Source organism: Panicum hallii, chromosome 3, assembly GCF_002211085.1.
Source record: "Panicum hallii strain FIL2 chromosome 3, PHallii_v3.1, whole genome shotgun sequence".
NCBI lineage: Eukaryota > Viridiplantae > Streptophyta > Magnoliopsida > Poales > Poaceae > Panicum > Panicum hallii.
The window spans coordinates 7,750,947-7,811,894 of NC_038044.1; the positions used below are offsets into that span (position 1 = coordinate 7,750,947).

General features: G+C 47.3%; 4 protein-coding genes and 2 pseudogenes across 7 annotated transcripts; all 6 read left to right on the forward strand.

The window, feature by feature from the left end:
- The first annotated feature begins 10,716 nt into the window (after positions 1 to 10,716).
- Positions 10,717 to 18,973, forward strand: LOC112884088 (annotated as a pseudogene).
- An 8,683-nt stretch (positions 18,974 to 27,656) lies between these two features.
- LOC112884087 (disease resistance protein RPP13-like) lies at positions 27,657 to 35,313 on the forward strand. 3 transcript variants are annotated; one of them, XM_025949412.1, is made up of 11 exons: positions 27,657 to 27,924; positions 28,014 to 28,892; positions 29,495 to 31,532; positions 32,570 to 32,695; positions 33,017 to 33,127; positions 33,218 to 33,397; positions 33,540 to 33,668; positions 34,009 to 34,104; positions 34,374 to 34,556; positions 34,762 to 34,934; positions 35,043 to 35,313. In XM_025949412.1, exons 2-11 carry the CDS (start codon positions 28,054 to 28,056, stop codon positions 35,155 to 35,157), a joined length of 3,990 nt encoding a protein of 1,329 aa, XP_025805197.1. In that variant the 5' UTR covers positions 27,657 to 27,924; positions 28,014 to 28,053; the 3' UTR covers positions 35,158 to 35,313. The 3 variants fall into 3 exon arrangements, 2 of the variants coding, with proteins under 2 accessions (XP_025805197.1, XP_025805198.1); XM_025949413.1 differs by lacking the exon at positions 33,017 to 33,127; XR_003227036.1 differs by lacking the exons at positions 34,374 to 34,556; positions 34,762 to 34,934; positions 35,043 to 35,313 and having other exon boundaries at positions 33,218 to 33,452; positions 34,009 to 34,035.
- Positions 35,314 to 43,012: 7,699 nt separating this feature from the next.
- On the forward strand, positions 43,013 to 46,144 carry LOC112884089 (annotated as a pseudogene).
- Positions 46,145 to 47,106: 962 nt separating this feature from the next.
- LOC112885107 lies at positions 47,107 to 48,162 on the forward strand. The gene is made up of 3 exons (XM_025950781.1): positions 47,107 to 47,190; positions 47,702 to 48,006; positions 48,048 to 48,162. The coding sequence occupies exons 1-3, from the start codon at positions 47,107 to 47,109 to the stop codon at positions 48,160 to 48,162; spliced, it is 504 nt and encodes a 167-aa protein (XP_025806566.1).
- Positions 48,163 to 50,103: 1,941 nt separating this feature from the next.
- LOC112884090 (auxin transporter-like protein 1) lies at positions 50,104 to 52,029 on the forward strand. Its single transcript, XM_025949414.1, has 2 exons — positions 50,104 to 50,673; positions 51,709 to 52,029. The coding sequence occupies exons 1-2, from the start codon at positions 50,230 to 50,232 to the stop codon at positions 51,931 to 51,933; spliced, it is 669 nt and encodes a 222-aa protein (XP_025805199.1). The 5' UTR covers positions 50,104 to 50,229; the 3' UTR covers positions 51,934 to 52,029.
- A 172-nt stretch (positions 52,030 to 52,201) lies between these two features.
- LOC112884086 (disease resistance protein RPP13-like) lies at positions 52,202 to 60,214 on the forward strand. 2 transcript variants are annotated; one of them, XM_025949410.1, is made up of 11 exons: positions 52,202 to 52,354; positions 52,457 to 53,316; positions 53,920 to 55,990; positions 57,037 to 57,162; positions 57,483 to 57,593; positions 57,684 to 57,863; positions 57,976 to 58,104; positions 58,445 to 58,540; positions 58,810 to 58,992; positions 59,199 to 59,371; positions 59,482 to 60,214. In XM_025949410.1, the coding sequence occupies exons 2-11, from the start codon at positions 52,487 to 52,489 to the stop codon at positions 59,594 to 59,596; spliced, it is 4,014 nt and encodes a 1,337-aa protein (XP_025805195.1). In that variant the 5' UTR covers positions 52,202 to 52,354; positions 52,457 to 52,486; the 3' UTR covers positions 59,597 to 60,214. The 2 variants fall into 2 exon arrangements, with proteins under 2 accessions (XP_025805195.1, XP_025805196.1); XM_025949411.1 differs by lacking the exon at positions 52,202 to 52,354 and having other exon boundaries at positions 52,361 to 53,316.
- Positions 60,215 to 60,948: the final 734 nt, after the last annotated feature.

The following is a 60,948-nucleotide window of genomic DNA, read 5'->3' on the forward strand; positions in this document are numbered from 1 at the left end:
TCCTTCAAAGAAATTTGAAAAATAAGTAGTCGATGCCACGTACCCCGCAGCCCCGAGCCTTGAATCCAAATCCCACAAAATTGGAGATAAGGATCCAAAAATCGTGGCATGCAGGCTAAAAATGACAACTTGCGAAATTACCAAAATGATGGTACAGATGATGGGTATTAGATTATTAATTCGAAAAACCCCTTTTTTCAGGCTAACTAACCCTGAAAAAATGGTTAATCGAATATTTAATCCAAACCATCCACCAAATGACCCCACGACTTCGGAATATTCTCGGAAGTGACTCCTGAACTTCGGAACAGAAACTTTTCCCCACCCGTTGGTTATTTAACCCCGCGGCAACAGTGAGAGAAAAAACCGCGCTTTCAATCCGCATTCGGCCAAAAGCCACCAAAATCCCCAATCTGAGCCAAGCGCCGCCGCCATCCCCCCCCCCCAAGGAGATCCTCCCGCTCCCACCTCCCCGCCGCTCTCCCCGCAGCCCCCGAGCATCTCGTGGCCAGCGAATCGGAGATGGCGCCCAAGAAGGCAGAGATCAAAGAGAAGAAGAAGGAGGCGCAGCCTTCAACCGCAGAATGGTCGCACAGTAAGTGCTCCCTCAACCACCTTAAGAACCTAGTTTCTGAGGGGTTGCTGCAAGAAAAAACCCTTGTCAATTGGCGCCCCTCTTACCGTGAACCTTTTCCCATGGAAAATGTTGACGAAATCGTCACATTTCTCCATTTTGCCTAACGGGGATTGGCCCTCCCCTCTTGTTCCTTCTTCCGAGGCCTTCTGTATTACTACGGGCATGAGCTTCACCATCTCAACCCAAATTCTATTTGCCACATTTCAATTTTCATCTATTACTGCGAGGCTTTTCTTGGAATCGAACCCCACTGGGATCTTTTCCGCTTCCTCTTCCGTATCAAACCATAGCCCACCTCCAAGAGCCTTTCCGTTGTGGGGGGCGCTGGCATCCAACTGCGTCAGCAGGACGGCGACAAATATCTCACATACAAATTCCCCTCCAACCTTCCTGGATGGAAAAACCATTGGTTTTACATCGAAAACCATGCTCCCCCCTCCCGACGAAGTCGAACAAACCGCCTGTAGTGAGGGGAGAGTGGAATCTTGAACCGTCCGATGGGGGAATGGATCAAGTCAAGGAGCTACTGGACGTCATAGAGGCACAGAAGAAGAAAGGAGTGACCGGCACTTCCGTTATGTTCGCATTTTACAAACGCCGCGTCCAACCCATCCAGCAGCGCCATCGCCTGGGATTCGAGTACACAGGCCCCGCTGATCCTTCTCGCATGTGCGCAAAGGATTTACCAGATGAAGTCACGCTCCAGCGAGTTCAGCGGGTGCTGCTAGACGTGGACGCCGTGCCGTACGTGCCCACATTGTTTTCCGCACGAAATCCGCCGAAACCAGTAAGTATTCGACTTCTTTTTGCTGAAGATAACCGCTTTTGCTCCGTTACTTGACTGAAGAACTTTGTGCAGGGACACACGGAGCTGTATCGCAGCTACCCACTGCGACCTGATGTCCCCCGACCAGACCACCTCCTCCCCTCTGCCGCCGCTGAAGCCAAGAGGGCTCGCCTTGCTGCAGCTCAACGCAGCAGCGAGTCCACCGAAGGTGTGGGCTCTCAGGCGGGAGAAGGAGCCGAAGGAGAAATGCGCCGCGACAACTCCTCCGAACAGAGCGTGGAGTTGACCGGTGCTTTGCCGCCGGTGCCGCAAGGCCATCGACTGGTGCGCAAGCGCAAGGCGCAGGAACTCGAATCCACCGGGTAAGAGTCCATCGGTTTGTTGTAATGCGGTACCTTAATTCTGAGTTGTACTTATGTCATCCTCCTGTAGTCCTTCCGCGTCCTCCACCCGGGCCAGGCCCGAAGAAGGAGAGGCGAGCCCCCCGACCGCTGCCACTATCACCATCGCTGTGGCGGGGACCACGTCACAAGCTGGTGCAACCCCGCCGCCAGTGACGGGGACGCCGCGTCGGGCCGTGCGAATGAAGAAGGCCTTTAGGAAGAAATCTGTACTGTAAGTCTGCCTCTTGTTGCACTGCAAATGATTTGATCCTTCGACTTATGTGTTGACTAACTTCGACTTCATTAGTGCTGCAAGTGCTGCGGATCTCCGGCTGACGCCAACTTCGACTGCCCCAGCCCCCGGGTCCTCGACCCAGGAGGAATCATCAAGTGCTGGGCCAGTCGCCGCTGCGTCAGCCCCCGAAGGGTCAAGGCCCGTGGCGCCAGTCCCTGGGACAAAAGCAACGCTGCCCGACCTGCCGCCTCCCGAGCTCCAACAAGTCGAGACCGGGGCCAGTGGCGAGAAACAGGTCGAGGCCCCTGACGCCGCTCCAATGGATGGCGCAGGTGAGCATCTGACCGCCCTAGCTAGCTGTCGGGATCAACACGCTGTAGGCTGAAAACCTTTGTGATTGCAGGTGCGTAGCAGCTGTCAACTGAAGAAGTCGTGGGCACCTCCGGGATACCCGACGAGCCGCAGCTGGCTGAGTCAGGCTCCCAGGAAGTCGCCGCCGCCGACCTGGCGGTTGACCAGCTGTTGTCAGACGGCAACATAGAGATCCTCAAGAATGCGTATGACCTTGCCATGGTGAGGCCTGAAAACTGTACTGCCACAGAATATATCGACTTGCTTATCTGGACTTCCCCTTTTTGCAGAGTATGATCGCTCACTCCCGGAAGCAAGTAGAGGAATTTACGGCCATTGCCTGCGACCGCAAGGAACTTGCTGTCCTGAGGAGGCGCCTTGACAATGAAGAGACGGAGAACGTGCATCTCAGGGAGGTCAACGCCCACCTCCAGCGACAACTCGAGGAGCAGAAGAAGGAGCTCGAGGCGCATAAGGAGCAGCTCAGGGAGCAAAAGAAGGCGCACCAAGATAAACCGTTGCTTCCCTCGGGTATTTTGCACTGTATGACTCACCCTGGGTTCTGAAAAGCTTTCCACCACAGAGCTTAGGGGAACCTTAATGAGTAAAGCAGAGCTACTTACTGACGTGAAGAACCTGCTGTATCGTCGTACAGATGACGTCAAAAGGCTGCAGAAGGTGATCGGCGACACTGAGCGACAGTTCGTCGACAACCTTCAGCGAATCAAGACACTAGGCGAAGAACTCGAAGACCTCAGGGGGGCCGCCCGGGAGCTGGTGGACGTGGTGGATCCACTAGAAGAAGTCGAAGCAAACCCCTGGACCCTGCTAGAGCGTCTCCGTGAGGCCCCAGAGAAAGTAATGAAGCTCCTGTCCGAGGCACCTGTCACGTGTGTCAACACCGCCCTCGCCATCGTGAAGTCCTTCCTGCCGAGCGCGAAGCTGGAGATATTTGCACAAGGCATGGCGGCGGACTGCACCGAGGAGAAATTCGACAGATACCTCGTAGAGGCCCAACCTGTATCAGAACACATAGTTCAAGGTGTAATGCATGATTAGGGTGCTGAAAACAAGTGTTCGCCTCCTTGTATATATATGGTTTCTTTTGATGTCTCTACTTGTGTATGTGCCTAGGTTGAATTGGCATCCAGGCTCACAAGGCGCAAGTAGTAGATGCTACCCCGGGTGCAATGACCCTAAAGGTATCTAGGTCTCGTCTAACAGATTAGCCATAGCTCGATCGAGCAGGTCTAAACTTGTTAGGAAGAAATGCGAGCATCGTCGCGCAGTTGCTATGCTTAAGGCAGAGCTACTCCGAGTGCATTGACTCTGGACGTAGTCGGGGTCGCTCCTTATATGAGCGTGCTCCGCAAGTTAAGTGGGATCCGGACGGACGGATCGGACTTGTTGGGAGCAAATGCGGGCGTCGCCGCGGTTGTGCCATGCTCTTGGCAGGACCGAAACTACTCTGGTGCGACCACACAGGATGTAGTTGGGGTAGCTCTCTTATAAGAGTTTATCCAACAACTTGGGAATGAACCAGTCGAACGGATAGATTGTGTTGGGAGAATGCGACTGCTGTCGCGTGCGACCATCCAAGGTCAGGGCGAAAACCGATGTGGAGCGGTTTTGATTGGAGCGGAGGGTTCCGTCAAAAAATGAAGTCGATAAGTTATGAATGTGGCCATAACCTTCGTATCATTCACGACAAGTAGTCGATTTACACATGTGTTTGCACGTGACCGCGGCCATCATGCGCCTGTGAAGGAATGTACCACCCGAATATTGTGGCATACAGCCACCAAATTGTTTCGAGGAAAAGAGATCTTCCAAGCCCCCGGGGATTCGGATATCACCGGGCATTTTCTTATGGGTAGAACTTGCGAAGGTTCTGAATGTTCCAGGAATTCGGGATGTCATAACCCTCGGAACATTGTAGTCGATATGACCCTGGTCGTGTGACCTGCTTGATGACGAACGGTCCTTCCCATCTTGAGTTGAGCTTGTGCAGGCCGGATTCGTCCTGAACGCGACGCAAAACCAGATCGCCAACGCTGAATGACCGCTCCCTGATGTTGTGATCATGATATCGACGAATCCCCTGCAGGTATCGGGCTGACTGAACGAGAGCGGCGCAGCGAACTTCTTCCACATAATCAAGCTCTAACTGCCTCGCTTCGTCCGCCTCGCCTTCATTATACAGTTCGACCCTGGGAGATTTCCACATAATGTCGGCTGGTAAGATAGCCTCAGATCCATATACGAGGAAAAAAGGCGTTTGTCCTGTGGCTTTGGACGGCTGAGTCCGAAGCCCCTAGACGACATGCGGCAACTCATGCACCCACTTGCCTCCCTTTTTGCTATTTTCGTCATATAATCTCTTTTTGTGGCCGTCAATTATCAAGCCGTTTGCCCTTTCGACTTGTCCATTGGCCCTTGGGTGTGCGACTGAGACATATTTAACTTCGATGCAAGCATTCTCGCAAAACTCTCAGAACTGGTTCACTGTGAAGTTTGATCCCAAGTCCGTGATGATGGTGTTGGGGAAGCCGAAACGATGCAAAATATCTAAGATGAAGTTGACGACCCGATCTGGCGTGAGCTTGGCTATCGGCTTGTACTCGATCCACTTAGTAAACTTGTCGATAGCCACCAGAACATGGGTGAAACCGCCTGGCGCCGTCGTGAAGGGCCCGATCATGTCAAGACTCCAGCAGCAAAAGGCCAGGACGGCGGTATGGTGATGAGGCTGTGGGCTGGAACATGCGTCTGTTTGCCGAAGAATTGATAATTTTGGCACCTGCGCACGAGATCCTCCGCGTCGGTCACTGCGGTGGGCCACCAGAAACCGGACCTGTATGCTTTCCCCACCAGCGTTCTTGAAGCCGCATGGTTGCCGCAGACGCCTTCGTGGATCTCCCGCAGTATGTCGTAACCATCTTCCTTTGTGACACACTTCATGAGAACTCCTGACCGAGCGCCACGCCGATAGAGCTTGCCGTTGACTAGGACGAAGCCCTTGCTTCTTCGCAAGACGCGTGCCGCTTCTGCGCTCTTGGCGTCAATTCCCGCAGGTAGCCGTTGGTCTCGAATGAAGTCGATAAAAGCCTCTCGCCAGTCCTCTCCCAGCACCATAACCTCTCGGTCGGGTTGTTGGGAACCCGAGTCGATGGTTACCTGCGGAGAAGGCTTGATGGATGGCTGCTTGAGCTCCTGGACGAAAACTCCCGGCGGGACCTGAGCGCGTGTTGACCCCAATTTGGATAGGATATCCGCACCAACATTGTGCTCCCGTAACACATGGTGAACCTCCAAGCTAGAAAATTTACTTTCCAGCTTGCGCACTTCCTGTACATAGGCATCCATTGTCTCCTTGTTGCAGTCCCATTCTTTGTTGACCTACTGAATGACAAGAAGAGAGTCGCCATACACAAGTAGTCGCTTGATCCCTAGTGATATCGCCAAACGAAGCCCGTAAAGCAAGGCTTCATACTCGGCTTCATTATTGGATACCTTCCATAGGATCTGAAGGAGATACTTCAGTTGTTCGCCTCGTGGGGAAATAAGCAAAACTCCGGCGCCGCCGCCGTCGAGCTTGAGGGACCCATCAACTTGATTATGGAGAATATCCACCAGCGGGAAGTCCGTAATTACAGTGATCTTGTACTCGTCGAAGTAATGGCGCAGCTTCCTTGATGTGATTAAAATTGCATATAAAAGCTTTTGAACAGCTGGATACCGTACCTTTGACTCGGAGAGGACTTCGCTGACGAAGTAGACAGGCCTCTGCACTCCAAACGCATGGCCTTCTTCACCTCGCTCGACTACAATAGCACTGCTGACAACATGGGTTGTCGCCTCAATGTAGAGTAGTAGATCCTCTTCCGGTAGCGGTGCTGTAAGGATCGGAGGTGACTGAAGGTGAGTTTTTAGGTCTTGTAGAGCCCGCTCGGCCTCCTCCGTCCATTGGAACTTGTCTTGGCGTTTTAGGAGCTTGAAGAAAGGTAGTCCTCTCTCCCCGTGTCGGGAGATGAACCTGTTCAGGGCCGCCATACAACCTGTCAACTTCTGCACGTCCTTGATTGTGGCCGGAGCCTCCATATCAGTGATGGCCGTGATCTTTACAGGGTTGGCTTCGATGCCCCGGTTGCTGACGATGAACCCGAGCAATTTCCCTGAAGGTACTCCAAAAACGCACTTGGTGGGATTGAGTTTCCACCGATATCGGCGCAGACTGCTAAATATTTCTTCCAAATCTGCGATCAAGTTATCGGAATCCCTGGTCTTGATGACCACGTCATCCACATAGGCCTCAACATTCCGGTGTAGCTGATCCGCGAAACACATCTGGATCGCACGCTGGTATGTGGCTCCTGCGTTTTTCAACCCGAAGGACATGGTTTTGTAAGCATATGTCCCGTACGGGGTGATAAACGCTGTCTTGATTTGGTCCTCCTCCTTGAGCGCGATCTGATGATAACCTGAGTAACAATCAAGAAAACAGAGAAGAACACAACCAGCCGTCGAATCAACGACCTAGTCGATACGCGGGAGCCCAAAGTGATCCTTTGGGCAGTGCTTGTTGAGATCAGTGTAGTCGACACACATTCTCCATTTATTATTCTTTTTTCTTACAAGAACGGGATTCGCTACCCACTCTGGATGGACTACCTCTTTAATGAATCCAGCCGCGAGAAGTTTAGCGATCTCCCGTTTAATGGCCTCACGCTTATCGTGGGCAAACCTTCGCAGGCGTTGCTTTTTAGGCATGGCCTTCGGGTCTACATTCAAAGCATGCTCGATCAACTCCCTGGGCACCCCTGGCATACCCGCAGGTTTCCACGCGAATATGTCTCGGTTAGCCCGAAGGAAGCTGACGAGCGCGAGTTCCTATTTGTCACCTAAGCCCGCGCCGATGACAGCGGTCTTAGATGAATCTCCCTCCTGGAGCTGGATCGTCTTGAGGGCCACGTCATCAGTCGACTGGATACTCGACTTGCTGGCCTTCTTGGAGGGAATCTCCAGCCCGGACTGCGAAAGCTGCTGCGCGGCCGCGAGTACTTCTCCCGAAGCATCTGGCATGCGAGTAGTCGAAGCATATTGGATCGCCTCCTGATTGCAGTCGTATGACTTCTTCAGGTCGCCACGGAGGGTGAGTACTCCACCGAGTCCTGGCATCTTAAGAAGCAGATAGACATAATGCGGCACTGCCATGAACTTGGCAAGTGCCGGACGACCCAATATTGCATGGTAAGAAGATTCAAAAGTAGCCACTTCGAATTTGATGAACTCAGTACGATAATTCTCCCGCGTGCTGAAGGTGACTGGGAGGACCACCGTACCAAGCGGGTGCGCCGCGTTTCCTGGGACGATGCCGTAAAAGGGGGACTTGCTGGGAACCAGCATGTCCTTGAAATCCAGACCCATTTTCTTCAGAGTGCTGACGAAGATGAGATTGAGCCCACTCCCGCCATCGATAAGGACCTTGGTGAGCTTAACCTCTGCCACCACAGGGTCCAGGACCAAGGGGAACTTACCGGGCTCCGAGAAGCTCGTCCACTGATCGTCGCGAGAGAACGAGATGGGGACCTCCGACCAGCGGAGTGGTCGTGGTACCGCCGGTTCGACGGACATAATCTCCCGAAGAAGCAGCTTCTGGTCTCGCCTGGAGCAAAAATCCTCGTCTCCCCCAAAGATGACATTGACGACCTTCGAGGCGTCCTGAAACTTCGGGTTGCGCCCCTGGTCGTCGTGGTCGTCATCCTTGGGTTCTTTATCAGCAGGCTTCTTATTCTTCTTTCCACCACCGGGGTTGCTGAACGTCCTCCGAAGGTGGTAGCAGTCAATAGCGGCGTGGCTGGCGCCCGGATGCCATGGGCACTTTTTCTGCAGGAGTTTCTCAAACTCCTCCTGCGTCGTTGACTTCTTGCCCCGCGAAGGACGATCGATAGCCACGATGACATCATCTGGCTTTCATTTCCGGACTGGACCCGAAAAGTCCCGCTGGCTTTTGTCGCTGCGGTTGTCGTTTGGGCGCCGCAGATTGCTATCTTGACGCCGCGGGAACCGCTCCCGCATCTTCTCCTCCTGTTCGGACCAATCATGCATCATATCACGAAGGCCCGCAACAGTCTTCGGCCTGTTCCGCCCGAAATCCCTGTAGATGCCCGGGTCGGTGATGCCGTTGTAGAAACAATCGATGATGTCGTCCTCCGAGATGTTGGAGATGGTGGCACGGACGTCGAAGAAACGACGTGTGTAGGACCGCAAAAGCTCATTACGTTCCTGCTTACACTGAGCAAGATCATGACGAGTACCTGCACGAGCAATCGCTCCCTGGAAGTTGAAGATGAAGACTTTCTTGAGGCGTTCCCAGGAGTCAATGGAGTTGCTGTCGAGGCTTTCCAACCATGTGAGTGGCGCAGAGTCCAAAGCTATCGGAAAATAGACGACTTTGGTAATGTTCGAACCCCCTGCGACCTCAATGGCCGTGGAGTAGCAACGGAGCCACTGCTGAGGGGCTTGCTTGCCGTCGTACTTGGTAATGCCGATTGGTTTGAAGCCCTCTGGATATTTGTAGCTGCTGAAACGAGCAGAAAAAGTAGGGAATCGGTCGCTACAGTCAGTACCTTCAGTTTCGACTTCTTCGCGGACCTTACGCCTGGAGGAGATCACGGTCCGCGCGTCGCGACCTTCATTGATGTGCTGGCGCAAGTCCTCTGGAGGAAGTCGATGATTGGCCTATCGCGGTTGACCCCCTTGCGGTGGCTGCCGCCTCCCGCCAGGGGCCTGGCTCCCGCGAGCGTTGTCGTTACTGAGCTGGTGTCCAGGACAGCCGCCAGCCGTTCGGCTGTGAGCCTGGCTCCGGCTCTCACCCACGCGCTCCTCCCTGATGGTGGACGCCGGGTTGTGCTGATCCAACTGGATCCAGGCCCTCTGTGCATAAAGGAGCGCCTGACGCACTTCCGGATCATGGCTGCGCTCGAGGATGGCCGTTACCCTGGCGATGTTGGCCACCGGAGTCCTGAAACCCCGCTCGCTTACGGCGGCAAACTCAGAGTCGAGCTCGCGATGCATAGATCGCCTTCGCTCGTTGGCCCTCCTCCGCCGGATTGTGCGGGCCCTGTTCCTGGCCCTCCGCGCCTCACGTTCGGCGTCGTTCTCGTCACCGGCGTTGGCCGTGATATCATCTTCGGAGATCGCTTCAAAGTTGACGATGGGAAAGTCCCCACCGTCCTCGCCTTCTTCGGCCATTAGCACCTGGTGGGAGGAAAGCTCATGAGAGCTTTCGTCGACTAGTTCAGTCGATCCCTCCGCCGCGGTGGCCAAAGGCCTGCCTTCTTGAAAGGGCAAGGGCTCGAGGTGAGCCACAAGTCGACCCTCTGCCTCGAGTAGATTGGAGAGCATCACGCCCCTCCAGTGCACAACACGCCCTTCCGGCAAAGAGGTGACTACCAGATCACCGATACCAGAACAACCCGAAACCCCCCGACACGCGGTGGCTTCAGGCTTTCCGTCCTGGAGCAGCAAGTCCAGGTCCTTCTCTAGCATGGAGAGGGACCCAGAGGCGTTGGCCTCCTGAAGATCAGTGGCCGATTCGCACAAGCCGAGTTGAAATCGGTTATGCAGATTCCTAGATTGGAACAAGTCCAAACCAGGGGAAGTTGTCGCAACACCAGAAGAAGTCGAGACTGGAGCGGACTCCATCTCGATCTGTACTGCAGAGGCATGAAGCGGCAAGTTGTCGAGCGCGTCGACGAACTTGTCAAGGTCGCTGCGGAGATCCGCAACGGAAGTCTTTGGCTTCATGTCGACGAGGAATCGTCGGAAATCACCCACACCATCTGCGATGCAGACCCATGAACCAAAGACGAATGTCATACCCTGGGAGGGAACTGACCTGATGAATTTGAACGATGCCATCGAGCTCGCCAGTGGATCTTCGACGCGCTCCCCTACCTGGCGCGCTAGCTGTCGGTGTTTAACCGGCTGCCCACCGAGGGATATGCTCAAGGTGGTAAGTTTTTGGGTGAGGAGACGCCGAGATCAGGAACTCGAAGGTGCAAGGAACACAAGACTTAGACAGGTTCGGGCCGCACGGAGCGTAACACACTACGTCCTGTATGGTTTGTATTGCCTTTGGTGTAGAATGACCTAATGATCGTCTGTTTTTGAGAGGGGTCTCTGACCTCCCTTATATATTCGAGGCCAGGGTTACAAAGATACTAACCAACACTAGGTAAGGAATCGTACCAGAATATATGTCGAGTAGATTCCTCGTGTTTGGCTAACCGATCCAGAACATATCCGGCTCCTTCTTCACCACCTGCTTGGCTGCTTGCGCCCGCATTCAATGCCCCGTCTACTCCCCCTCCAACCTCAAAACCGCTCGCCCGAGTTTTCCTCCCCACTCAAAGATCAGAGACCACGAGAGAGAGGGAGGGAGGCCACGGATGTCGGGGTCGGAGGATTGGGATCGCAAGGACGAAATGCCCGTCGACGAGCGCCTTAAGGTTCTTGCAGCGGCAGCAGGAGAGCCGAAGCGGAAGCGACCAAGACCCTGTGACGTCGCCGTAGGCGTCGCCGGAGGAGGACGACCGGCGGCTTCGGGAAGCGCTAGCGTCGAGAAGGAGGAGCCCTCCTCCGGTGCGGCGCCGGCGTCGCGCATGCGGCCGGAGAGCGCGGCGGCGGCGACGACGGCCGTGGCGGTGGAGGACACCGACGCCCTCGATTGCGGCGTGTGCTTCCTCCCTCTGAAGCCCCCAATCTTCCAGGTACATCCCTTCCTAGAACCCTAATCGATTGGATTCTCAGATTAGTGCATCCTCTGTAGACAGCAGAGCCACGATTATTGTGACCAAATCACCAAAACCCTGTAGTCAGTACCAGAAGCCCATAATTTTAGCACTTCGTTTTCAAAGGCAAGAATTTTTACACCTCGGAACCACAAACAGCTACAAGTCTGAAACCATATGACAAGAACTCTTAACACGCATAGGGTAAACTCAAGTACGATGTGGAATTTAATCTTCGATAAATACTCTATGCGCATATTGGGCAAAGCCTGTAATTGCAAGCAGTTGGAAGCAAACTTTATCGACAGCGTATGGAGATTTTGTCTGAAATGTTGTATTTTTTTTATGCATTTCTCTCAGGCCATGGCAGTGTCACTGTCAACCCACAAAATCTGCCCAAGTTGCAAGCATGGAGCTGGTGACGGGTGCGATGGGGAGCCTGCTTCCCAAGCTGGGCGAGCTGCTCAAGGAGGAGTACGGCCTGCAGAAGGGCGTGAGGAAGAAGATCGAGACTCTCTCACGGGAGCTCGAGGCTGCGCATGCCGTCCTCCGCAAGATCGGCGACGTGCCACCGGAGCAGCTCGACGACCTTGTCAAGCTCTGGGTGCGCAATGTCAGGGAATCATCCTACGACATGGAGGACATCGTTGACAACTTCCTGGTGCGCGTCGATGATGGCGCAGAGCCTGCCGACCCACACATGCTCAGGCGCCTCCGGAAGAAGGTGAGCGGTCTGTTCAAGAAGAGCAAGGCTCGCCGAAAGATCTCTTGCCTGATCCAGGAGATCTACGAGAGAAGCTTGACGAGGTGGCAGCAAGGCATGGTGGGTTCACCGTCCATAGCATTGTCGCCAAGCCTGCAGCTGCGACGACCATCGATCCTCGAATTCGGAATCTGTTCAAAAGGGCAACGGAGCTTGTTGGCATCGAGGGGCCAAGGGATGAGCTGATAAACATGCTGTCCCTAGGGGGTGATGTTGATATGCCCCGTAAGAAGGCGATGAAGGTCGTCTCGGTCGTTGGATTCGGAGGGCTGGGCAAGACCACTCTTGCCAAAGCTATCTACGACCAGCTTAAACTGCATTTCGAGCGTAGTGCTTTTGTTCCAGTGGGTCGGAACCCTGATGTGAAGAAAGTCCTTAGAGACATTCTCATTGATCTTGACAGGGGAAAGTATGCCAATTCAGATTTGATGATGCTGGATGAAAAGCAGCTCATGGAAGAACTTAAGGAATTCATCAAGGAAAAGAGGTACGACTACTATAATCATATCACCGACCAATGCTTTTAATATATAGTGACTTTTGTTTTTTGTAGTCGCTTATATATTCTTTGTTTATTTTAATAAGCCAAGTCTGAAAGGGGCTAGCACGTGCCATCTCATGTCTAGAAATTACTATGTTAGCCCTTATTAATTGATGATGCAGTTGATTTAAATGGTCGCTGATGACGTAACTTTGTATTTTCAACAAGAAAATACAAGTGGTTGTGTAAAATACAAATCTTTTTTCAAATATAAATTGATATTGTCTGCCATTTTTGTTGCACTTTTACTTAAAATAAAAATGATAATTACTACAATGGTTCATGAGGCATCGAACCACAAGTGCTATGCTTTGCTGTCGCTAATAAATTTATACCAAACTTATTAGGGTGCTTCGTGCTTTTCTTCTTGCTAGTTTTTCTTCCTCCATACTTCTTCGTGATTCATATAGGAACGAAGCATCTTCTCTTTTTCTATGGCTGACAACGCCCATTTATTTGTTCTTATGGTTGGCATATCCATTTTCATATGGTTTTCTATACTTAATTTGAATCACCATCTCAAGGCTCTTTTGCTATCATGTGAATGTATAGGTGTTTCATTATTATTGACGACATATGGGACAAGGAATCATGGAAACTAATCAAAGGTGCTATGCAACACGGTCATTGTGGAAGTAGAGTAGTCGTAACAACTCGTACTTATGAAGTGGCTGCACAAGCAGACGAAGAGTACAAAATACAACCACTTTCTCGTGACAACTCTAAAAAGTTATTGTATGCAAGAATAGCTAATGGTGAAGGGAAGTACTTTGATAGTCCATCGGCTGAGGCATGTGACAAAATTTTGAAGAAATGTGGTGGTGTGCCATTAGCTATCATTACAATAGCCAGTTTGTTAGCCAGTAAACCATGGGAGGACTGGTCTGAGGTCTACAACTCTATTGGTTTTGGGCAGGGAGGCAATGATGATGTAGATAATACTAGAAAGATATTGTCTTTCAGCTATTATGATCTGCCTTCACATCTAAAGCCTTGCTTACTGTACCTAAGTATATTTTCAGAAGATCAAGAGATAGACAAAAATAGTTTGATATGGATGTTGGTAGCTGAAGGTTTTGTCGTCCATGAGGAACAAGCAGCAGGCATCGGATTATTTGAGCTCGGGGAGAGGTACTTCAATGAGTTGATAAACAGAAGCATGATCCAGCCAGTAGAGGGAGGTTTAGGGTATGTAGATGGTTGCCGTGTTCATGATATGGTTTTTGATTTGGTCCGCTCATTGTCGAGCCAAGAAAATTTTGTCACTGTACTGGATGGCAATGATGAGCGGCAGAAACTTCCGGGAAGATTAGTTGCTCGCAGGTTAGCCCTGCAGCGTATCAAAGAGCACAGAGTGATCAACTGCTAGCTAATATTGCTGTGGATAAAGTCAGATCCTTTATTGCCAGTGAGTGCAATTTTAGTCCGTCATCACGCCCATACACTCCAGTTTTACGCGTATTAGATATTGAGAAGGTAAACGGAGGTATGCTGGATCATCTTGGGAGTATACTTCACCTCAGGTACCTCCGGCTAGCATCATTGTCATTTAATTTCGAACTGCCCAGGGAAGTGAGATATCTCAAGTTTCTGCAGACACTGGATTTATCGAGATTCCGCATAAATGAGCTGCCCGAGGAGGTAGGACTGCTAACGCAACTGGTTTGCCTACGTGTTTGTCCGGGAACAAGGATTCCGGATGGTTTGATAGGTAAACTGACCTCGTTGCAAGAGCTGATGATATATCCTCCTGCTATTGAAAGAACAATGTAGTTTGTGAAGGAGCTGGGCATGCTGAGGGAACTGAGGGTGCTCTGGACTGAAATTCATGTCAGGGATGAGAGCATGGCGAGAGCTTTGCTGGAGTCCCTAGGCAATCTGCACAATATCCGGATGATGCGCATTCAGGGCTTTCCGCTATATGTTGTTAAGAGCATGACGAGTCATGAAGGATTCATCACCTGTCGTCATCTCCAATGGCTGCGTTTGAACTGCCTCGTGTTCTCTGGACTGCCTAAGTGGAAAAATTCATTGCTTGCTCCAAACCTCTCCTATCTGCATGTGCGAGTGCAAGCTGTTAAAGGGCAGGACATGGAAACCCTGGCGAGGTTGCCAGAGCTCCGTTGTCTCACACTGATGTTGCGTGATGAAACCAAATTAGTTAATATAAAGATTCCTTGCACGGCTCAAGGTATTGGCTACTACTTTCGGAAGTTGAGAATCTTGATGATCGGTGGTGCACCTATCTGGTTTGATCTGCGCGATTGCGTCAGCAACGGCAGTGTTGCATCTGCTATCATGCCAAGTCTTGAATCCCTTGAGTTTAAAGTCAGTGTGCGGCTCCTAAAAGATGCGGACCTGCTTAGTTTTGGCAGGTTGCTTGGTTTCGAAAGCCTTGGTAGAACATCGCTCCAGAGTGTCACCGTGACAGTGAACTGTGAGGGTGCCCGTATTTTGCACGTGGAGGATGTGGAGGATGCGTTGGAGCGCACGGCCGCCGTCCATCCCAAACGTCCCAATCTTAGAACAACACGGAAGCAGCAAGAAGAAATGCTCTCATCAACCTACCAAAAGGTACGAACTGATCATGCATGCACATTGATTGACTGAGCAATTTTATGTTTTCAAAAGCTGATGGCTCCATTTAAATAATTATTGCTTCTCTTATTGATTCTTCTCTCCTACCTTGTGAGGGCATCCACAATGTATAGCATCATTGGTAGTGCTAATATAGCAATTCTAGTGGGACCCATAGTAGCAGGTAGGGAAGTTAAAAAAAACTCCGTTCTCTCCCACCATCCCCACGTGCAGCTCCACGCAGTGTCTAAACCGAGGTGCAGCAGGCCAATAAATGCAGAGGCACCAAATATTTTTTATTCTAGGAACCAGGTGCAAAATTAGGCACCAGGTGCCACGATAACATCCCATACAAGATTCTCTCCAGTGTATTGCACACTCTACATAGTTTTCTCTCTCTTTCTAGCACCCTCAAAAAACACACACCGGAGCTGCCCTGATGGGCTCAATAAATTTCCATCGGATTAATCTAGTTACTCCTAATCTCTCGGCTGTTCTGTCATTGGCTCCTACCTGCAAGTTAAGTCTAGCTACCCTAATATTCTAGAATTGACTTCATTCCTTCTTCCCTTCTATTGTACTCCACCTGTACAACAAATAATGCAACTATTGTAGGATTTTTTAGACAGCCTAGTGGGGAAAGCAAATGACTTATTAGCTGCCCTTCATTAATTGCAGTTTGTTACTATAAGAGCTTGATTAAGTTTTTCAGCACCTCCAAATAGAAAAAAAGTGTGATAACTCCTCAAGGACCGTAAAAATTTGAAGGAAAATAACCCCACTTTTGCTTACAATTGATGAAACCAGCCATACCATTTGTGAACGCCCTTGTTCTATTTGGATAGTGTGTACTGTAGTTCTATGGCAGAAAGCTCATGACACACATGAGTGGCCAGCTATGCTTCCACGATCTTTTTCTTTGTTTATTTGCTGCTTATATGTTCATGTGCTAACTATAACGAACAAAATGTAGGCACGTATGGTTGTTAGCAGAACCCCTGACTTCGTACTGAAGGCCTGGAAGTCGGCGGACATTGTTGACTCTGGACATATTCGAGCACTGTGTATTCCACCAGATCCAGAAGCATCTTCCACCAAAGTATGTTCACCAATTTTTGCATCTAATCTTTTTGGTATTAGTATGCCCTTGTTGAGTTATAACTTATAAATATTTAGCATGCAACATCAACCTGAAACATATGAGCTCATATTCTATTTAAGCCAGGGAAGGTCACAATATCAATTGATGTTTGCACGTGTTTACTTCACAAATGTTTATATTTGTCCTTCTTGTTCATATTGTCTTTTGATGTGATACTCATTTTGTGCTGCAGTATTAAAGAGATTATGGTCAGATTCAGAGCAGTATAGTACAAAATTCTGATAAAGTACTGTTTTTATTTCTTTTCTCCTTCATAGGTTCTCCGTCTTCTGTATGCAAATAAGGGGAAATATCTTTTGACTCTCAGCTCCAATGCTATTCTTAAGCTGTGGAAATGGGGGCCCAGTGAAAAAAAATCCTCGTGGCAGGGTTAGATGCATGGGAGAACTGAATTATTTTTATTTTGACATTGTAGTTCTTTTTAGTTGTTTTCTAAAAGCTGTCACAACTTTTTGTTAGCCCACCACATCTGTTCCACCTCTACTGTGTCAACCGGAAGAAGGCATTCTAATGACAAACGACACAACTGAAGCCAACACTGGAGCGGCAGCTGCCTGCATTGCCCTATCAAAAAATGAGAGCTATATAATTTCTGCATCTGGTGGCAAAATCTCGCTTTTCGACGCGAAGACATTCAAGGTACTTTTCTTCAGCATCACCAATATGCAGTTACTTTGATGATTTAGCGCTCATAGTATGACAACTGCCGTAAAATAATTTTTATTTCATGATTATGTCATGGCCTTCCATTGAGTTTACTAATTTTGTGAATCTCTCATAGGTTTGGACTAATTTCATGGCACCTCCACCTGCATCAACTTTCCTCGCATTCTACCCACAAGACACTAAAATCATTGCTATTGGGATGGAGGACTCTTCAATTCGAATCTATAATGTCCGCACTAATAAGGTGAGTATTAACGGTTAGTCTCTGTTGTCCCCTGCTTTGCATGACCTGAATGAATTGGCTATCATTAAGGGGTATAGGTGACACCTTGGGCAAATTAAAAATGTTACTTTCAATGTATTATGATACTCGTAGGAAGTTCCGTGTACCTCTCGTGAAATACCTCGCTGTCATTTCAGACTACATACCTCCTCTTGCTTTTACTTAATTACTAGTTGATCGTGTGTGCTTTGCTACAGAACATCAAATACACCGTATTCTTGCCTTACACCATATTCCTTAGGTTTATTTATATTTAACATCAACATGCCAAATATTGACATATTATGATTGAATTGCGTAGGTCCAAAGGGTGCTTATGGGCCATCAGAAAAAGGTAACTGGACTGACATTCTCGCAATCGATGAATGTGCTTGTATCTTCAGGCGCTGATGCTCAGGTGTGAATTCTAATGTTACCAAGTATTATTTTGGGTTGTTTATTAAAATGAAGGCTGAGTTAAATGTAAGCTTTGTGCATGTGAGCATAGCCTCAACCTCCTTATTTCATATCAGTACAATTTTAGGCTATCCTTTTGTCCAAAGAAATTTAAAGATGGAATCTTGATTGCAAGGACAACTATTTTTTTCGATATGAAATTTAGACGTGAGAATTAAAACTATACTTGTTTTTGTATAGTTTTTTTTAATATATGAAATTTTGCAGCTATGTGTTTGGAGCACTGACTATTGGGAGAACAAGAAATCAAGATACATCGGACCTCCATCTAATGGTTCTATAGTTGGTTATACAATGGTGCAGTTTCACTATGACCAAACACATCTTTTAGTAGTTCATGAGAGCAAGTTGGCGATCTTCGATGGGAAGCTTGAATGCCTACACTCGGTTAGTTATTCATGAAAAATTTATAACATATGTTTGCATTTCTTACTTATTATTAGCATATATGCAATCTTGCGTTGACTGGTAACATACCGTATTACATTATTGTGTTAGAAGTGTTAGAAATAAATATTTATGATCATCCTAATCCTAAAAATGTACGTATTGAGATCATCGCAATGATGCTTAGTCACATTACTTGATAATGCAGTGGTCCCCAAGACATGCACTCCCTTGTCCAATTTCAAGTGCAGTATACTCATCTGATGGTTTCATGGTCTATGCTGGATTCCGTGATGGAGCAATTGGAATATTCGATGCGGAATCTCTTAGGTTAGAATGCAGGATTGCACCTTCTGCCTACATACCTTCTTCAGTACCTAGGTATGTGTAGTTTCAAACAGTTTCTGTTCGAGTCTAGGGCAATAAAAATCTTAATTCTGGTGACCAACATCTTATGTTACTGCTGCCCTCTGGCTGCATCTTATATCCAGCGGTGGTGGAATCGTGTATCCCATGGATGTTGCTGCGAATCCCTGGTATCCTAACCAGATCGCAGTCGGCATGAGCGATGGTGCCGTTCATGTGCTGGAGCCATTGGAAGACTGATCGGCTGGCGAGGTGACCTGCTGGTCAGCGGTGCAAAATAAATGTGGTTGTAGGCTGGATGGCACTGTATATGTGGTCGGCCTATGATTACGTACAGATTCAGTTAACTATTCGGCTTGTTTGTTAGATATTCAGTGATTTTTACCCAAGCAATTTCCATGCTGCCCACAGCACCAACTTCATCATCCTATTGAGGCGTGGGCTGATGGGCTGCTAAAATTTGTAAAGTCTCTCATAGCTCAATAACCTTATTCCTTGTAAGATTAGCAATTTTGGACACATCTTGACACTGGACTACAGACATTATTTTATTATCGAATTAGCATATCTTACATTGAGAACCACAAGACACACCCAACTGATCCAGAGTGAATTTCGTAGAATTAAAGTCTGACGACAATACATATATGCTACTTTTCTCTCCTATGGAGCAATTACCAGAAATAAATGCCTAGAATAGTAGCAGCATATGGTATTGGAATTTTCCATCCAGTTCGTATCTATTTCAAGACATTTCAAGCGTAGCTTAGTAGCTTGTTTAAAGAAGATTACAGAAATAAAAAACATTTTTAGCACAGAAATTGAATTTGCCTTCAAATATTTTAAACAACTTCAGTCTCTATTAACTGGTTTTGTGTTCGAAGTCCAAACACACGAGAGTATATTATTGATCATTCGGGGCATGTCGTCTGTTCGGCATGCCGAGACAAGCTCAGGGCCACCGGCTAGTGTCATGTGTGTGGCATCAACACTGGAGGCTACAGCCGGTGCCACGCCATGGAGCGCATGGTGGACTTTTTTTAGAGAGAAGGTTTCCTCTATTTCATTGAAGAAACAAATAGTTCAATACAAGATTCAGTCTTGCAAGCGCAAGTTCAAGTTCAAGTTCAGGCAAGAAATAACCGCTCTCAAGTTTAAGCGACAGACTAAACATCCTCAAGGATCACAAGACCAACAGAGGTCTGCTCAGGCAACTGAGCCTCTTGCACGTTTGGAATCTCCACCGTCGTGGGGTTCTGCTCCTGTGCATGGTTGTAGACCATTGTAGAAGAAGCCATCAACTAGGACACTTCCCACCCAAGCACCATCGGCTGTGTCGCCATCGCCTCCAGTGAAGTAGACCACTCTTCCAGACAAAGCCAATCTTTTTCTCTGCATACCGGTCTCCATCCCTGCAAAGTCTTCACTATCCTGATCAGCAGCATCCGAACGTCTCGCCACGCTACACCCTGAAAACAGATTTCATTCCTTAGATTCCAGAATGCCCATAAGGTGGCAGCACAGAAAACGTTCAAAGCAGCATGCTTGGTAGAACTAATCCACCACTTTGCAACTGATTCAAAATCAGTACCCACATTAAAATTAGTGGTAGTCGAAATTTCCCCCCAAACAAGCTTAGCAACACAGCAATCAAAGAACAGGTGGATAATTGACTCTTTTTCGTTACAGAAAAGATACGATAAGTCGTCAAGTTTTTTCCTCTTAGCCAGATTGTCTTTAGTGAGCAATCGATTGTCGGCTACCAACCATAGAAAAACATGAATACGAGGGGGAACTGTCAGTTTCCACATTACGGGGGTATAGATCTGTTTAATCCCTCTGAAACTGATAACAGAGTGAAGGGACTCAACTGAGTATCTCCCATTAGAATTAAACTTCCAGATAATGACATGCAGTCATCACTGAAGTTGATGTTGCGGGCAATGGACATAATATCCTCCCACATCCTCATCAGACTCTCAGAAACTATTCTGCTAAAGGTGCATTTTAGATTATTCCCATCCCAGATGTCAGCTACACAGCTCCCTTGCTCATTAATAAGCACATAGATTGGCCACAACTGAATGACCAGGCTGGAAGAGCCAAACCATTGATCTTCCCAGAACCTCACACTTTCACCATTACCAATTTTTCAGCTATAGCCCATCTGGGTAGCTTTAGCTACCCAAAGCACTCCCTTCCAAAAGGGGAGGCTCCAATCTTTGGGTAGCAGAAAAGGTTGGGTATGTCGTTATTATACTTGTGATCAACAATTTTTCTCCAAAGGATATTCTCCCTCAAGTGATATCTGGCTATCCGGCCAAGAGGCCAGCAGACACATGTTCAGATTCCCGAAGTCAGGAATTCCTAAACCTCCAAACTCCTTTTTCTGGGAAATTAGATGTATATTGGCAAGATGGTACTTTTGTTTGTCTTCTTGGTCATTCCAGAAGAAGTTAGCCATCTGTGAATTGATGGCTTCCACAGCCCACTTAGGAAATTTAATAACGGACATTAGGTAGACAGGGATACTGGCTAAACAAGCTTTAACGAGACTTAACCTTCCTCCATAAGAAAGAAGGCACCCTCTCCAGCCAGCGATTTTCTTCACAATTTTATCCACAATAGGTTGGATATCTCCCCTCATTAACTTGGAGTAGTTTCAAGGGAATGCCTAGGTACTTTATAGGAAGTTACTTCTTTTGCAACCAAAAAGTCTGGAAAAGTTATTACTTTCCTCTTCAGATAAGCCTAAAGTCAGCAAATCACTTTTATCGTAGTTGATTCTCATGCCTGACAGTTCAAAGCAGGATAAAATCTATTTAAAATATTTTGCTTTTTCCATGTCACTATTCAAAAATAACAAGATATCATCTGCATATTACAGGCTGACAATCCCACCTGGGAAAACATCAGGCATTAGACCTTTAATAAGATCTTATCCGGCAGCTTTCACCATCATCTTGGTAAAAATATCAACAACTAGGTTGAAAAACAGAGGAGAAAGAGGGTCTGCTTTCCTTAACCCTTTGCTAGGTTTGAAATAGGGGCGCCGTGGTGGACTCCGTCCGCGCGCCGTGCCCGAACGCGCCCTACACGGCTGCGGCGCCGCGCCAGCGGCCGCGAGGAAGCACGTCCAGGCGTGCCCGCGCGCGCCATGCCACCGCCCCGGCGAGGCACATGCGGCTTCGCGGGGTCCACGGCGGCGCTCCTGGACCACGTCACCAGCGCGCACGGCTGGCCGTGCAAATGCGAGCCCCCAGACTCGAGGTACTTCACCGTGCGCCTCCGCGACGTACGGCTTCAACTTGGTTGTCTCCGCTGATGAAAGTGAGGCAATCAGCGAGGCCGGACGACCTCTTCCTGTTGAACGTGAGCCGCCACCCGTTTTGCCGCGCCGTGTCAGTGCTCTGCATCCGCCCCCGCACCGCCGCCGCAAGGGAAATAAGATTCGAGCTCTCCTGCCCTAGGCGGTTCCGCCCCTCTTATAGGAGCAACCATGGATTGGTCAGCCATGAGCAGAGAGCAGTGTTCAGATTTGCGTGCTTGGATCTCTCCGACGGGCTGCCCGATTCCAGCGATTGCCATCAGCCATCGTGCCCAAGTATTCGTCCACGGAGACGGCGGGGATGACATGGAGATCCGGGTCAGGATTACCAGTAAGTCCATTTTGAATTTCTCCCAGTGTCCGATGGAAATTAAGTAGGCTCGACCAGCGGAAGATTAAATTGCTCGCTCTGTTGAGGGAAGGAGAGATGCGGGCGGGCATCGACAAGATCATCACGAGACTGTCAGCAGAAGCCGCGTGGATGGTCCAAGCAGAAGTTTCCGTTTTGTCGAGAAATGGTTCTGCTAGTTGCTCGTGTGTTTGTAGGTTTTGAGGATCGTGAACTCTGTCGTGTTCGGCCGTCGAGGGTTAGCTAGCTGCTTCAGGTTGGTACTCGAGTTCGTGCGTCTGCTTAATCTTGCTAGCTGTATGGGTGAACTGATAACAACCCCAGTGAACAACTGTAGAAGTATCGTTTAAGCTTTCAATATGTAAAAGCTGCGCCATGACAACGGCCGCCCTCGATCTTGTTCTAAAAAAAGAGCGGTAATTTAGCCTTATGCATTTACGCTACTTCATGTCCTGGTGATAAAGGTCTAAAGGAACAAAAACTTGATTTCCCATGCGACAAAATTGGCAGGGACCTCTTCCATGCGTCAACTATAGTCACAGTAGGAAATGAGGAACAAGCTCTATTTTGGTTCTCAAATTGGATGCACGGAACTTCACCAAGAAATTAAACATTGTTCCATCCACTACTCTTTGAGAAAGTTAGACGGGAAAACATCACAGTTCAGAAAAGGGGCTAAAAGATATATATCAGGTGGATCAAACACATTTGTCCTGTTGGAGGAATCACGACAGTACGTGTTGCTTTGGGACTGCATATTCAGAGTGCGTTTACCAAGGAACGAGGAACTAGCAAGAAATGCAAGATGACGAAATCGCCTGGCGTTGGACCATCCCTCGGATGGCAGCTACACATCTAACCACGTCGCCAGCGCCGAGGAACAGGCCTTGGACTGGGATCGCGGTTTCGTCGCCGGTGACAGCGCCGCGGCCGACGAGGACGATGGCTGCGGCGGCGCCGATAACCGGTACCTGTTCCTGCTCAACGTTTCGCGGAAGCCTCTCGGCCGCGCCGTGCCCGTGCTCTGCATCCGCCCTCGCCGTGGACGCCATCTTGTACGTGTAATTGCTAGGATATTTTTTGAAAAAGTTAAAAAAAATTAAATTCGAAAAACGGGTGTCGTTTTGTAAATTTTCGAAAAATGGGTACCTCCCGCCCGATCAACGGGCGGGAGGCGTGGGGCCGGACACCTCCAGCCCATCCAACGGGCGGAAGGTGCAAATCTTTTCCCAGGCCCCTCCCGAAGGCCTCTTCGCGAGTAAGAAATTTTTTTTATTCATGAAAAGGCCCCTAACGCAGGCGCAGGGGCATCCCGCCCGCCCAACGGGCAGGAGGTTCCCCAGCCCCTATATAAGCCCCCACCTGCCCCTAAATTCCTATTTTATTCAGCAAAAAAAGAAAGGAAGGAAAGGAAGAGGGGAGATGAAGCGGCGAAGCCCTGTTCACACGTCGGTTTGGAGGTATATTCTCGTTCTAGTCGTATAATTACTTGAAAATAATTATAATCTAGGAAATATTTCTTAAGGTAGTTATATTTTGAATAGTTTTTAGTATTTTCAGTTGTTTTTAGAAATATTTCTTAGGGTAGTTATATTTTGAATAGTTTTTAGTATTTTTAATTGTTTTTAGAAATATTTCTTAGGATAGTTATATTTTGAATAGTTTTTAGTATTTTGAATAGTTTTTAGAAATATTTCTTAGGGTAGTTATATTTTGAATAGTTTTTAGTATTTTCAATTGTTTTTAGTATAATTTATATTCTGAATAGTTTAGAATCTGGAAAATATAATCTGGGAATCGCTGAAACTTAGGGTCGTTGTATATTAATATGTAGTATAACTAGGTTATTAATAATTGAGAGATATGTCTTCCGAGAAGGGTACTTTTACTATATATTACGGAGAAGGAAATGTGATTTATGGGCCCAATGGGGTAGATTTAAGTGAATTCAACTGTGCGGTCAGAGGAATTACCAGACCGCACGAGACGATATTTGAATCCCTATGCAACTGGTTAATGAGCGGATTAAGGATTAATCAGGAGACACACACTGTGAGTGTTCAGTGCATCTTAAATCGTACCACTTGCGCTTTGATCTGGGAGCTGATGCCACCTGCAAGCATGACTGGTTAAGTTATCTGCAAAATGCAAGTTATTGGTAATGGCCACTGGTACTCCTTGTCAGTGTGTACCAGAAGCCTTTGATAAACATCGAAGCTGCTGCGTGGGGTGAAGATGTTGATGAAGAAGTTGAGGAGCCAAACATTGAGGCAGGTGGCACCAAGAAGCGGATGCAGCTCGACCGCTCTCTACTTGCGGTGTTGGCGGACAGGTGGCGTCCGGAGATGCACACGTTCCACTTACCGTGCGGGGAGATGTCCCCCACGTTGCATGACGTGTCATACCTGCTCGGGCTTCCCATTACGGGTGAAGCCGTTGGTCCGGTTGCCGTGCCACCTACCTGGAGGGCGGAGCTTCAGGAAATGAGGAAATGAGGAACAAAATTGGCAGGGACCTCTTCCATGCGTCAACTATAGTCACAGTAGGAAATGAGGAACAAGCTCTATTTTGGTTCTCAAATTGGATGCTCGGAACTTCACCAAGAAATTAAAATTGTTCCATCCACTACTCTTTGAGAAAGTTAAACGGGAAAACATCACAGTTCAGAAAAGGGGCTAAAAGATATATAACAGGTGGATCAAACACATTTGTCCTGTTGGATCTATATATAGAGGAATCACGACAGTACGTGTTCCTTTGGGACTGCATATTCAGAGTGCGTTTACCAAGGAACGAGGAACTAGCAAGAAATGCAAGATGACGAAATCGCCTGGCGTTGGACCATCCCTCGGATGGCAGCTACACATCTAACCACGTCGCCAGCCCCGAGGAACAGTACTTGGACTGGGATCGCGGCTTCGTCGCCGGTGACAGCGCCGCGGCCGACGAGGACGATGGCTGCGGCGGCGCCGATAACCGGTACCTGTTCCTGCTCAACGTTTCGCGGAAGCCTCTCGGCCGCGCCGTGCCCGTGCTCTGCATCCGCCCTCGCCGTGGACGCCATCTTGTACGTGTAATTGCTAGGCTGTTGCGTTTGGTGTTGATGGGTTTCCAATCTAGACCAAAATGGGCCGAGCCTAGTCATCCATTGGCCAGTGCAATTTGTCCATTCCGGCCAGGCCCATATACCATGCCTCTCGTCGATCTCCGGCCAAAAAAAATCCGCGTCCGGAACGCGTGATGACAGGAGACGTAAGAAGGACGGCGAAAGGTCGAAGTTGATGCTCATTGATGATGATGCTCGAGGACCGGAGGGGATTGGCTTGGACACCAACATCGTCGTCCCCTCTCTCTTCTGCATGATGGCTCCTCGAGACGACTGAACAAGCATGATGCGTCGTGGTTTGCTGACAAAAATGCGACAGCGACGAAGTGAGGATCCAACGCATTTCTTGGCTGGGGTGCAAGCAGATCCGAGTGAACCTTAGCTTCCTCGCTGTTCACCTTGTTACTAATAACACAAATCTTGGCTGCTGCAGCCAGGAGCCATCCGCCGAGCTTGCAAGCATGGAGGTGGTGACGGGGAGACATAGAGGATATCGTTGACACATTCCTGGTGCGCGTAGATGATGGCGCAGAGCCTGCCGACCCTGCGACCCACACAGGCTCAGGCACCTCCGGAAGAAGGTGGGCGGTCTGTTCAAGAAGAGCAAGGCTCGCCGAAAGATCTCTTGCCAGAAGGTGTTACTTTCTTCGAATTTACGTGTCAGGAAGTTTCTTCATTCTGGATTCTGCAGCAGGGAGCTTCTCCCTGAAAATGCGTCTGCGTGTGCAGCCAGCGTTCGTCTCCAGCGGTGGACACTGGAAAGCATCTGTAACTATTGGTATTGCTGCAGCTGCACCAATTGAGTTCTGGATTCCACATGAGTCCAGCAGGCTCCGGTTACTGAGCGGTAAGGTGTTGCTGCGCGTTGGAGATGGCTGGAGCCTGGAGATGGGTGGGGCACGGCTCACGGACGGACGCGGCGCGCCTCAGAGCAGGGCCAGGTGGGAGGGGACGGGGGCGAGTTGCCTGCTCGGGGCAAGAGGTAGAACGACAGATAACGGGACGGGGGCGAGTTGCCTGCTCGGGGCAAGAGGTAGAACGACAGATAACGGATCTGGTTTCGCTTACCTGAGAATCGCTTATCTGAGAATCAAGATTTTTTGATAATTCGCTGTCTGAAGAATCTGCTGTCTGAAAAATCTGAAGTGTTTGGCAATCCTGATTATTTCTACTGGATTGTCTGTTCTGACTGTAAAATGATCTATGTGCCCCTGAGTCCTAACAGGATCCTAATTTTTTCCATCTCCCTCTACCTCTCATTTTCCTCTCCCATCTTCTCTCCCTCACCGCCTCCCCGCCGCCTCCTCTCCTCGCTCTTCCCCCGCAGCGCCCTCCCCTCCCTTTCTTCTCCTGCTGGTCCGCCCTTCCCTTCTTTCCCCGCCACTGTTCCTCCCCTTCCTTCTTCTCCCACTGCTCCCTCCCTTCTGCCGCCACCTCCCCTCCCTCTTCCCGCAGTGCTCCTCCCTCCCCACCACCACCTCCGCCAGTCCTCCGCTCCTCCAATCCTGCGGTGATCGGCGCGTAGGGCGACCGGTGCGGGGCAGCGGTGGCAGCCGCCACGGGGGAGCAGCGGTGGTCGGCGCACGGGAGCAGATCCGGGGGAGCGGCTGCGGCGGTGCACGGGAGCAGGCGCGGGGGAGCGGCGGCGGTGGATGCGCGGGAGCAGATCCGGCAGAGCGGCTGCGGCGGCGCACAGGAGGAGGCTTGGGGGAGCGGCTGCGGTCGGCGCGCGGGAGCAGATTCGGGGGAGCGGCTGCGGCGGCGCACGGGAGCAGGCGCTGAGGGAGGGGTATGCGGAGGAAACGCGTTCGCTTTCCTACGAATCGAGGGAAAGAGTACCGATCAGAAAAAGCGATCCCCAGTTGTATTTCGGATTCTCGGAGAAACGACGGTGGAAAAAATCAAGCTTCGATTCGAGGCGTTTGGCGGGATTCTCGCTTTTTTCCATCGAGAATCCGATTTTAATCGGAACCAAACAGGCCCATAATGGACCTTGATTTGAATCTAACGGTGGGATCCAGCGGAGCGGTGCATAAATTGGCTTCTGTTCATCGCATCGTAGTGTACTAGCCGTTGTATCATCGCACATATCAGTTGAGATAATAATATTTCAAAATAAAACTAAATATTTCAGAATAAAATAAAAAAGATAATAATATTTCAAAGACAGAAATTGCAGGCAAAATAAACTGTTCCAAAATATTTTTATCTTATTTTAGAATATTTTATTTTATTCTAGAATATTATTATCTCTAGTACATATGTGCGATGATACAGCGGCTAGTCGCACGTGCGATAAGTAGACGTCCCGGCAAATATTACCTTTAAAAAAAGCAACGAACACTGCAACAACCATTAATGACCATCAATGACTCCTGAATTATTGCAGTCAAATCGGTCTCCCTCCCTCCCTCCGCCCGGGGGTCCACTTGCATGATGAAGAAAGTGCGGCCCAGCGCAGCGCATCCAATGCGCCATGCTTGATCGCTGGCCCCGCCGTGCGCAGGCAGAATACACATGGGCGACGACTGACCCACGGTCACGGATCGTCGTCGTCGCTGCGCGTTGCTGCTGCTCCTGCTAAAAGTGGAGCGCTGGAGTTTCAGGCAGGAGGGGGTGCCATCAGAGCTGGAGCTGGACTGGATGGCAAGCGTTCGGATCCGCAGGGAGAACCGCGGGAGGCGTTGAAGGTCTCGCTCTCGCGCCGCTGCACCACTTCCTCGACCTCCATTCTGCTTCACGCCCTAGGCAGGTGCACCTTCCTCGCGATCTACGACACGCTGTTCCCTCGATCACCTTGTTAATTGTTACCAAACTGAGTTCCCAAGCTGCTGTGCGCAGGAGAGCCACCCATCGCCGGTCGAGCTTGCAAGTTGCAAGCATGGAGCTGGTGACGGGTGCGATGGGGAGCCTGCTTCCCAAGCTGGGCGAGCTGCTCAAGGAGGAGTACGGCCTGCAGAAGGGCGTGCGGAAGAAGATCGAGACTCTCTCACGGGAGCTCGAGGCTGCGCATGCCGTCCTCCGCAAGATCGGCGACGTGCCACCGGAGCAGCTCGACGACCTTGTCAAGCTCTGGGTGCGCGATGTCAGGGAATCATCTTACGACATGGAGGACATCGTCGACACGTTCCTGGTGCGCGTCGATGATGGCGCAGAGCCTGCCGACCCACACAGGCTCAGGCGCCTCCGGAAGAAGTTGGGCGGTCTGTTCAAGAAGAGCAAGGCTCGCCGAAAGATCTCTTGCCTGATCCAGGAGATCGACGAGAAGCTTGACGAGGTGGCAGCAAGGCATGGTAGGTTCACCGTCGACAGCATTGTCGCCAAGCCTGCAGCTGCGACGACCATCGATCCTCGAATTCGGAATCTGTTCAAAAGGGCAACGGAGCTTGTTGGCATCGAGGGGCCAAGGGATGAGCTCATAAACATGCTGTCCCTAGGGGGTGATGTTGATATGCCCCGTAAGAAGGCGATGAAGGTCGTCTCGGTCGTTGGATTCGGAGGGCTGGGCAAGACCACTCTTGCCAAAGCTGTCTATGACAAGCTTAAACTGCATTTCGAGCGTAGTGCTTTTGTTCCGGTGGGTCGGAACCCTGACGTGAGGAAAGTCCTTAGAGACATTCTCATTGATCTTGACAGGGGAAAGTATGCCAATTCAGATTTGATGGTGCTGGATGAAAAGCAGCTCATGGAAGAACTTGAGGAATTCGTCAAGGAAAAGAGGTATACGACTACTATAATCATATCACCGACCAATGCTTTTAATATATAGTGACTTTTATTTTTTGTAGTCGCATATATATTCTTTCTTTATTTTATTAAACCAAGTCTGAAAGCGGCTAGCACGTGCCATCTCATGTCTAGAAATTACTATGCTAGCCCTTATTAATTGATGATGCAGTTGATTTAAATGCTGATGAAGTAACTTTGTATTTTCAACAAGAAAATACAAGTGGTTGTGTAAAATACAAATCTGTTTTCAAATATAAATTGATATTGTCTGCCATTTTCGTTGCACTTTTACTTAAAATAAAAAAGATAATTACTACAATGGTTTGAGGCATCGAACCACAAGTGCTATGTTTTGCTGTCGCTAATAAATTTATACCAAACTTATTAGGGTGCTTTGTGTTTTTCTTCTTGCTAGTTTTTCTTCCTCCATACTTCTTCGTGATTCATATAGGAATGAAGCATCTTCTCTTTTTCTATGGCTGACAACGCCCATTTATCTGTTCTTATGGTTGGCATATCCATTTTCATATGGTTTTCTATACTTAATTTGAATCACCATCTCACGGCTCTTTTGCTATCATGTGAATGTATAGGTGTTTCATTGTTATTGACGATATATGGGACAAGGAATCATGGAAACTCATCAGATGCGCTCTGCAGGACAGTAATTGTGGAAGTAGAGTAGTCGTAACAACTCGTATTTGTGAAGTGGCTGCACATGCAGACGAAGCTTACAAAATACAACCACTTTCTCGTGACAACTCTGAAAATTTATTGTATGCAAGAATAGCTGATGGTGAAGGGAAGTACTTTGATAGTCCATCTGCTGAGGCGTGTTACAAAATTTTGAAGAAATGTGGTGGTGTGCCATTAGCTATCATTACAATGGCCAGTTTGTTAGCCAGTAAACCATGGGAGGATTGGTCTGACGTCTACAACTCTATTGGTTTTGGGCAGGGAGGCAATGATGATGTAGATAATACTAGAAAGATATTGTCTTTCAGCTATTATGATATGCCTTCACATCTAAAGCCTTGCTTACTGTACCTAAGCATATTTTACGAAGATCAAGTGATAAGGAAAAATAGTTTGATATGGATGTGGGTAGCTGAAGGTTTCGTCCATGAGGAACAAGCAGCAGGCATTGGATTATTTGAGCTCGGGGAGAGGTACTTCAATGAGTTGATAAACAGAAGCATGATCCAGCCAGTGGGTATATTTGATGAAGGGTATGTAAGTGGTTGCTGTGTTCACGATATGGTTTTTGATTTGGTCCGTTCATTATCGAGCCAAGAAAATTTTGTCACTGTACTGGATGGCAAGGATGAGCGGCAGAAACTTCCGGGAAGATCAGTTGCTCGCAGGTTAGCCCTGCAGGGTATCAAAGAGCACAGAGGTGATCAACTGCTAGCTAATATTGCTGTGGATAAAGTCAGATCCTTTATTGCCAGTGAGTGCAATTTTAGTCCGTCATCACCCCCATACACTCCAGTTTTACGTGTATTAGATATTGACTTCGGGGAAAAGGTAATCGGAGGTACGCTGGATCATCTTGGGAGTTTACTTCACCTCAGGTACCTCCGGCTAGCATCATTGTCATATAATTTCGAACTGCCCAGGGAAGTGAGATATCTCAAGTTTCTGCAGACACTGGATTTATCGAGATTCTGCATAAATGAGCTGCCCGAGGAGGTAGGACTGCTAACGCAACTGGTTTGCCTACGTGTTTGTCCGGGAACAAGGATTCCGGATGGTTTGATAGGTAAACTGACCTCGTTGCAAGAGCTGCTGAGATGGCCGGTTGTTAATGATGATTATGATGATGCTAGAAGAATGCAGTTTGTGAAGGAGCTGGGCATGCTGCGGGAACTGAGGGTGCTCTGGACTGAAATTTTTGTCAGGGATGAGAGCAAGGCGAGAGCTTTGCTGGAGTCCCTAGGCAATCTGCACAATATCCGGAAGATGCACATTGAGGGCTTACCGCTATATGTTGTTAAGAGCATGACGAGTCATAAAGGATTCATCACCTGTCGTCATCTCCAATACCTGCATTTGTACTGCCTCGTGTTCTCTCGACTGCCTATGTGCATAAATTCATCGCTTGCTCCAAACCTCTCCTATCTGTTTGTGAAAGTGCAAGCTGTTAAAGGGCAGGACATGGAAACCCTTGCGAGGTTGCCAGAGCTCCGTAGCCTCACACTGATATTGTGTGATACAACCAAATTAGTTAATATAAAGATTCCTTGCAAGGCTCAAGGTGTTGGCTACTACTTTCGAAAGTTGAGAATCTTGAAGATCGGTGGTGCACCTATCTGGTTTGATCTGCGCGATTGCATCAGCAACGGCAATGTTGCATCTGCTATCATGCCAAGTCTTGAATCCCTTGTGTTTCAAGTCCATGTGCGGCTCCTAAAAGATGCGGCCCTGCTTAGTTTTGACAGGTTGCTTGGTTTTGAGAGCCTGGGAAGAGCATCACTCCAGAGTGTCACCGTGACAGTGAACTGTGAAGGTGCCCGTATTTTGGATGTGGAGGATGTGGAGGATGCTTTGGAGCGCACGGCCGCCGTCCATCCCAAACGTCCCAATCTTAGAACAACACTGGAAGAAAAAATGCACACAACCTACCTAGAGGTACGAACTGATCATGCATGCACATTGATTGACCGAGCAATTTTATGTTTACAAAAGCTGATGGCTCCATTTAAGTAATTATTGCTTCTCTTATTGATTCTTCTCTCCTGCCTCTGCCTTGTGAGGGCATCCACAATGTATAGCATCATTGGTAGTGCTAATATAGGACGCACACAGAAGGTGGTAGCTTGGTAAATTTTGCTCTAGCGTATAGCAATTCTAGTAGGATCCATGGTAGCAGGTAGGGAAGTGAAAAAAAAAAACTCCATTCTCTCCCACCATCCCCACGTGCAGCTCCATGCAGTGTCTAAACCGAGGTGCAGCAGGCCAATAAATGTAGAGGCACCAAATATTTTTTTATTCTAGAAACCAGGTGCAAAATTAGGCTCCAAGTGCTAGGATAATATCCCATACAAGATTCTCTCCAGTGCATTGCACCCTCTGCATCGTTTTTCTCTCTCTTTCTAGCACCCTCAAAAAACACACACTGGAGCTGCCCTGATGGGCTCAATAAATTTCCATCGGATTAATTCGTTGGTAAACTGCGAGTCGAATCTAGCTCCTCCTAGTCTGTCGGCTGTTCTGTCATTGGCTCCTACCTGCAAATTAAGTCTAGCTACCCTAATATTCTAGAATTGACTTCATTCCTTCTTCCCTTCTATTGTACTCCACCTGTACGACAAATAATGCAACTATTGAAGGATTTTTTAGACAGCCTAGTGGGAAAAGCAAATGACTTATTAGCTGCCCTTCATTAATCGCAGTTTGTTACTATAAGAGCTTGATTAAGTTTTTCAGCACCTCCAAATAGAAAAAAATGTGATAACTCCTCAGGGACCGTAAAAATTTGAAGGATAATAACCCCACTTTTGCTTACAATTGTGAACGCCCTTGTTCTATTTGGATAGTGTGTATTGTAGTTCTATTGCAGAAAGCTCATGACACACATGAGTGGCCAGCTACTCTTTCACAATCTTTTTCTTTGTTTATTTGCTGCATAATATGTTCATGTGCTAACTATAATGAACAAAATGTAGACAAGTATGAATGCTAGCAGAATCCCTGACTTCGTACCGAAGGCCTGGAAGTCGGCGGACATTGTTGACTCTAGACATATTCGAGCACTGCGTATTCCACCAGATCCAGAAGCATCTTCCACCAAAGTATGTTCACCAATTTTGGCATCTAATTTTTTTTGTTATTAGTATGCCCTTGTTGAGTTATAACTTATAAATATTTAGCATGCAACATCAACCTGAAACATATGAGCTCATATTCTATTTAAGCCAGGGAAGGTCACAATATCAATTGATGTTTGCACGTGTTTACTTCGCAAATGTTTATATTTGTCCTTCTTGTTCATATTATCTTTTGATGTGATACTCATTTTCTGCTACAGTATTAAAGAGATTATGGTCAGATTCAGAGCAGTATAGTACAAAATTCTGATAAAGTACTGTTTTTATTTCTTTTCTCCTTCATAGGTTCTCCGTCTTATGTATGCAAATAAGGGGAATTATGTTTTCACTCTCAGCTCCAATGCTACTCTTATGCTGCGGAATTGGGGGCCCAGTGAAAAAAATCCTCGTGGCAGGGTTAGATGCATGGGAGAACTGAATTATTTTTATTTTGACATTGTAGTTCTTTTTAGTTGTTTTCTAAAAGCTGTCACAACTTTTTGTTAGCCCACCACATCTGTTCCACCTCTACTGTGGCAACCGGAAGAAGGCATTCTAATGACAAATGACACAACTGAAGCCAACACTGGAGCAGTAGCTAGCTGCATTGCCCTATCAAAAAATGAGAGCTATATAATTTCTGCATCTGAAGGCGAAATCACGCTGTTCAACGCGAAGACATTCAGGGTACCTTTCTTCAGCGTCACCAATATGCGGTTACCTTCGTGATTGAGCTCTCATAGTATGACAGCTTCTGTAAAATAAATTTTGTTTCATGATTATGCCATGGCCTTTCATTGACTTCACTAATTTTGTGAATCTCTCACAGGCCTTCACTCCTTTCTTGGTACCTTCACCTGGCTCGACTTTCACCGCAGTCCACCCACAAGACAATAACATCATTGCTATTGGGATGGAGGACTATTCAATTGAAATCTTTGATGTCCACACTAATGAGGTGAGTATTAACGGTTAGTCTCTGTTGTCCCCTGCTTTGCATGACCTTAATGAATTGGCTATCATTAAGGGGTATAGGTGACACCTTGGGCAAATTAAAACTATCACTTTCAATGTATTATGATACTTATAGGAAGTTCCGTGTACCTCTCGTGAAATACCTCGCTGTCATTTCAGACTACATACCTCCTCTTGCTTTTACTTAATTACTAGTTGATCGTGTGTGCTTTGCTACAGAACATCAAATACATTGTATTCTTGCCTTACACCATATTCCTTAGGTTTATTTATATTTAACATCAACATGCCAAATATTGACGTATTATGATTGAATTGCGTAGGTCCAAAGGGTGCTTATGGGCCATCAGAAAAAGGTAACTGGACTGACATTCTCGCAATCGATGAACGTGCTTGTATCTTCAGGCGCTGATGCTCAGGTGTGAATTCTAATGTTATCAAGTATTATTTTGGATTGTTTATTAAAATGAAGGCCGAGTTAAATGTAAGCTTTGTGCATGTGAGCATAGCCTCAACCTCCTTATTTTGCATCAGTACAATTTTAGGCCATCCTTTTATCCAAAGAAATTTAAAGATGGAATCTTGATTGCAAGGACAAGTATTTTTTTCGATATGAAATTTAGACGTGAGAATTAAAACTATACTTGTTTCTGAATAGTTATTTTTTGTAATATATGAAATTTTGCAGCTATGTGTTTGGAGCACTGACGATTGGGAGAACAAGAAATCAAGATACATCGGACCTCCATGTAATGGTTCTGCTTTAGTTGGTGATACAATGGTGCAGTTTCACTATGACCAAACACATCTTTTAGTAGTTCATGAGAGCCAGTTGGCGATCTATGATGGGAAGCTTGAATGCCTACACTCGGTTAGTTATTCATGAACATTTTGTAACATGTTTGCATTTATTACTTATTATTAGCATATATGCAATCTTGCGTCGAGTGGTGACATACCAGATTACATTATTGTGTTAGAAGTATTAGAAATAATATTTATGATCATCCTAATCCTAAAAATGTACCTATTGAGATCATCGCGATGATGCTTAGTCACATTACTTGATAATGCAGTGGTCCCCAAGAGATGCACTCCCTTCTCCAATTTCAAGTGCAGTATATACATCCGACGGTCTCTTGGTCTACGCGGGATTCCGCGATGGAGCAATTGGAATATTCGAAGCGGAATCTCTTAGGTTACGATGCAGGATTGCAGCTTCAGCCTATATACCTTCTTCAATACCTAGGTATGTGCCATCTCCAACAGTTTCTGTTGAGTCTGGGGCGATCTTAATTCTGGTGGCCAACAATATCTTACTGCTACTGCCTTCTGGTTGCATCTTTATATCTAGCAGAGGTGGAGTCGTGTATCCCATGGCTGTTTCTGCGTATCCCTGGCTGAATCCTAACCAGATCGCACTCGGCATGAGCGATGGTGCCGTTCATGTGCTGGAGCCATTGGAAGACTGATCGGCTAGCGAGGTGACCTGCTGGTCAGCGGTGCAAAATAAATGTGGTTGTAGGCTGGCTGGCACTGTTAGATATCTAGGCAATTTTCGATATATTTTAATTCCAAATATTAATATCAATTTCATGATATAAATGAGTGATAAGGTGTGTATAATATATGTGCATGTGTTCATGTTATTCTCACTAATAAGCATGAACAAAGAATTAAACCAGAGTAGTTTTAGTAAGTACCCCAAGGCGGGACCAGTGCCGGAGACACCGGTTGCGCTGTTACCAGCTGGAATAGACATGCTATTCGACTGGCCTTGTTTGAAGTAGCCGAACTATGTCGTTGCAGGAAGATGTTCGCAGTGCAGTCCCACGAACGGTCACGCCGGGAAGTAGACGAAGTAGTCGTTCGCACGAGCGGTTACGCCGGGAAGTAGACGAAGTAGTCGTTCGCACGAGCGTAGACGAAGGAGTCGTTCAGGGAGCGAGCAGTCGCGTCAAGACGCTCCCCAAAAACCTAATTGCCCGCGTCCCGTGCAGGACCTTCAGCGAGCAGAGGTTCCGGAGGCCCTGCTCTCGCTAGACCTGTGCGCGCAGTGCTAGCGATGGGGATGGTAGAAAGCAGCTGAGGGAGAAGGGAGAGGTCTCCTGAAGAGGAGTACCTGAATGAGAGCTTGAGATGAGTGAGGATGGGAGGAGAGGGTGCTGGCTTATATAGGCTCGAGATGCCTCAGATTCAACGAACCTGGACGTCACGAATGGCTTTGATGAGCGGCAGTTAATGTGCCTTAATGTGCCTCAGATTCAACGAACCTGGACGTCACGAATGGCAGTTAATGTGCCTCAGGTTCAACGAACCTGGACGTCGTAAAGAGTCTTCAATGTCTGGTCATTAGTATCGATATTAACCCTCTGTTTTAATGCTCTTTACTGCAAAAACGTTCTCATCTCAGCGCACCGCACCGCACCGCACCGCACCGCACCGCACGTCACGTCCGGCCGCGCACGCGCACCGCACCGCACCGCCCGGCCGGCCGCGCCGCGCCGCGCCGCGCCTCGGCCACGGCCACGGCTCGGCGAGGCGAGCGAGCGCGCGCGCGTGTGGTTCACCATCCTCCTCTTACCGGCTTCTCAAGCGGTGTACACGAAGTCCACCTTTTAAGTCGGTTGAGATCCTCCTCAATTCCCGGTACGGAATTAAGCATTGATTCCCTAGCATTAATAGTGGGCTTTAAATTCTTTTAATTGCAATAGAATGAATGGGCCAAGCCCATTATTCCAACAATCCCCACCAAGAAATTTAAGCCGCACTAGAAATGCCCTCATTGATATACCAGTATTCGACAGAGACTGTTAAGTTGAACTTCCATCTAGGACAAAGGCTACACTTATTCACAACTGTGCAATGGACTATGCCTTGAATTGCCAGTTTTGTGCAAACAAGTTTGACCAGAGCCCTACACTGATACTAGGCTGCAAGAGCATCCCCGCGGTTTGGAGCTTATAAGTCATACTCCAGGCCCTTCTTGAGTTTTTAGAGAATACCCAGTTCTCATAGACCATGACCAGTAGTCAAACTCATATAGGTGTGTTCCTTTCAGATGTTCTGTAGGACAACATCTTTGTTTCAAGAAAACAACTCATTTGTTTTATAGAAACCACCTAGAACACATTAAGGTATAGACCAACCTGCCATACAGATTAGAAGAGAAATGCACCTTATACACGGAATGAGCCCTTTTCACAAAGGTTCTCTTCTCACAGTCAGACTTTAGTTTGTTTCACCATCCTAATTCACGGGATCTCCGATCACATAGGACAGGTTTCCACTAAAGAACGACTCACGTGGGTCTCAAGCCCAATTCCATAGATGCATTATCTATCACATTTCGTGAAAGACCCTTTGTAAACTGATCTGCCAGATTTTTAGCCGTCTGAACATAGTCCAGGGCTATAACTCCGGAGTTTCTCAATTTTCTGACAGATTTCAACCGCCTTTTCACATGTCTAGATGACTTCATGTTATCCTTTAAACTGTTCACCTTGACAATTACCGTTTGATTGTCACAGTTCATTAGGATTGCCGGTAACGGTTTTTCAACTATCGGCAAGTCCATAAGGAGCTCACGAAGCCATTCAGCCTCAACAGTGGCGGTATCTAATGCTGTGAGTTCTGCTTCCATAGTTGACCTCGTTAAGATGGTCTGCTTGCAAGACTTCCAGGAAACAGCTCCACCACCAAGTGTAAACACATATCCACTTGTAGCCTTTATCTCATCAGCATCAGAAATCCAATTTGAATCACTATACCCTTCTAGTACCCTTGGGTACACGGTGTAGTGAATTCCATAGTTCATTGTCCCCTTCAGATAGCGCATTACTCTTTCAAGAGCCTTCCAATGATCATCTCCCGGGTTTGAAACAAACCGGCTCAGTTTGCTTACAGCAAACGAGATGTCAGGTCTTGTAGCGCTCGCTAAATACATTAATGAACCAATGATCTGAGAATATCTCAGCTGATCTCGCACTATCCTTTTGTTCTTTCTAAGAATTAAACTGGCATCATATGGTGTTGAGACAGGTTTATAGTCGCTATAACCAAAGCGACTTAACACCTTCTCCATATAGTGAGACTGTGTAAGAATCACCCCACCATTGATCTCTTTTACCAGTTTTATATTAAGGATAACATCAGCTTCTCCCAGATCCTTCATCTCAAAATTTTAAGATAAAAACTCTTTGACTTCCTTAATCACATTAAGGCTAGTGCCAAAGATCAGTATGTCATCCACATACAAGCACAAAATCACTCCTTCAGCCCCACCATAGCGATAGTACACACATCTGTCAGCTTCGTTCACAACAAAGCCGGCAGAGGTCAAAGTTCTATCAAACTTTTCATGCCACTGCTTAGGCGCTTGCTTGAGACTATATAAAGATTTTAACAACTTACTAACCATTCCTTCTTGACCCTTTAATACAAACCCATCCGGCTGATCCATATAGATCTCCTCTTCTAACTCTCCATTGAGGAAAGCCGTCTTAACGTCCATCTGATGAACGAGAAGACCATAAGAGGCTGCCAGGGAAAGCAACACTCGAATTGTGGTCAATCGGACAACTGGTGAATAAGTGTCAAAGAAATCTTCTCCTTCTTTTTGGGTATAACCCTTGGCCACAAGCCTAGCCTTGTACTTTTCAATAGTACCATCTGGCCTAAGCTTTTTCTTAAACACCCACTTGCATCCAACCGGTTTACATCCATAAGGACGTTCAACGACCTCCCAGGTTCCATTAGACATAATAGAATCCATCTCACTCCTTACTGCTTCCTTCCAATAGTCAGCATCAGGAGATGAATATGCCTCTTCAATGGTTCTGGGTGTATCATCTATGAGGTATACAATGAAATCATCACCAAAAGACTTTACAGTCCTTTGTCTCTTGCTCTTCCTCGGAGCATCATTGTTATCCTCCTCAGGATTTTCTACAAGTGTATGTTCATTGTGTTCTATCGGCTCAGCAGAGCCATCATCCTCGATGAACTCTTGTCTAGATGAACTTGTTTCATCTCTCATGGGAAAAATGTTTTCAAAAAATGTAGCATCTCTGGACTCCATTATAGTACCAACATGCATGTCAGGTACTCCAGATTTCACTATTAAAAATCTATATCCAACGCTGTGAATAGCATAACCTAGAAAGATACAATCCACAGTTTTAGGTCCAAGCTTACGTTTCTTGGTTATTGGCACACTCACTTTTGCCAAACAACCCCATGTACGTAAGTATGATAGTGTTGGCCTTTTCTTCTCCCATTCCTCGAATGGAGTTATCTCTTTATTCTTTGTAGGAACACGGTTTAGGACATGACATGCAGTCAATATAGCCTCACCCCACCATTCCTTAGAAAGTCCCGCTGTATCTAACATGGCGTTAACCAAATCCGTTAGAGTGCGGTTCTTTCTTTCGGCAACCCCATTTGACTGAGGTGAATAGGGAGGCGTCCTCTCATAAATAATACCATGTTCCTCGCAGAATAAAGTAAATAAATTTGAGAAATACTCGCCACCACGATCTGACCTAACTCTTTTGATCTTTCTCTCAAGTTGGTTTTCTACTTCAGCTTTATAGATTTTAAAGTAGTGTAAAGCTTCATCTTTTGACTTCAACAAATAGATGTAACAAAATCTAGTACAATCATCAATCAAAGTCATGAAATATTTTTTACCACCTTTTATCAACACTCCATTCATTTCGCACAAATCAGAATGAATTAATTCTAAGGGTGCCAAGCTCCTTGCCTCCGCGGTCTTATGAGGCTTACGAGTTTGTTTTGATTCAACACATACATGGCACTTAGAATTTTTGATAAAAGTAAACTTTGGAATTAAGCTCAAATTAGCTAAGCGCATCATACAACCAAAATTAACGTGACAAAGCCTCGAATGCCAAACATTTGTTTCATCAACGTTAATAACATTGTATGCAACTTTATTACAAACATCTGACAAAGAAAGACGGAACAAGCCTCCGCTTTGATAACCTTTTCCAACAAAAGTACCAAACTTAGACAAGATATATTTGTTGGACTCAAAGACTAATTTGAAACCATCTCTACACAGTAGAGAGCCGCTGACTAGATTCTTCTTGATGGTGGGGACATGCTGCACGTTCTTCAGCTGCACGGTCTTCCCCGAAGTAAACTTCAGATTTACCGTACCAACACCAAGAACACGCGCATGCGATCCGTTCCCCATTAGCAAGGACGAAGTCCCGCCGGTCTGGTAAGAAGAAAACAAAGAAGCATCAGCACAAACATGAATATTAGCACCAGTGTCAACCCACCAATCGGGTGAACCAAAGACTGAAAGAACAGTAGGTAATAAATTACCGTACCCCGATGTTCCTCCAGGCTCGCTAATAACCATGTTGGCGGAGTTGTTGCCTTTGCGGTTCGGACACTTTGCAGCAAAGTGATCCGTACTAGCGCACACATAGCAAGCTCCCGTCTTCTTCTTCTTCTTAAAAGTGGTTGTCTTCTTAGTCTTTGGTTGGTTCTGCGGTGGCTTTTTCTTGTTCTTGTGGGAGTTGTTCTTCTGAACAAGATTGGCACTTGAAGCACCAACAACTCCTTTTCCACGTATGTCCTTTGCTCTCGCCTTCTCCTCAACATCAAGAGTCCCTATGAGTCCATCTATTGTGAACTCCTGTCTCTTGTGTTTTAGAGAAGTAGCAAAGTCTCTCCAAGAAGGTGGCAGCTTAGAGATTATACCTCCGGCCACAAACTTATTGGGTAACACACATGGGGACTCTTTGCTGCAATTTTTGAGATCTTTTGCCAGAGTATGTATTTCATGAGCCTGTTCCACTACAGAACGGTCTTCGACCATCCTGTACTCAAGGAACTGCTCCATGATATACAACTCACTCCCGGCGTCAGATACTCCATATTGAGCCTCAAGAGCATCCCACAATGCTTTGCCAGTTGGCAGCCGGATATAAGAATCCACCAGGTTATCACCGAGAACACTAATGATCAAGCCTCGAAAGAGGATATCAGCCTCATTGAACGCACTCTCTTCCTCTGGAGAGAATTGTTCAGGCTTACCCTCTTTCACATGGATCACTCTCGATAGTGTTAACCATAGTATAAGCCGCTCTTGCCAACGTTTGTAATTTGAACCATCAAATGGTGGTGGTTTGATTGATGCAGCAAAGCTAGATACCGAAAGCCTATTAACAAAATTAGATTTTTGGATTGTTAGATATCTAGGCAATTTTCGGTATATTTTAATTCCAAATATTAATATCAATTTCATGATATAAATGAGTGATAAGGTGTGTATAATATATGTGCATGTGTTCATGTTATTCTCACTAATAAGCATGAACAAAGAATTAAACTAGAGTAGGTTTAGTAAGTACCCCAAGGCGGGACCAGTGCCGGAGACACCGGTTGCGCCGTTACCAGCTGGAATAGACATGCTATTCGACTGGCCTTGTTTGAAGTAGCCGAACTATGTCGTTGCAGGAAGATGTTCGCAGTGCAGTCCCACGAACGGTCACGCCGGGAAGTAGACGAAGTAGTCGTTCGCACGAGCGGTTACGCCGGGAAGTAGACGAAGTAGTCGTTCGCACGAGCGTAGACGAAGGAGTCGTTCAGGGAGCGAGCAGTCGCGTCAAGACGCTCCCCAAAAACCTAATTGCCCGCGTCCCGTGCAGGACCTTCAGCGAGCAGAGGTTCCGGAGGCCCTGCTCTCGCTAGACCTGTGCGCGCAGTGCTAGCGATGGGGATGGTAGAAAGCAGCTGAGGGAGAAGGGAGAGGTCTCCTGAAGAGGAGTACCTGAATGAGAGCTTGAGATGAGTGAGGATGGGAGGAGAGGGTGCTGGCTTATATAGGCTCGAGATGCCTCAGATTCAACGAACCTGGACGTCACGAATGGCTTTGATGAGCGGCAGTTAATGTGCCTTAATGTGCCTCAGATTCAACGAACCTGGACGTCACGAATGGCAGTTAATGTGCCTCAGGTTCAACGAACCTGGACGTCGTAAAGAGTCTTCAATGTCTGGTCATTAGTATCGATATTAACCCTCTGTTTTAATGCTCACCGCACCGCACCGCACCGCCCGCCCGGCCGCGCCGCGCCGCGCCTCGGCCTCGGCCACGGCCACGGCCACGGCTCGGCGAGGCGAGCGAGCGCGCGCGTGGTTCACCGTCCTCCTCTTACCGGTTTCTCAAGCGGTGTACACGAAGTCCACCTTTTAAGTCGGTTGAGATCCTCCTCAATTCCCGGTACGGAATTAAGCATTGATTCCCTAGCATTAATAGTAGGCTTTAAATTCTTTTAATTGCAATAGAATGAATGGGCCAAGCCCATTATTCCAACAGGCACTGTATATGTGCTCGGCCTATGATTACGTACAGATTCAGTTAACTATTCGGCTTGTTTGTTATATATTCAGTCAAAAAAGATTTATAGATTTTATGCACCCAGTTGCGTGTACAACAACGCTGGATTTTCTTGAGACCTTTGCACAACTAAGGCAGCACAATGGGCTTACACGTATTCCTCTTGGATCTGTCTGTCTGCTGCGTATATTTGCATTATAAAAGTTAGTCCTTGCTGTTTGGTTATAATGTTGGAGCTGCTTCTGCGGCCCATTGATTCACGTCGTGGTGCCGCCCCCACCTCAATCCTCTGTTCCATTTCTGTATCATTTCATTCCCCGTGGTTCCTCGGCCGTCAGCGCTCCTTTGTTCAAACAAATCTTGGATGAAACGAAAGTAGAGATGAACTCTGTTGTGAAAGGTTCACCGCCTCAGGAATCCTCGAGAAAAAATAACCCTTTGTTCGTTCTGCTACAATTTCTTTGTACTTTATAATTTAAAATTGATGTGTTGCAAAAATAGCAGTTTATTCGTATTGTTGGAGTTTTATTGTATTTAACAACATGGTAAATGATTTTATAATTAATTGGTTTGAGAAAATAAGTGCTTAATACAGGCGGTTATCTCTTTTTATCCCTCCGCCGAGTATATATGATAGAATTTATGCATTCAGGTTTGTGACCCAATGTGGTTTATATGGATGTTGTGCTTTACAAAAGAGTAGTATGTGAACTGCGAAAAAAATAGCATCCTTAATAAAATGAGCCATGAATATGCACTTCGGACCATAAAAGAGAGGAACAATAACCATTACGTTTAGTTTTCGAATGCCGCATTTATGGAAAAAAAAGAATGTATACGTATGTGTGTTTGACTAGGAAATCTACGTGTTCATTTCTGTTTTTATTTTTTTCAATAAATTTCTTTTTATTTTTGAAGTATTTGCCTGCTTGGCACCAGGCACAGAGCAGAGCCGTTGACGAGCCATGGTGTCATGGTGAGGCTTCGCGACGGCGAATCGTTCCCAGTGCGAGAGTTGCCGCGGCGGCTGCTCGTCGTAGCGGTGCGGAAGAAGGCAACTACAGCTCGGGCAAGCGCTGGCGTCCACAAGACGAGCAAGGGCTCTGGATCCTCCCATCCGGCAATGCCGCCGCCGCCGCCATCACGGATGCAGCCGGAGGGAGCTGCGGTGGCCGGGGACATGACGGTGGAGGAAACCAACGCCCTCGACCCGCGGCGTGTGCTTCCTCCCGCTGAAGCCCCCCATCTTCCAGGTACACACGCGCGCACTCCTTGCGCATTCGTCGGATAGATCCCTAACCAATGGAATCGAATGCACTCATCGATCCATGCGTCGGATAGAGCCGTAATCGATTCAATCCAGGGATGAGCTCATCCTTTGATCCGATCCACGAGTCCTGCAACCAATCCCCATTGCTATCCGAGTTGCCGAGTACCAAAAGCAGCAAAATCTTCCGAAGCCAACATTCCGAGCTGCAGAGGGGCACTGTACTGGCTCTGTGTACTCCGTACATCGACACACAAGAACTGAAGATGAGTGGCACTCCAAATTTGTTCTCTTGGATACATGTAGCGTAGTCTTCTGGTTGATGAAAATGGATCCTGACCTCTTCTTGATGCCCTCCAAATTGCCGACTTTACCTGTTCCTGAGCCTTGTCGTTGGCTCAATGCCTCGAACGAGTCTTGTACTCCTTAATCAATTTGGTCCACAATCCTGTTTTGACTTGTACACAACTAAGGCAAGGATCTAAACCTGAATCCCCGATTGAAACTTCTGACGGAATATGAGTGTCCCTGACCATCAGCAGCCTTGAGACCCTCTTCTGGCTCCACCCTCTCAAGTGACCTAGAAACCTTTTTCTCTTGATAATCACCATGCCCACAGGGCTAGAAACCGACGGAACCACAATATCCACCAATTGAAGACCCTCTGAAGGCACTCCTATCCTGCACTCGACCTCACTTTCCCTTTTTCTGTTATTTTGATTCTGAATGGGTGAATCCAGAGCCTTATTTGGATCGCCCCACAACCTTCTACACCCAACCATAACACTCTTGAAGGCTATTGCTAACTCTGTTTCTGCTGTCAGTAACTCTTTGGTACTTAGCTGACCTTCTGTGTCACATGCCTGTATCTGTGTGCAAAAAATTACTGCCATCCATATCATTAACGTTATGATATTGTTGCCCATTCCACCGCTTCTAGTTCCCTAGTCCCTGAACAATCAACAGTATGCATATTAAGGGCCATTTGGTCTAAGCGTCTAAAAATACCTAGAATCCATTTGCTCTCCTCATCCCCCTCAAGAGCATAATGTTTTCCTTTGCACTGGATATAACTTGAACTAGCACTAACCATCGAACAATTTGTAAATGTGGGTTCCTGATTTTTACCCAAGCAATTTCCATGCTGCCCACAGCACCAACTTCATCATCCTATTGAGGCGTGGGCTGATGGGCTGCTAAAATTTGTAAAGTCTCTCATAGCTCAATAACCTTATTCCTTGTAAGATCAGCAATTTTGGACACATCTTGACACTGGACTGCAGACATTATTTTATTATCGAATTAGCATATCTTACATTGAGAACCACAAGACACACCCAACTGATCCAGAGTGAATTTTGTAGAATTAAAGTCTGACGACAATACATATATGTTACTTTTCTCTCCTATGGAGCAATTACCAGAAACAAATGCCTAGAATAGTAGCAGCATATGGTATTGGAATTTTCCATCCAGTCCATATCTATTTCAAGCAATTTTCATCCACTTTGTATCTATTTCAAGACATTTCAAGCGTAGCTTAGTAGCTTGTTTAAAGAAGATTACAGAAATAAAAAATATTTTTGGCACAGAAATTGAATTTGCCTTCAAATATTTTAAACAACTTCAGTCTCTATTACCTGGTTTTGTGTCCGAAGTCCAAACACACGAGAGTATATTATTGATCATTCATGTACAATTTATCTGAACAAACATACCGATTACATATTCCTCTGCATGCAGTGCAACGTGGGGCATGTCATCTGTTCGGCATGCCGTGACACGCTCAAGGCCACCGGCTAGTGTCGTGTGTGTGGCATCAACACTGGAGGCTACAGCCGGTGCCACGCCATGGAGCACATTGTGGAGTCCATCCGCTTCCCGTGCCCGAATGCCATCCATGGCTGCACCGCCAGAACTACCTATTATGACCAGCATTTCCATTGCCAGACGTGCCCGCACCGGCCGTGCCACTGCCCCAGCGAGACATGTGGCTTTGTTGGCTCAACGGCGGCGCCCCTGGACCACTTCAACGAGGCACATGGCTGGCCATGCACCACCAAGGTCAAGGCTGCCACCATGAACTACAAGGATGACGATGATTACGAATTCAAGCCCCAACTCCATGATGGTTTCAATTTTCTCCTCGCTGACTGTGCCACTGCTGACAGCAAGCAAGGGACCATCCATGGCGGCCTGTATCTGTTCCTGTTGAATGCGGTGAGGCAACAGCTTGGATGCATCATCACTGTCCTCTGCATCCATCCTCACCATGATGAAACCGGCCGTGGTTGTGGACCGTCACCCTTAAAGGAAATACAATGCGAGCTCAGTTACTCACGTCATGTGTACATCAAGAGCCGCCACAAGGTGGTCATAAGTTAATCAAACATTACCAGGTATCCACGTTGGAAGTAGAATGCACGGATCTCTCCAATGGACTGCCCAACCCTGATGAGTGCTTCCAGTTTGTGGTGCCAAAGTCTGTTCTTGCAGGAGGCAACACGATCGAGGTCGGTGGCCAAATTGTCATCAGTTGGTCCATGTAGCTTAAATCCTATTCAGTGTTGGTAATCAATTAGGAGTTATTTGGCTCTGTTACTAATCACCTCCAATTTCGTTGCTGATTGTGCATGTATGCGTGTAAGACCTGATCGTAGGTCAAGTCAAATGGCAGTGACAAAGCGTAGCATGTTTTGGTTGGTTCTCTAGCAGTTTTGTTTACATTCCTACTTTGGAATGATGGCAGCTGCTTTGTATATGAAGTCTTCTGTGAACTATGACCAACTTTATGAGATTTATGCTAGTGATTTAACGACAGGAGACAGGGCTAGAGAACCTGGAGATCAGTTTGAAGTGCATGGGGAACAATATCATGCAGAGATGACTGACACAACCCACGAAACATAACATGCTGGTTATTCTAATTCTTAACAGCCTTGACATGGTAATAGTAACCCATCAACCAGAAGCAAAGATGCCGAGGGCTATTCTTTTTGTGCTATCAATTGATGAGTTGCTCTACGGATGAAAAGAGCAGTACAAGTTACAGCATCTTTATTATTGAACACATCTTCATATTGTGAACTGAATGGTAATTTAGTATATTTTGCATAACATCCATGGTATATCGTCTGATATAATCAAAAGTGTCAAATATATTACAAAATGGAGGGAGTGAAATATGTGGACCTTTGAAGTTCTCGTATACTCCTGTTCTTTTTTTTCTTAGAACAAGTTCAATAACAAAATCCACTACATCTTGAAACCCATGCCATGTCATCTAGAGGCAATACTAAAGACGACCAATACCATGAGCTAGCTATCTCTAATATTATCGTGAACTCTGGAGAGAACTGGCACCCAAATTCCCTCTTTTCTACAACCTTTGTTCCCAGAATAAGATGAACGGATGCGTCGCAAAATGAGCAACCCATTGTAAAATAAAAGAAAATGATTCAACAAAGTCTTTCCTGGACTTGAAACGACAGTCCCAATCCAAGCCGGGTGTGGGCATGCAGTTCCAAGATGGGCCAAAGCTGCCTCCTTGGCTCCCGTTCTCCGCTTGGGGACGCGTGCAAATCAATGTGAGAATGAAGTCCGGCGGATCTATAAATTGGAGGTGAGGGTGAGCCGCACAAATCACAGCGGGGGAGAAGGCCGGGTGAGCTGCGACGGCCACCGGATCGCAGGATGCCGGCCGGAGGACGCGAGCCAAAGCGGAAGCGGTCAGCTCCCCTCAACGGAGGAGGATCGGAGGTCGCTTCATCCGGTTTGGCCATGGCGCCGTCGTCGTCGGTGGAGGACGCCGACGCCCTCGACTGCGGCGTCTGCTTCCTCCCATTGAAGCCCCCCATCTTCCAGGTACTGTGCACGACCACAACCTCAAGATTCTGCTCCCCTTTTTTGTGTGTTCGCTCTGTAGTCTGTTGTGTTATTGCATTCTCCATTATAAGAAAACGCCAGCATGTAGATGGATAAACTACCTAATGGTCTAGAAAATTACATAGAACTGATGACTCGAGTAGGACTTCTCTAATTTAAAGAGACAAATTCTTCTGATCCTTTTACAACCCCAAAGTGTAATTAATAGTAGTGTTGGTTCAATCCTCAGGTGAAATATTTTTCACCCCCAAAGTGGAATTGAAGTTCTCGGAGTTCAGGTTCAATCCTCAACTGAAATCTTTTTCTCACCTCAAGGTATCCCCAACTACATTACCATACCTAAAAAATAAAGTGTTAGAGTGAGTCCCCAGCTCTTATCTTTCTGTTTGTTTTCATGGTCAAAGTTGATTTTGACAGTAATGTATCATTTCTGTGTTAAGCCATGCATCTCCATAAAAAACTGTTTGAATGCTTTACACGTTAATAACAGTCTCAGTTGTATCTGACCATACGCATGTATATTACATTATTACTGGCTTCACTCATGGATGACTTACTTTGGTCAATGCTGATGACAAATGCACGCAGTGTGAAGTGGGCCACGTCGTGTGCTCGCCGCGACAAGCTCAAGGCCACGGGCAAGTGCCACCATGTGTGTGGCGTCGCCACCGGCATCTACCGCCTGTGCCACGCCATGGAGCGCCCGGTGGAGTCCGCCCGCGTCGCGTGCCCGAACGCGGCCTACGGCTGCGCGGCCAGGCCGGCCTACTACGAGCAGCAGGCCCACCGGCAGTTGTGCCTGCACGCGCCCTGCCGGTGCCCCGCGACGCCTGCAGCTTCATCGGCCCGACGGAGGCGCTCCTGGATCACTTCACCGGCGTCCACGGCTGGCCGTGCTCCACCAAGGTCAGGACCGGCGAGATGTCCAGCGTCCGCCTCAAGGACGGCTGATCAACTTCGTGTGCCTTGACGGCGATCATGGCGGCGCCACCACCAGGGCCGACAGGTAGTGCCTGTTCCTGCTGGACGTGGTGCGCCAGCCGCTGACCAGGGTCGGGCTCAGGTTCTGGAGAATAGGTATTCAAAATTTTAAAGGACAAATTTTTTTGACAGTATAAATCTTAATTTTTTGGCATCACATAGTACTAATTCTATAATATATACAAAGATATAACATAGAATTGTGCAATTAATCATAGACTCATAAATTTCATCTGAAATTGTTGAACATGAAGCACAATAAATCACTAAGTTTTAAGAGTTCTATTCACAAATACAAAATAGTAATATGTTGAAATAGGAATCCAATTAGCAAAATTAAATTACAACTAGAAATCTGGCGCGTCTTTGGCGCGCCCGTAGGGCCCGTGAGCTGATAATGCAAAAAGGAACAAACAATAAAAGAGTGCTTATGTTTGATAAACGTCTTGTCTATATTTAGTACCTTCTCTCCAAGGTTTCATCAGTTTGCATAGTATTTTATCTGTATATCCTTAGCACTCTATAATTAATTAAATATTTATTTGCATAGTATTTTATTTGTATATCCTTAGCACTCTATAATTAATTAAATATTTATTTATCTTTGAGAATTTATTTTAGAAATTGGTGGTAGTCAATCTCTCTTTCTTTTGCTTATTCTCTGTTGCACAGCTTTATCATTTTTTGAGACGGCTGCTAGTGTGCATGTAATCAAAATGAAATTCATAACTTTTATCCTACAAACTCGTCAGGTATAGAGATATTTAGGGCATGTTAGCTAATTAAATTAGTAAGGGAAATGAGGTTAGATAAACCGAATTCTTTATCAGTTTGTCAGATGATAGCTATTTCTATCTCTGTTCGTTTACTGTGTCTGTGCCACGAGCACAGGCTCGATGAATCCTGATTCGGTGATTTAGTGAGCAGCAAGGGCAGGTGATTGGGCCACTTCGTTACTGGGCCAGGAGCGGGGTGGGGAGGGAGAAGTGGGCTGGTCATTGGTTTGGGCTGGTTTGCTTGAATTGCATGTTAGTGTGTGTCGTTTTTTGTTATTTGAATATATATACACGGTATATATGATTTTATTGCCTGGATTATTGTTATTGATGGCTGTGGCATGATTAGAGGCCATGCGAGGAATAATTAGCAGCAGCGGCGCTCTAGTGCGGTGTTCAAACGCCTTGGTCTCTAGTGGGCGCCGTTGGGTCGGAGATCTGGGAATTTTCTATCTCCAGCTCCGGCATGTGGGTGCTTGCTGACTGCTTGTTCTAGTGGGGGGAAATGGGGAAAGAAACCATGCTTCGTTGAATTTGTCTAGTGCAGAGTTCACATCATGCGTTGCAGGTGCAATTCGTTCCTATCTATAGCTAGTTGACCTCATGCAGAGAGCGATATGATGATGATAAGCTTGCAACCATCCATGGATTGGGACTTTTGGTGTTTAAGCTTAGCAATGGAAAGCCTTGCTTAGTGGAGCAATGGAGACGCACGCCCACTTTGGGTAATCCATCCTAAAAGATTGACAGTGCCCCTCACCATTGCTGGATCCGAGCAATTTCTTCAGAGCCCGGCCAGTTAGACACTTACTGCACCGGAGACTGTGAGAGTGATCTGACGATTAGTGGCGTGCATCACGAGATCTTCTAAGCTGGAGCTGAGTGTTGAGCAGGCGATTAGTTTACTGGTAACGGCCTTTTTTGGCCGCACTTGCCGGGTCCTCCATCATTTGACTGGGAGGCGCGGCATGCATGTGTTGGCGAGAGCTTGCAAGATTCCTCCTGCCGCCGAGATCAAGTATCCTGCCGTGCCGGTGCGTGACTGGGAGAAGCACTAGCATGATTTCCTTTTGCCGTCGTCGCGTATCATTTGATCAACTAAAGTCTCGGCATCATTGACTCGCATGTGCGAGGCCGTTTAGTCCATTAATTTCCTGTATATTTTTTTTCTATATATGTACTTTATTTCTGAACTTTTGCTAGATGATGAAATGAAAACTATTAATAAAGTATAATTGTTGGTTTTCTGTGCAGCGAGATCATGCACGCCATGTGGAAGCCGGCCAAGTTCAAGTACATCTACCTGCTGGCGACGCTGTACGTGTTCACGCTGACGCTGCCGTCGGCGTCGGCCATGTACTGGGCGTTCGGCGACGAGCTTCTGAACCACTCGAACGCCTTCTCGCTGCTGCCCAAGAACTGGTGGCGCGACGCGGCGGTGATCCTGATGCTGATCCACCAGTTCATCACGTTCGGGTTCGCGTGCACGCCTCTCTACTTCGTGTGGGAGAAGGTGATCGGGATGCACGACACCAAGAGCATCTTCAAGCGCGCGCTGGCGCGGCTCCCCATCGTGGTGCCCATCTGGTTCCTCGCCATCATCTTCCCTTTCTTCGGGCCCATCAACTCCGCCGTCGGCGCTCTCCTCGTCAGCTTCACCGTCTACATCAGCTTCGGGCCCATCAACTCCGCCTCCGCGCGCATGGTAAGCTCCCCACTTCCTCCTCCGGCTCCGATCCTCCCCCAGTTCTTCCATGCCATGTTTTTGGTGCCCGTGCTTCGAGTACCAGAAAAATGGCTTTGATGCCCGAACAGCATCTGGCTTGGCCGTGCGATTGCCAACTGGTGCGAGTACGGGCAGGGGTGGTGACCCGATCCGTTCATCCCGTTGTCCAGAGCAGTGGCCGCAGCAGCCGTGGCCCTGTCACGAACAGTTCCGGGACTGGGAGCACACGCGGCACAGGCCATGGAATAGACAGTGGAGATTCGTGCACAGCACAGGCAGCAGCTTCCCAGTTCATGTTAGATGCACAGAGCGCCGGGCCCCGCCGCCTACATGGGCAAATCCCCAATCATTGAATCCGGCCAACAGCCACATTAATTCGAAGCCGGCCCCGCCCCGCGGCGCCCGACAGCGATATGGACGACGGATCGGGTGATCGGGATCCCCCCCCCCCCCGTCCCGGATCCGCGTGTCTGCCCGTCGCTTTGGCAAGCGCCAGCGGCCATGGCAGATCGATCGGCCTGCCGGTGGCTTCCTCGTGCCAGGTTCCGGTGGCTGGCGGGCTGGTCCCGGCCCCCCGGCGGGTGAGCCGTGAGCGAGGTGGGGAATGCACGGCGCGCCCGCCGCGCCGCGACTTGCGCGCGGGTACGGGACGGCGGTGATGGGTCTGTGGAAAGCGACCGTCGACGTGTCTGACGTTGCGCCGATGCGGTGCTGATGTTCGGTGGCATGCTGTCATGGGAGACCCTGGCGCGCCGTGCGCCGGTGGTCGACGTCGCGGCGGTGGCGCGTTCTGGACGCGCGCGCCAGGCAGCGTCGGGTTGACGTGGCTGGAGGGTTCCTTTCCCGGCCCTCCTTTTCCCCAGCTTTATTTCCGAAAAAAAGATAGTACTAGGAACACGCGCGATGCTCATCTTATCCTGCACAGCTGCGTACTACTAGACTACTAGTATGTGTATATTCCGCTAGCTTTTCGATGCTTTCTGACGTTTTTTTCTCTCATGGAAAATGCAACAGAATGCTGCGGAGAAGCCACCGTTCTTCCTGCCGAGCTGGACGGGGATGTTCGTGGTCAACGTGTTCATCGTGGTGTGGGTGCTGGTGGTCGGCTTCGGGCTCGGCGGCTGGGCCAGCATGGTCAACTTCATCAGGCAGATCGACACGTTCGGGCTCTTCGCCAAGCGCTACCAGTGCCCCAAGCCGCCCGTCCCGGCCGCGGCGGCGCCGTTGCCGCACCACTAGATGCGCAGCGCCATTGCCGCTGCTGGGCCGTTGAACTCTCAGCTGCTGATGGGCCGACTTGGGCCGTGATCATCCAATTCTTTGATTTCATGAGCCGTGTCCAAAAAAAAATCTATGATTTCATCCCAACTTCTCCAGACCAATGCTTTCAAACGAGGATGCCGTTGAACTCTGTCACTGTCACGTGGGAAGCACAAGGAATCTGCGATAGAGTCGAGGTCTCGAGGATGCCACCTCCAGAGTAGATAAATCAACTGCAAATGGATTAACGGGCTGTCCACTCCGTGTTCACATGGAACACCCCGAGTCAGAGACCGACCCCTTCCCTCCCCTACCAGCTGGATCTGGACGGAGACGCCAGGAGCACTTTCCTCACTGACTCACTGTGGATCCCCCGGCCAAGAGCTGGTGGCAGAATTAGGTGAGCTTTCCTCACTGTCAAGTACATGCTAGCTGCTCACAGTGCTACCAAGTACCAACACAGATAGGATCTTCCACACACTTACCAAGCTGCTGTGCGCAGGAGCCACCTGCTGAGCTTGTTGCTTGCAGCATGGAGCTGGTGATGGGGGCGATGGGAAGCCTGCTTCCCAAGCTCGGCGAGCTGCTCAAGGAGGAGTACGGCCTGCAGAAGGGCGTGAGGAAGAAGATCCAGTCCCTCTCGCAGGAGCTCGAGGCCGTGCACGCCGTCCTCCGCAGGATCGGCGACGTGCCACCGGAGCAGCTCGACGAGCTTGTCAGGCTCTGGGTGCGCGATGTCAGGGAGGCATCCTACGACATGGAGGACATCGTCGACAACTTCCTGGTGCGCGTCGATGAGCCTGCCGACCCACACATGCTCAGGCGCCTCCGGAAGAAGGTGGGCGGTCTGTTCAAGAAGAGCAAGGCTCGCCGAAAGATCTCTTGCCTGATCCAGGAGATCTACGAGAAGCTTGACGAGGTGGCAGCAAGGCGTTGTAGGTTCACCGTCGACAGCATTGTCGCCAAGCCTGCAGCTGCGACGACCATCGATCCTCGAATTCTGAATCTGTTCAAAAGGGCAACGGAGCTTGTTGGTATCGAGGGGCCAAGGGATGAACTCATAAACATGCTGTCCCTAGGGGGTGATGTTGATATGCCCCGTAAGAAGGCGATGAAGGTCGTCTCGGTCGTTGGATTCGGAGGGCTGGGCAAGACCACTCTTGCCAAAGCTGTCTACGACCAGCTTAAACTGCATTTTGAGCGTAGTGCTTTTGTTCCAGTGGGTCGGAACCCTGACGTGAAGAAAGTCCTTAGAGACATTCTTATTGATCTTGACAGGGAAAAGTATGCCAATTCAGATTTGATGGTGCTGGATGAAAAGCAGCTCATGGAAGAACTTGAGGAATTCATCAAGGAAAAGAGGTACGACTACTATAATCATATCACCGACCAATGTTTTTAATATCTAGTGACTTCTGTTTTTTGTAGTCGCATATATATTCTTTCTTTATTTTATTAAACCAAGTCCGAAAGGGGCTAGCACGTGCCATCTCATGTCTAGAAATTACTATGTTAGCCCTTATTAATTGATGATGCAGTTGATTTAAATGGTCGCTGATGAAGTAACTTTGTATTTTCAACAAGAAAATACAAGTGGTTGTGTAAAATACAAATCTGTTTTCAAATATAAATTGATATTGTCTGCCATTTTTGTTGCACTTTTATTTAAAATAAAAAAGATAATTACTACAATGGTTCATGAGGCATCGAACCACAAGTGCTATGCTTTGCTGTCGCTAATAAATTTATACCAAACTTATTAGGGTGCTTCGTGTTTTTCTTCTTGCTAGTTTTTCTTCCTCCATACTTCTTTGTGATTCATATAGGAACGAAGCATCTTCTCTTTTTCTATGGCTGACAACGCCCATTTATCTGTTCTTATGGTTGGCATATCCATTTTCATATGGTTTTCTATACTTAATTTGAATCATCCCACGGCTCTTTTGCTATCATGTGAATGTATAGGTGTTTCATTGTTATTGACGACATATGGGATAAGGAATCATGGAAACTAATCAGATGTGCTCTGCAACACGGTCATTGTGGAAGTAGAGTAGTCGTAACAACTCGTATTAATGAAGTGGCTGCACAGGCAGATGAAGAGTACCAAATACAACCACTTTCTTGTGACAACTCTAAAAAGTTATTGTATGCAAGAATAGCTGATGGTAAAGGGAAGTACTTTGATAGTCCATCGGCTGAGGCATGTGACAAAATTTTGAAGAAATGTGATGGTGTGCCATTAGCTATCATTACAATAGCCAGTTTGTTAGCCAGCAAACCATGGGAGGACTGGTCTGAGGTCTACAACTCTATTGGTTTTGGGCAGGGAGGCAATGATGATGTAGATAATACTAGAAAGATATTGTCTTTCAGCTATTATGATCTGCCTTCACATCTAAAGCCTTGCTTACTGTACCTAAGCATATTTTCAGAAGATCAAGTGATAAGTAAAAATAGTTTGATATGGATGTGGGTAGCTGAAGGTTTCGTCCATGAGGAACAAGCAGAAGGCATCAGACTATTTGAGCTTGGTGAGAGGTACTTCAATGAGTTGATAAACAGAAGCATGATCCAGCCAGTAGAGAGATTTTTAGGGTATGTAGATTCTTGCCGTGTTCATGATATGGTTTTTGATTTGGTCCGTTCATTATCGAGCCAAGAAAATTTTGTCACGGTACTGGATGGCAATGATGAGCGGCAGAAACTTTCAGGAAGATTAGTTGCTCGCAGGTTAGCCCTGCAGCGTATCAAAGAAAGCAGAGGTGATCAACTGCTAGCTAATATTGCTGTGGATAAAGTCAGATCCTTTATTGCCAGTGAGAGCAATTTTAGTCCGTCATCACGCCCATACACTCCAGTTTTACGTGTATTAGATATTGACTTAGGAGAAAAGGTAAACGGAGGTATGCTAGATCATCTTGGGAGTTTACTTCACCTCAGGTACCTCCGGCTAGCATTGTCATATCCACAGGCATCATTTCCATTTACATATAGTAATAATGTCGAACTGCCCAGGGGAGTGAGATATCTCAAGTTTCTGCAGACACTGGATTTAGCGGAATTCTACACATATGAGCTGCCCGAGGAGGTGGGACTGCTGACGCAACTGGTTTGCCTACGTGTTGGTCCGGAAACAAGGATTCCGGATGGTTTGATAGGTAAACTGACCTCGTTGCAAGAGCTGGTGAGATGGCCTGCTGATGATGATTATGATGATGCTAGAACAATGCAGTTTGTGAAGGAGCTGGGCATGCTGAGGGAACTGAGGGTGCTCTGGACTCGAATTCATGTCAGGGATGAGAGCATGGCGAGAGCTTTGCTGGAGTCCCTAGGCAATCTGCACAATATCCGGATGATGCACATTGAGATGTCATGGCGATATGTTGTTAAGAGCATGACGAGTCATGAAGGATTCATCACCTGTCGTCATCTCCAATTCCTTGATTTGAACTGCCTCGTGTTCTCTGGACTGCCTAAGTGGATAAATTCATCGCTTGCTCCAAACCTCTCCTATCTGCGTGTGCGAGTGCAAGCTGTTAAAGGGCAGGACATGGAAACCCTTGCGAGGTTGCCAGAGCTCCGTAGCCTCACACTGATATTGTGTGATAAAACCAAATTAGTTAATATAAAGATTCCTTGCACGGCTCAAGGTGTTGGCTACTACTTTCGAAAGTTGAGAATCTTGAAGATCGGTGGTGCACCTTTCTGGTTTGATCTGCGCGATTGCGTCAGCAACGGCAGTGTAGCATCTGCTATCATGCCAAGTCTTGAATCCCTTGAGTTTAAAGTCAGGGTGCGGTTCTTAAAAGATGCGGCCCTGCTTAGTTTTGGCAGGTTGCTTGGCTTCGAGAGCCTTGGAAGAACATCGCTCCAGAGTGTCACCGTGACAGTGAACTGTGAAGATGCCCGTATTTTGGACGTGGAGGATGTGGAGGATGCGTTGGAGCGCACGGCCGCCGTCCATCCCAAATGTCCCAATCTTAGAACAACACGGGAGCAGGAAGAAGAAATGCTCTCATCAACCTACCAAGAGGTACGAACTGATCATGCATGCACATTGATTAAGTGAGCAATTTTATATTTTCAAAAGCTGATGGCTCCATTTAAGTAATTATTGCTTCTCTTATTGATTCTTCTCTCCTGCCTTGTGAGGGCATCCACAATGTATAGCATCATTGGTAGTGCTAATATAGGACGCACACAGAAGGTGCTAGCTTGGTAAATTTTGCTCCAGCGTATAGCAATTCTAGTGGGACCCATGGTAGCAGGTAGGGAAGTTAAAAAAACTCCGTTCTCTCCCACCATCCCTACGTGCAGCTCCATGCAGTGTCTAAACCGAGGTGCAGCAGGCCAATAAATGCAGAGGCACCAAACATTTTTTATTCTAGGAACCAGGTGCAAAATTAGGCACCAGGTGCCAGGATAACATCCCATACAAGATTCTCTCCAGTGTATTGCACCCTCTACATCGTTTTCTCTCTTTCTAGCACCCTCAAAAACACACACTGGAGCTGCCCTGATGGGCTCAATAAATTTCCATCGGATTAATTTGTAGGGTAAACTACGAGTCAAATCTAGCTACTCCTAATCTCTCGGCTGTTCTGTCATTGGCTCCTACCTGCAAGTTAAGTCTAGCTACCCTAATATTCTAGAATTGACTTCATTCCTTCTTCCCTTCTATTGTACTCCACCTGTACGACAAATAATGCAACTATTGTAGGATTTTTTAGACAGCCTAGTGGGGAAAGCAAATAACTTATTAGCTGCCCTTCATTAATTGCAGTTTTTTACTATAAGAGCTTGATTAAGTTTTTCAGCACCTCCAAATAGAAAAAAAAGTGTGATAGCTCCTCAAGGACCGTAAAAATTTGAAGGAAAATAACCCCACTTTTGCTTACAATTGATGAAACGAGCCATACCATTGTGCACGCTCTTGTTCTATTTGGATAGTGTGTACTGTAGTTCTATTGCAGAAAGCTCATGACACACATGAGTGGCCTGCTACTCTTCCACGATCTTTTTCTTTGTTTATTTGCTGCTTAATATGTTCACGTGCTAACTATAACGAACAAAATGTAGGCACGTATGGATGTTAGCAGAGCCCCTGACTTCGTACTGAAGGCCTGGAAGTCGGCGGACATCGTTGACTCTGGACATATTCGAGCACTGTGTATTCCACCAGATCCAGAAGCATCTTCCACCAAAGTATGTTCACCAATTTTTGCATCTAATCTTTTCGGTATTAATATGCCCTTGTTGAGTTGTAACTTATAAATATTTAGCATGCAACATCAACCTGAAACATATGAGCTCATATTCTATTTAAGCCAGGGAAGGTCACGATATCAATTGATGTTTGCACGTGTTTACTTCACAAATGTTTATATTTGTCCTTCTTGTTCATATTGTCTTTTGATGTGATACTCATTTTGTGCTGCAGTATTAAAGAGATTATGGTCAGATTCATAGCAGTATAGTACAAAATTCTGATAAAGTACTGTTTTTATTTCTTTTCTCCTTCATAGGTTCTCCGTCTTCTGTATGCAAATAAGGGGAAATATTTTTTCACTCTCAGCTCCAATGCTATTCTTAAGAAGTGGAAATGGGGGCCCAGTGAAAAAAATCCTCGTGGCAGGGTTAGATGCATGGGAGAACTGAATTATTTTTATTTTGACATTGTAGTTCTTTTTAGTTGTTTTCTAAAAGCTGTCACAACTTTTTGTTAGCCCACCACATCTGTTCCACCTCTACTGTGGCAACCGAGACAAGGCATTCTAATGACAAACGACAGAACTGAAGCCAACACTGGAGTGGCAGCTGCCTGCATTGCCCTATCAAAAGATGTGCGCTATATAATTTCTGCATCTGGTGGCAAAGTCTCGCTGTTCAACGCGATGACATTCAAGGTACTTTCATGATTTAGCTCTCACAGTATGACAACTTCCGTAAAATAATTTTTATTTCATGATTATGTCATGGCCTTCCATTGAGTTTACTAATTTTGTGAATCTCTCACAGGTCTTGACTACTTTCATGGCACCTCCACCTGCATCAACTTTCCTCGCATTCTACCCACAAGACAATAACATCATTGCTATTGGGATGGAGGACTCTTCAGTTCAAATATATAATTTCCGCACTAATTGGGTGAGTATTAACGGTTAGTCTCTGTTGTCCCCTGCTTTGCATGACCTAAATGAATTGGCTATCATTAAGGGGTATAGGTGACACCTTGGGCAAATTAAAACTGTCACTTTCAATGTATTATGATACTCATAGGAAGTTCCGTGTACCTCTCATGAAATACCTCGCTGTCATTTCAGACTACATACCTCCTCTTGCTTTTACTTAATTACTAGTTGATCGTGTGTCCTTTGCTACAGAACATCAAATACACCGTATTCTTGCCTTACACCATATTCCTTAGGTTTATTTATATTTAACATCAACATGCCAAATATTGACATATTATGATTGAATTGTGTAGGTCCAAAGGGTGCTTATGGGCCATCAGAAAAAGGTAACTGGACTGACATTCTCGCGATCGATGAATGTGCTTGTATCTTCAGGCGCTGATGCTCAGGTGTGAATTCTAATGTTACCAAGTATTATTTTGGGTTGTTTATTAAAATGAAGGCTGAGTTAAATGTAAGCTTTGTGCATGTGAGCATAGCCTCAACCTCCTTATTTTGCATCAGTACAATTTTAGGCCATCCTTTTGTCCAAAGAAATTTAAAAATGGAATCTTGATTGCAAGGACAAGTATTTTTTTCAATATGAAATTTAGACGTGAGAATTAAAACTATACTTGTTTCTGAATAGTTATTTTTTGTAATATATGAAATTTTGCAGCTATGTGTTTGGAGCACTGACGATTGGGAGAACAAGAAATCAAGATACATCGGACCTCCATCTAATGGTTCTGCTTTAGTTGGTGATACAATGGTGCAGTTTCACTATGATCAAACACATCTTTTAGTAGTTCATGAGAGCCAGTTGGCAATCTATGATGGGAAGCTTGAATGCCTACACTCGGTTAGTTATTCATGAAAAATTTATAACATGTTTGCATTTATTACTTATTATTAGCATATATGCAATCTTGCGTTGACTGGTAACATACCGTATTACGTTATTGTGTTAGAAGTGTTAGGAATAAATATTTATGATCATCCTAATCCTAAAAATGTACGTATTGAGATCATCGCAATGATGCTTAGTCACATTACTTGATAATGCAGTGGTCCCCAAGACATGCACTCCCTTGTCCAATTTCAAGTGCAGTATACTCATCTGATGGTTTCATGGTCTATGCTGGATTCCGTGATGGAGCAATTGGAATATTCGATGCGGAATCTCTTAGGTTAGAATGCAGGATTGCCCCTTCTGCCTACATACCTTCTTCAGTACCTAGGTATGTGTAGTTTCAAACAGTTTCTGTTCGAGTCTAGGGCAATAAAAATCTTAATTCTGGTGACCAACATCTTATGTTACTGCTGCCCTCTGGTTGCATCTTATATCCAGCGGTGGTGGAATCGTGTATCCCATGGATGTTGCTGCGAATCCCTGGAATCCTAACCTGATCACAGTCGGCATGAGCGATGGTGGCATTCATGTGCTGGAGCCATTGGAAGACTGATCAGCTGACGAGGTGACCTGCTGGTCAGTGGTGCCAGATAAATATTGTTGTAGGCTGAATGGCAATATGTGCTCAGCCTATGATTACATATTCAATTAAGTACTCGGCTTGTTTAATTGGTCAGATATTCAGTCAAATAAGATTTGTAGACACATTATTAGGGTATTAAGAAAAGATATTGTACTTAGAATATTTGGTACATCACATAACTACGTTATGATGGTTCCATACTATGCATCAATGGCGGCACCCGACCGTGCATTGCGACGTGGGGCATGTGGTGTTCTCGCCGTGCGGCGGCAAGCTCAAGGGCGCGTCAAGTGCCACGTCTGCGACGTCGCCATGGCCGGCGGCTACCGCCGGTGCCACACCATGGAGCGCATGGTGGACTTTTTCTAGAGAGAAGGTTTCCTCTATTTCATTGAAGAAACTGTTACAGTATATGATCAGTTGATCATTAGGAGTAGAATAGGAGAGAATCACAGACGTTGATTACGGCGGTTGCCTAATCAATGGTCGCGATCTTCATTGAACAGACATCTCCTCCACCCCTCCACCCCTTCATACATGTATAAATAACAATGATCAATGAATAAAGATGGACTTCTTGCCTCAAAATTACTACTGTAATTTTAGTTCTAAACACGTCATCAGCACTTGTTCTCCACGGAGCCACAAGAAAAGAAGAGAGTTTAATCTGTAAGTCATGATGTACAGAGAACTCTCCCTTGTTCTTCTCACATTCATCCTTCGCTTCATGAGCGACGGCCATCATCACCGGCGTGGTGTTGAAAACCCCGGCCGTCGCCTGCTACGCGCTCGCACTGCCCGCCGTCGTCGTCTTGCCCACAGGCTTCGACGAAGTGATGCTCGGGTCACCCTTGACCCAGAGCAACTCCGGCGGACAGGCGGTGACCCGGGTGCGGGCCCTAGCGCCGCACCACCGGCGGCTTCTCCACAGGCGGTGGCGGACCCGGGCCCTACACCACCTGCGCCGGCGCCACAGCACCGGCCTCCGCCGACCCGTGGGGATGGGTGGGCTTGCCCGCCTTCACCGTCGCCTGAGCGGGTGGCCGAGCAGTTGCGGGCTTCGGAGACGCCGCAACCGCTCCGCCCACTCCGCTACTGTCCCCTCCATGGATGGGGGCCGTGCCCGGCTCGGACCGCGGCTCCTCCATCGGAACCACCGCCACCTGCTACCGGATTGGCCACCACCGGCGACGCGGACCCGCAGCCACCCTCGACGCGCTCTTCCGACGAAGCCGGGCCCTCGGGCACCGCATCTCCGCCGCCTTTGCTCAGCCCAAGCGGCAACCGCATGGTCCGCCGCTTGGCGCACCATCTTTCCCTCC

Excerpts from the sequence above, each read along its gene's own strand:
- LOC112884090 (XM_025949414.1), top strand. The coding sequence starts at position 50,230 with ATGCACGCCATGTGGAAGCCGGCCAAGTTCAAGTACATCTACCTGCTG. Across the intron at positions 50,674-51,708 it reads ACTCCGCCTCCGCGCGCATG|AATGCTGCGGAGAAGCCACC; the intron begins GTAAGCTCCCCA and ends AAAATGCAACAG.
- LOC112885107 (XM_025950781.1), top strand. The coding sequence starts at position 47,107 with ATGGCGCCGTCGTCGTCGGTGGAGGACGCCGACGCCCTCGACTGCGGC. Across the intron at positions 47,191-47,701 it reads TGAAGCCCCCCATCTTCCAG|TCTCAGTTGTATCTGACCAT; the intron begins GTACTGTGCACG and ends CGTTAATAACAG. Across the intron at positions 48,007-48,047 it reads CAGCAGGCCCACCGGCAGTT|CTTCATCGGCCCGACGGAGG; the intron begins GTGCCTGCACGC and ends CGACGCCTGCAG.
- LOC112884086 (XM_025949410.1), top strand. The coding sequence starts at position 52,487 with ATGGAGCTGGTGATGGGGGCGATGGGAAGCCTGCTTCCCAAGCTCGGC. Across the intron at positions 57,163-57,482 it reads CAGAAGCATCTTCCACCAAA|GTTCTCCGTCTTCTGTATGC; the intron begins GTATGTTCACCA and ends TCTCCTTCATAG. Across the intron at positions 58,541-58,809 it reads CTTCAGGCGCTGATGCTCAG|CTATGTGTTTGGAGCACTGA; the intron begins GTGTGAATTCTA and ends GAAATTTTGCAG.
- LOC112884087 (XM_025949412.1), top strand. The coding sequence starts at position 28,054 with ATGGAGCTGGTGACGGGTGCGATGGGGAGCCTGCTTCCCAAGCTGGGC. Across the intron at positions 33,128-33,217 it reads AAAAAAATCCTCGTGGCAGG|CCCACCACATCTGTTCCACC; the intron begins GTTAGATGCATG and ends ACTTTTTGTTAG. Across the intron at positions 34,105-34,373 it reads CTTCAGGCGCTGATGCTCAG|CTATGTGTTTGGAGCACTGA; the intron begins GTGTGAATTCTA and ends GAAATTTTGCAG.